This window comes from Miniopterus natalensis, chromosome 19, assembly GCF_054644295.1.
Source record: "Miniopterus natalensis isolate mMinNat1 chromosome 19, mMinNat1.hap1, whole genome shotgun sequence".
In the NCBI taxonomy this organism is placed as follows: domain Eukaryota; kingdom Metazoa; phylum Chordata; class Mammalia; order Chiroptera; family Miniopteridae; genus Miniopterus; species Miniopterus natalensis.
The window spans coordinates 31,278,329-31,348,557 of NC_142099.1; the positions used below are offsets into that span (position 1 = coordinate 31,278,329).

Here is a 70,229-nt window from a genome sequence, read left to right on the forward strand (position 1 = left end):
AATGTCTCTCCTCACTTCGGGGCAATGAGACAGCGAGACAACTACACTTTCTAGGGCGCCCTTGTTAAACCTCTTTGGGGTGCAAGGATGAGCTAACAATATGTGGGGGGCACAGGATGAGTTTGTCCCTCTTTGGCCCTTTGGAGGAGAAATCATTGATGTCCATTTCTGACTCCAGGGCAGTTCTTTCCCCTTTCACAAGACTGATGTTGGGCAACCCATCAAATGGGCAAACAGGAGAAGCGTGGGTTCGAAACCCAGCAGGATCACTCTGCTGCTATGAAGAGCACATCTGTCCTACTTACACTACTGAGAAGTTGAAACCTAGTCTAAGAAGGGGGCATGGAGGGGGAAAGTGCCCTGAGCAGGGAGTCAGGGGATCCAGGTTCCATCCCAAGTCTGCCCCTGGCTGCTTGTGGGAATGAGAGCTTTCCTGGGGCCTCAGTTTCCTCATCTGTAAAATGAGCACCAGAATTCTGAGTCAGAACCTAAGCAACGATGAACCTTGAAGACATTGTGCTCAGTGAAGTAAGCCAGCCACAAAAAGACAAACACTGTACGACTCCACTTAAATGGGAGACCTAGAGAGTCAAATTCACGGGGACAGAAAGTGGAATGGTGGTTGCCAAGGGCTGGAGGATGGCAGGAATGGAGAGCTGTTGTCTAATGGGGGTAGGGTTTCAGTTTTGGAAGATGAAAGAGGTTCTGGGGATGGCTGGTGGTGAGGGTTGCCCAGCAGGTTGGCTGTACATAGTGTCACTGAACTGTACGGTTAGAATGGTGAGTTTTGTTGTGTATATTTTACCACAACTGTAAAAAAAAGAAACAAAGCAATTACCCACAGCATTAGCTCACAATATCAGGGGTCTCACCAGCCACAGGGCCAGGCCAGCTGTGCAAATGAGTGTGTGAGCCCAGTGACTTGCAGGTGACATTATACCGGAGGGGCATCAGCTCCCCCGGCCCAGCCAAGACTTGCCATGCAGGACTGTGGGTAGGTTTTTCAAGAAAAGTGAACATTCTGGATACTTAGGTGAAATTTCTGAATTCTTCAAATTGGCAACTAATTCAAATTTTAAAAAACACCCAAACAAAACTGTGGGCCAAACAAAGTACATCTACAATTTAGATCCTACCTGCAAGCCTCTAATTTTCTCCCTCTGCATAGACAGCTTGCCTGTGTCACCTGGTCCCCTTGCTCCTTCCTTTGTCAGAATCACACCCCACACTTCTCCCTCAACAACAGGTATGCCCCAAACAAGCTGTACCTGGACGAGCCCCTCGACTTTCCACACTGTGTGCCCGTGGGAATCCAACCAGAAAGTGCCAGAGCAGGCAGGGAATACATACTAATGACAAAGACTGTTTATTAAAGTCCATTTCATTTTCAAAATTGAGCTATCAGCTGTATATACACAAAAATGTGTGTGTACATTCTTGAGAGGGACACCCTGCACGCTCCACTGTAACAGGTACCCTGGCATCAGCATTGTGGTGGTTCTAGCAGAGCCCATCAGAGATGTCGGGGTCCTAATGTGCATTTTCCAGGCCCAAAAAATCGCTATTTTTTGTTTGTTTTCTTAATGGCAACCTAGAGAAACAGTCCTTAACTCTCCCACGACGCTTGATGCCATCCGTCTCTTGATTTCTGTTTTAAAACCAATCAACTTCCTCACTCTGTCTGATGTCCATTCTCATTACCATGCTCAGAAGTCAGGCAATACCAAGCATCTTTCTTGATTTTTGACAAGTGTGGAAAATACATCCCAGTACTCGAGATCTCGGGCTGCAGGGCTTTTACTTTATCGGAGTATTAACAGCCATGCAGATTCTATACGTCGCCTATACTGTATTTCCCTTATAAGCCCAATACTGCAATTCGACAGAAGAACAATGGACAGCTTTCTGCATTGGTAGCAGCTTTCCTTAGAGGTGGGACGGTGCTCGCAAAAGTAGGCCGTGTGGGGAGGTGCAGGGACGTATCACTAATCACCTGCCAGGCTGCTTCTTGCTTATACCAAATCTGGTAGCAAAAAAGGAGATATTGGGGCATTTCCTTAGGCTAGGCTTTCTACAATTAATTCTCAGTGACAGCACAGATGTCTCCTGCTTGTGAGAAGCCATCAAAAGCTTCTTTTTGATGTAATATGCTCTCCCAAAGTGCGGAAGCAGAAGTATTGCTGAGAGGAACAGATCTGCACTCTCAGCAAACCTTGTATTCAATGAGTCTTTCTGTCTACTCCCGTGGTCCAGCACGGCCTTATGCCCAGCGATATTGCATCCAGCTGGCAATCTTTTCCAGATAACTACGGTTTGCCTCTTTGAGAGCATGGCCATTTCCCCTCTAACTGTGTATCATTCTGCTGGCATTTATAGAGGGCCTACTATGGGCCAGGCCCTGTGCTGGGAGCTGGGATATAATGAAGCTCCCAATCTAATGGGGGAAGCAGACGCATAAGCAGAGTGTGTAAGTGAATACTGCTTTTGCTCTGCCCAGATCCCCTTCCCTGGCCCAGCGTACCCACCTCTGCTGTGCCAGTTGACTGCTAACAGTATGGGTGTCCTCCTGAGAGTTGCCCTCATCTGATGGGGGCTGCTTCTCCTAGTCAGTTATACCCACCCTGGGCAGCCACAGCCAAAGACTAACTGATATGGAAAAACGAAAGCTGGGAAGGGGACAACTTCGCAATGTTTTTTATGTTCCTGAGGACCCCGCCTGCCCACCCATTCACCATGAATCAGGCCAGGGCTAAACCTCACTTGGGACCACAGTTTTATGTGCTCTGTCCCCTGATTCTGCTTCAGATCCGTACAGGTCTTTCTGAAGAGCACTTCTATAATTTGTCACATGTCCCAAGTGCCCAACTCAGGCTCTGCTTCTAAGGAACCAAACCTGTGGCATTGTTATGGGGATGACACTTGATAGAAATCTTCCTGAAATGTTATACCTTTTTTGCCTTCTAAAGCAAAGAATCCTAAATATAATTTTGTAGGAGAAAATATTTGCAAATCATATATCTGATAAGGGGTTAAGATCTAAAATATATAAAGAACGCAATCAACTCAATAACAATAACAAAACCAATCTGAATAAAAAATGGTTGGAGGATCTGAATAGACATCTTTTCAAAATGACATATAGATGGGCAATAGGCACATGAAAAGATCTCAGTATCACTAACCATCAGGGAAATGCAAATCAAAGCTGCATTGAGATATTACCTCCCACCTGTTAGAATGGCTAAGAAAAAAGACAGAAATGTGCAGGCAAGAATGTAGAGAAAAGAGAACCCTGTGCACCACTGTTGGGATTGTGAACTGGTGCAGCCACTATGAAAAACAGTATGGAGATTCCTCAAAAAATTAAAAATAGAACTGTCATATGGTCCAGCAATCCCACTTCTGGGTATTTGTCTACAGGAAAAAACCAACACTATTTCAAAAAGATAGATGCTCCCCTGTGTTCATTGCAGCATTATTTACAATAGCCAAGATATGGAAATAACCTAAGTGTCCATCGATGGATGACTGGGTAAAGAAGATGTGCTGAATATATGCAATGGCATATGACTCAGCCATAAAAAAGAATGCAGCAACATGGAGAGGCCTTGAGGGTATTATGCTGAGTGAAATAAGTCAGATGGAGAAAGATAAATCTATATGATCTCATTTATATGTGGAATTTGAAACAAAACAAAACAGAAAAACCAAATTCATAGATACGGAGAATAGATTGTTTTTTGTAAGTAAGGGGTCAGATGTAACTAAACTTATTGTGGTGATCATTTCACAATACACACAAATACAGAATCATTATGTCATACACCGGAAACTAATATAATGTTGTAAGTCAATTATACCTTAATAAATAAATAAATAAATAAATAAATAAATATATATATATATATATATATATATAATTTTGAATATTTTAGAATGACTTCCCTTTTATTTCCTCCTCAGTAAAATGTGGACATGGAACGAGATGGTCTCTCTGCCAACTGTTATGTGCCTTGGACTTCACAACCATGAGCATCACTTTGGGGATGCAGTAGAAAGGGAGGCAGTCCTGGGTTCAGATTCTGGCCCCGCACCTAACAGCCGAGGGCCCTTGCAAGCTGCTTGGCCTTGCTGAGCAGCAGTCCCTTCACCTGAGTGGGGAGGTGACATAAATCTCAGGGTTGTTGTGAGAACTAAATGAAATCACCTGCAGTGAAGCACGTAAGCAGCACCTAGCAATAAAGCTCAGCAGCTGTTAGTACCAGTGTGGTTTTACTACCGTATTAAAATAGAGACATCTAAGGAGGCCTGTAGGACAGCCTGCCCCACACTCAGTGTCAGACCGCTGCACTTTCTGAGCTGCTGGTGGTGGTTGCTTTTCCCTCGGCTTTCAGGCTGTCGACTATCTCGAGCAATTGAATTTTCTGACTCTAATCTGCTGTAGGTTGGAGAAAACGTCTAGCCAGATTTATTAGAATGATTGAGGCATTATTATTATTATTATTATTGTATCTCTTGGCCCTATCTGAATTGTTACATGATGTAAGTTGTAGATGTGCAGCTTTTAACTAGATTGTGACCTCGTAGAGCACAAAGGCAATGTCTTAATCATCGATCAGTCTCTAACGCCCAGCCCAGCGCTAGCAGAGGGTATCAATCCAATAAATGCTAGTTGGAACACAATTTTAATAAAGATTTTTTTTAAAGTAAGTAAAGAGACTCAAAATGAAGACATAAACCTCTGCTATCTAAGTGAAATCAATAAATTTTCTTTCTGGATGGTCAAGGCTTCTGGCTAAATGATATTGAAATTAAAATAGGCATTAATAATATGTATGTGGATACTGAAAGGGGGAAGGGGAGTGTGAATTTTAATTTTCAGTTTATGTTAATATGAGGAATAAACCTCAAAAATTCTGCTCTTCTTTTCCACGATCCCCATGATGGGCAGAGTGTCTTAATATTATGAGTTTTGCAAACAATGGAGAGAAACCCGGGGAAACGCCCGTGGGTGTTTGTCTCCGGTAGCTGCTCATCACCCTCCTGTCATTCTCGTCTGATGTCTTTCTTGTCTTTTCCCTGAAATGACACAGATTCTGCCGGTGTGTTTCGGGGCCCAGTCCCCCCTTGCTCTTGGCGGGCAGGGCAGCAGCCAGGTGAGGGTGAGAGCCAGGCGCTGATTAATCAGCTGTCCTCACTGGTCAGGCCACCAGGCAGGGGTGGGAGGAGAGCGGGTCCCTCCGAGATCAAATTCCACAAAGTGCAGCAGTGGTACCTTTTGTTCACACAACAATTAAACTGGTTAAACAACCGCCTGCCCGGGATTGCTGGCTCGGAGCCCAGTTTGTTCTTACCTGTCTAACAGGAGCCTACAATGCAAGTTTTTGCTGGGCTGCCACCAGGTCTCATTTGGGAGCATTTTATTTCTTTATTTTAAAGGCCCAGCAGCTTCTGGGCAAATCTGATCTGGCCAAAGCTAAGTGGAGATGGGAGCACCGCCTCTGAGTCCTTTAGGTTGCAGGTTTCGATGGAAGACTCAGAATCAGAGTTCCCGGATCCCATGGACCTGAACCTGGCTGCCACCGGGGGACCTGTTCAGTGCTCTCCCCAGGCTGTAGCAGAGACCAATCACACCAGGATCTCCGGGGGACAGACACAGGCATCAGTGCCACCAAGGTTGGAAGTGAAGTGGGTGAAGACCATTGTAGAGAAGGCTAGAAGATTTCAGAGCGAGCTCAGAGAAGAGGAGAGAGTGTGAAGTCAAGATCCGTCTTCACTAAAGAACAAGGCCCAAATTAGCCAGGCCCAGCAAGGCCATAGAACCTTCTACGTACATGGTATTAGACTCATGGGGCTCAGGCTCTGGTGGTGCCACCTACTCCCTCCGTGATCTTGGGAAAGGAACTCCAGGCTTCTATTTTCTCATCTGCATGGGTTCTCTGTGGTAGATAATATGCACCTTGTACATAGTAGGTATTCAACAAGTAGTAGTTATTTTGCAGTGTGGTGCAAAGTGCCAAGGTCTGAGAAAACCCCAGCGTATTGCTTGCCGATTCCAAAGAAATAACCCCGAGGCCTGGCTGTGAAAGACATGGGTTTATTAGGACTCAGTGTGCGCCGGGGGTGGCCAGCTGGGGAAGTTCACCACAGCACTGGATCTCCCAGCACAGGGTTTTACAGGGTACAGAAAACAAAGCAAAACAGGGACAAAACAGGGCAGGCAGGGGTGGGGATGTGCTCGCCAGCAAGCTGTGTGAGATCAAAGCCCTAGCTGCGTCTGGCGTTATTTACAGTCCGGGCTCGCATCTAGAAGCAGTTTTCCTGTTGGCAGTTTCTTGACTGAGGAGCTGGCCAGGCTCCCAAGGTCTCCTGGTCCGATTACCGAAGGCCTTCACTGCATCTCCACAGGGCGGGAGGGCGAGGTGGAGCTTGAAAGGCGCCTGTGTCCTCACACACCACACACGCAGGCAGTTAATGATCAGTATTACTGGGACACCTTTGGTTGGTCTTCTTTACCCTGATAAGCCTTTCCCCATTTAAGTTGGACAGGAGGGTTAGAAGAAATTTAAGCTGTTTAAGTGCTATTCCAGATGATTTCTTTTATTGCTATATACTTGTTTACCTTATTTTCAAATCAAACTAGTTATACTACTCTTTTCACATGTTCATAGGCAATTAGGTTTCATGGCGTAGCTTGCATGCCTTACTACAAGTATTTCATGTTCACAGTTCACTTTTTTTTAAAAATATGTCTTTATTGATTCCAGAGAAAGGGGGGTGGGGAGAGAGAAACATCAATGATGAGAGTCGTTGATCGGCTGCCTCCTGCAGGCCCCCAACTGAGGAGCGAGCCTGCAACCGGGGCATGTGCCCTGACCGGGAATCAAACTGCGATCGATCGCCTGGATCCTAGGTTGATGCTCAACCGCTGAGCCACATCCAGTCGGGCCACAGTTCATATTTAAATGACAGAAAAATAAACATGTGGAAGCTATAGAAATTGTGGTTGGACTTTGCCTTGCTGTCTGGTGCTGGTTTTAGTCAGTTACATACTTACCAAAGATGTCTTCATAGAATTCCACTCAAAGATAAATATATAAATACCCCCTGTAAGTTTGCTGTGAAACCTATAACCAAAATTTAGTTTAACTGTGGGTGTCTTCTGGTTTTGTCTAATTCTGAGGATTGTGTTCCAACAATTAAGAAGTATAGTTCCTAATTTTGAAATACAATTTGAAATACAATTGTAACTTCCTTTAATGTACAGAGGTGGGAGGGCAAAAGTAGGTTTGCGGATGTAATACTAATAAATAAATAATAATGCAAGACTAAATTCTGTTTCATGTACTCACAGTTTTGCCCACTCCTGTATATATAGTCCCAGGAAGTTTTCAGAGGATACTTTGTATAAGTGAAGGTGCTAGAATTAAGTGTGGTTTGTACTCCAGTTGGTGCTCATGCAAACTTAGTGACGTAAGGGACACTAATTAAAAGCTTATTAACTGTGCTAAGCATTTTACATGCAATATTTCACTTAGTCCTCTTAGGAGCCCTGTGAAACAGGTACTATAATAATCCCAACTTTACAGATGAAGAACTTGAGGCCCAGAAAGTCAATTTATTCCCCATCAAGTAGAGTAGTGGGTGGGATACAAACCCTGTCTATTTGATGCTAAAGCCTTTGCTCCTTACAAAACAAAGAAATAAACGAACAATAAATAAAAACAGCTTTCTTGAGCTATAATTAACATACATACTATTCAATGGCTTTCACCAGAGTTGTGCAGTGCTCACTGCAATCAAGTTTAGGGCTTTTACATCACCCCAAAAGGAAACACTGTCTGGCCCTGGCCAGCGTGGCTCAGTCCACTGGGCGTCACCCCCTGCACTGAAAGGTTGCGGGTTGGATTCCTGGGTGGGGCACATGCCAGGGTTTCGGGCTCAGTCCCCGGGAGGGGGCGTGCAGGAGGCAGCCGATCAATGTTCCCCTCTCACATCGCTGAATCTCTCTCTCCCTTCCTCTCCCTCTCTAAAACCAATAAAAAAATCTTTTAAAAAAAGAAACCCTGTCTATCAATTGATGAATGTATTTAAAAATGTGCCATATCCATACAATGGAATATTATTAGGCAAAAAAAAAAGAGAAGTGAAGTACTGATACAAAAGATTTTTTCTTTTGTTGCTTCTGTTTTTGGTGTCATATCTAAAAAACCCACAGTATTGCCTGACTATAGTTAACAATACTGTATTATATACTTGAAAGATGTTGAGAGAGGCCCTGGCCGGGTAGCTCAGTTGGTTGGAGCACCATCCTGATATGACAAGGTTGAACCAACGACTGCATGAATGAGTGGAAAAATAAAATTGATCTTTCTCTCTCTCTCTTTCTCTTTCTCCCTTCCTCTCTTTCTCTAAAATCAATTTTTTTAAAAAAGTTGCTAAGAGAGATCTTAAATGGTATCACCACACACAAAAAAAGGTAATTAGGTAAGGTTAGGGAGGTCTTAACTAACGTGTTGTGGCAATAATTTTGCAATATACACATGTATCAAATCATCACTGTACACCTTAAACTTACATATGTTATATATTGTATCTCAATAAAGCTGAAAAAAAGAAAAAAACATTGCCTAATCCAAGATCACAAAGATTTAGACCTACGTTTTTTCTAAGATTATATAGTTTTAGCTCTTCCATTTAGGTCTTTGAAGCTTTTACTCTTAGCCACTCTGCTTTACTGTTTTGTGTGTAAATAGACACAAACACATTCACAACCCGTGGGGGGGCAGTGTGAGACTCCTGAGTAAGTGGAATTTAGAATGATCTCTGGTTTTTAATGATCTGCTTTCTCCCGCTCAGCTATCCTTATAATCAAGAATTGAATCACTTGGTCAGGTCCTCGATATATTTTAAAATCTTGGTTTACAAGAGCATTGTACATTTCCATCGCCATGATCCTAATCTAGGTCCTCATCTCCTCAGGGGTAGGCTATTTCGACAACCTTCTAAGTAGACCAAGCTCATCTCTAACACAACTCATTCTTCATTGAAATCAGTTGCTTGTTAATGTATTAGGCTATATAAGACAGACTATGCCTTTCCTTTTCACCACTGTGCCCTTGGTGCCCAGCACAGTGCCTGGCACCCAGTAGGTGCTCCATAAGCCTTGTGAACAGGGAGGCTGCACGGTCCCCTTATCTCTAAACTCTTCGCCTGGACCAAACTCATTTTACCATCTATGGACAGTGTTTAATATTCCAAACACTGCTCACAGCGATCACATTTCACTCCCTTGCTCAAAAACCTTCAAGGGTCCAGCCGGCGTGGCTCAGTGGTTGAGTGTCGAGCCATGAACCAGGAGGTTACAGTACAATTCCCGGTCAGGGCACATGCCTGGGTTGCAGGCTCGGTGTCCAGTGGCACGCAGGAGGCAGCCGATCCATGACTCTCTCATCACTGATGTTTCTATGTCTCTCTCCCTCTCCCTTCCTCTCTCTGAAATCAATAAAAACATATTTTAAAAAGAAAAAAACCTTCAAGGACCCTCCATGGCTTTCTCAGAAGCCTAGCTCCTTAGCCTGGCATTCAAGCAAGGGCCGTCTCTAACCCTCCCAAGTCTTGCCTCACCACACCTTGCAGTACTCGCGAGCATCTTTGGAGCTGGTCAGGCCCGGGGTGAAACTGCTTGACTAAAGTCACAAGTTGCTTAAACCATAAAAGCCTTAGTTTCCTCACCTGTGAAATGGGCACACTGATACCTACTTTGCTGAGGGAGTTGCAGAGGGTAACAAATAACATGTGTACACATCTAGAATGTTGCAGGGTCTTGAAGTATGAGAGTGGTAAATAATAATACAGGATACCCAGTTAAATCAGAATTTCAGATAAATTACAAAAATTTATTGGTATAAGTATATCCCAAATATTCCAATTTAACTGGGCATCCTATATTTTATGTGGCAACCCTACAGTCAGTCTCAAGGACACCCGAGTCTGCAAACATGGGTTCCTTTGTCTCTGCTTGAGTGCCCTTTACTTTGCCAAAATCTGACACCCTTTTGAAGGCCTGGCTCAAAGACCTTCTCCCTCACAGGTCTTCTCTGGCAGCCCCAAACAGTTATGGTTTCTTCCTTCTCGCTACCCCCAAAGTGCAAAGAGCAGACCAGTCATGTGCCACTTACCACGTGCTTCCTCTCGCTCTGGAGGTGTATGCCCTGTGCCCTCTGCCACCTGGAGCCTGGAAGCTCCTGAGCATACAGACCGTACCTGATGTGCCGCTCAGGAATGGCCCATTAGCAATTTGTTTATATATATATATATATATATATATATGTTTTTATTGATTTCAGAGAGAGAAAGGGAGAGGCAGAGAGAGACAGAAACATCTCTCAGTGATGACAGTCATTGATCGGCTGCCTCCTGCATGCCCTCTACTGGGGATCGAGCCCACAACCTGGGCATGTGCCCTGACCAGGAACTGAACCGTGACCTCCTGGTTCATGGGTCGATGCTCAACCACTGAACCACGCCAGCCAGACAGCAATTTGTTAAATGAAAAAAATGAGGCTCAATTGTCCTAAATTAAAGCTACTTTCTATTTTCATATTCAGAGTGGGTTTCCCCCCCTTAAATCCAGGAATTGGTGACACATGCGCGTCACTGACATATGTGGCTTTTCAGAGACTTAATCTAAACTCTTCCAATTTAGAAGAAGGGAGAAATGTTCATCTTTTCCTTCTCTGGACAAGGAAATGAGTTTATGTTGTGGGGGACGCAAGAAAAGATTCAGCATTGGCAACCACTGGTTACAAAATACAATAGTTATTATAGAGTTAAATGAAAACATCTCCTTGTGAACAAAGTTCTCTTTTCTCCAGTGCACAGGCAGACATGTATTTCAGCATCTGTTGGAGTCGGTTTGTACTGAAAAGCGGAAAGATGAAATCTCCCAGGCCCTGTTTGCCAAGGGATTTGCTTCCCTCCTTTGTCTGGGCGGCTGAGAGCTGCTCATTTTGTCTCTGGGTTCAGACAGAAGGGAGAAATCTTTTCCAAAATAGCCGGTGAGATGGCTGGGCTAAGACAGGGCTCAGGGGAAGACAAAGGAATCATGTGGGCATTTTACAAGGGTGTCTGGGTTGGGGGGCTGTCATGTGGATGGCATCTGCTCCTGCCATTTGCACATCTTAGGGTAATCCTCCATCCGCCGCAGCCCGAGTCCCTTCCTGCCCACTTAGACCTCCCCTCCCCGCCGTGCCCTGTGATGTCAGGCCCCCTCTTTTACTGCTCTAATTCAATGGCTTCTAATTGGATGCTGGGCCTGGCTAATGGCTTCTACCCAACGGCAGGGCTGACATTTACTTACTTGATTTCCACCCCTCCCTGTGCTCTCTGGCCTTCTTTGTGAGCAGAGTTTAAATTAAGCAGGGTTTCGGATCCAGCACCTCTTTATATTTCAGCTTGGGCTCCTTTTGGGGGGGGGGGCGGTGCTGAGCAGAGAAGAGCCTTAGAAATAGACCCTGGACTGATCAGTCCTGATAACTGCACATAAACCCAGCTTTGTGACTCATCTATATCCCAAACCCCAGCTGACTCTGGGCTGCCTTCCTTTGTTTGCTTTTTAACACGGACCCCGGCCTTCTAATTTCAGCTGGAACACGCTTGCTTAACTTTCACCTAATATCAGGCCACTGCAAATGAGCTGGTGCGAGCTCTCATCACTGGGAACGCTCTGAGCTGGAACCAGACCTCTCGTCACCAGGATTTCACATTCGGAACTGTAATTTAGGGCTTTATCTTAATGGCTTTTAGTCGTTCCAATCTCAACTTATCCCTTTTTCCTTCCCTACCCCTGGATGTGAACCTCTTTAAAGAGATAAGGGGCCTGGCCTCGTGGCTCAGTGGTTGAGCGTCGACCCATGAACCAGGTGATAACTGCTCGACTCCCAGTCAGAGCACATGCCCAGGTTTCAGGCTCCATCCCCAGAAGGGGGTATAGTGGAGGCAGCCCTCAATGATTCTCTCTCATCATTGATGTTTCTCTCTCTCTCTCCCTCTCCCTTCCTCTCTCTGAAATTAAAAAACAAAAACAAACAAACAAACAAAAAAACTAGATTAAAAAAAGAGAGAGAGAGAGAGAGAGAAGGGGAGTAATCCTGAAAGAATTTTACACTTGAAGCACCTTTACCCTCCCACCACCTTTGCATTGGTCTCTTAGCCTTGTAACCCAAACAAAACAAAAGGAAGAGTCAGCGCCCCAAAACATTTGCTTAGAACGGGTAGCCACATATTGAGTTCAAAATTATTCTCAGATTGTGGGATACAGAATTCATTTATTTATAGTCATCACCCCCTAGGACAAGCAGGGACAAGCAAGCTTCCCTTCAGTTGGGAGCCTTAGGCAGCACGGCTCCAATCTCCAGCAATCATTTAGGCAAGTTGTTTGCTTGTGGTCTATAATCTGTCTCCAGGGATCAGGTTTACTTGATCCTTAATTATATTCTACTTTCCACACCCTCCAGCCCCTTTACACACACACACACACACACACATTCACATATACACACAATTCCTCTTTAATTGGGCTGTAGCCACCTCTCTCAGGCGTTTCTAATGAGGCATACAGCTCATTCTTGGGCTGTTCTGATGGCCGGCTATCTCCACGGGCCACGTTATTGGTTGTGACAGCCCGCAGCCAATGGTCACCATGCTACCCTGTTCAGGGGCCCCAGTGCATCCGGGCTGGGGGAAGGGCATCTGGGAGACAAAGAGCAGTTGCAGCAGAGTCGGTACTCATGAAATGGCTCCGGGAGCAACTGTATGGAGCAAACTGGAGTGCAGGTCACTTTCTTTTACCAGGTTATGAAATTAGGAGCTGGGTCAGCGAGGCAGCTCCGTTACCCAGGTGTCGCCTCTGCAGCCGAGAGACTCCTGCTCAAGCCTCAGGAGGCATCCTGAATACCCGAGCCTCCATAGGTGGCCATCACCTACAAAACCAATATGGCCTAGGAATGCACGCCTCCTTCCCTGCAATCCTCTGTAACTTCCATCGCTCACTCTTTCCTCTCCTCTCGGGGAGAGGGCCAGGGAATAAGAAAGGAATGAATATTTTCTATGATCTAGACGCCCGTGAGGACATGCTGGATTACATAAACTTATCTAAAAACCAGGGTATAACTTACATACAATAAAACCCACAGTTTGGTGGGTTTTGACAAATGCATATCCCCTCATAACCATTATCCCATCAAATGTAGTCTCATTGAGCCCTCATGAGATAAATTGGTGTTACTGGCTCATTTTACAGCCGAGGAAAAGAAGACCAGAAAGGTTTACTAATAATGGGAAACACTAAGGGCTGGGCACTGCTCTAAGTACTTTACACATATTATCTCACATAATCCTCCCCGCAACCCCATTAGTCCCATTTTACAGATAAAGAAACTTTGCAGATAAAGAAATTTTACAGATGAAGAGCTGGGTGGGATTTCTGATCCCTGGTTTATAGTTTTACCCCAACAGTACCTTCTCAGAGAATTAAAAAAGTTCCCCCTAGTTAGCTTTTCTTTTACTTCAGAGAGACAATTCCCCCAAACAGACCTCAAAGTCATAGAAAGGAGAAGCTACAGGCATCTCATCTCTGTGACACACACACACACACACACACACACACACACACACACACACACACACGCTGCTTTCTTTAAGCTCTGGGCAGTCTACTCGACCTCATGGACAGAGAGAGGCTGGGCTTAAAAAGCAGCTCTGCTTTGTGACCCCTTGAAACACCGGGCTTTTCATCTAAGAAGCTTTTGCGAGCCATCTCCTCAAGCAAAGTGATCCAAATTGCCCAGAAAAGTTCAGCTTGATGTGATAGAACGTGTCTAGCTTTGCCAGCAGTGCTGAGCGTTTTCAAGGGAGCTGCTCACCCTCTCTGAACACTGATGCCCTAGTAAACTTCTGTGGTGGTGGCTATTTGGGACTCTAATACAAAAAGGTCCACCCGCCCCCGGCCTCTTACCCACAGGCCCACCCACCATCCCCAAGGAGGGGGGCACCTGCAATTATTGGGTTAGGGCTGAAATGTACCTTTGCCCTCTGCATGAATGCACCGGCAGAACCTCAAATGACACCTCGTTTTCTCTCCCTTCATTCTCTCCCATCTGGCAGAGGAGCCTGCTCCCTAGATCTTCTTTTTGCTGGTTAGTTTCCATGGCAGTTGTTGTCTGTGTGTGTGAGCATGCCCGCCTCCTCGCCCTCTCTCCTTACTGAGCAGGCCCTCGAAGCTGGAGCGTCAAAGATGCAGGGGCTCTGGCGAGCTGGCTGGTCCTCCTGGCAGGGGTCACGCCTCCTGGAGCTCAGGGGCCCTGCTGTTCCAGGCACTCTGGGTGGGGCCCTCTGCGTAAAGCCTGGCTCTATCCCAGGTCATCTGCCACAGGCAGCAGCAGTGGGCTCAGCAATCAAGGAGGAGGCCCTGGGGACCCTGCAACACTGCCCCCAGCCTGCTCCTAGGAGGGGCCTCCAGCCAACCCCTGCCGGACCCTCTTCAGCACCCCCTTCTTTGTTTTTGGCACCTGATGTCCTTTTCCCTGGTCAGGTACGTTTTTTTCAATCCATCTATGCAGTGTCATCTTGGCATTCCTAGCGCTGCCGGGGAGACAAGCAGCGGTGCTATGAGAGGACTGCTCAGTCCGCCAGCCCAGGCAGGCTGGCCTGGGATTTGAAGGCGTGAGGGTCTCTAAGTGTCTTTCTTCCTCAGCTGGGCCTCTCTGGCTCTGCAGGCAAAGGTTCCTTCCCAGCTGGTGTTAACCCAGATCATTAACTTCAAAGATCGCTGGCTGAGGCACAGACTGACCAACACACAGCAACATCCAGATCTTTCGGTTTGCGGTCTGAATTCAGCTCAATTTGTTGAATATCAATTATGTACAAGTTGCTGTGCTTGGTTCCAAAGGGCTTGCAAGAATGACACACAACACAGTTCCTGCCTTCAAAATGCTTAGTAAGAAAGACAGAACATCTGCACAGACGGGTATACAGACTCTGGGGTCAGGCAAGCTGGAATTCTCAGCATATTCTGGCTGTGTGACCTGGGGCAGATCACTTCACCTCTCTAAGCCTCAATTTCCTCAACTGCAAAATGGGGATAACAATACTGCCTACATTATAGGTGAAATTAAACACACACACACACACACACACACACATTTAGACCAGCTCAGTAATCACCATATACTTATTAACTATTATTATTATTATTAAGTTCATATGAAGATCAAATTATATAAAATATGTAAAGAATGTGGCATAGTGCTCTAAATATCAGTGGCAATGACCATCAGGCAAGGCAGTCCTAACCGCTAACACAGGCACAGATAAAGTTTTTTAGAAACTTGGAAAGATTAGTGTCATCTGCAGGGCCCATGGAGGCTCCTGGGGGACATGGGGGCTGACTGCTGAGGGATGAATGGGACCTCAGCAAGCAGGGAGCACGCGTGGCGGAGAGAGCACCAAGCCAAGGTGTGGAGACTCCAGGGCACCAGCGACAGGCTGCCCTGAACTTTACTCTTCTGATCTCCTTGGCTCCCAGTATCTTGAAGACAAGGGCCAAGTTTGGGGTGTGACACTGTGAATACTAGGGTAACCAGCCCAGCACTGGAGGGAGGGGGCTGACACTTGAATGAGACCCAGGCTGGGAGCCCTGAGACTAGGGTTCAGGTCCTGGCTGAGTCTCCAATTGAACTGGGTGCTCTTAGGCTAATCTCTTTACCTGCTCTGGTTTGTTTTCTCACTTGTGAAGTGGGAATAATAAAACTTGATTTACCTCACAATTTTACTATAATTAACAACCATGGCATATGAAGGTGAAATTATAAATCATGGCCAGTGTGGCTCAGTGGTTGGGCACCATCCCAAGCACTGAAAGATTGTCAGTTTGATTCCTGGTCAGGGCACTTCCCTGAGTCGCAGGCTCGATCCCTAGTAGGGGTTGTGCAAGAGGCAGCCAATAGATAGATGTTTCTCTCCCTCTCCCTTCCTCTCTCTCTAAAAATCAATAAAAAACCTTTTAAAAAATTATAAATCAGTCTGTAAAATGCAAAGTACTATTTTTCGAGATAAAGGAGAATTAGTGTATCATCTGCATGGCTCTGAGGGAAATGCAAAGAAATAAATCAGTTAACAAGGAGACAAGAAAAAAATCTAGTACAATACCTGAGTCATAGTACTAGTTGAATGAATGATCTCTCCCATGACTGATTGATTGGCTGACTCATTCATTCTGCACATATTTCTGGAGCCCCCACTACGTGCCAAGCAGTAGGCTTGGTGATGGGAAAGTGATGAGTAAGAGAGGCAGGAACTCTGCCCCGAGCCATGTGGGGGACTAGCAACCTGAGAACTTATAAGCCATGTGGGGGACTAGCAACCTGAGAACATCGCTGTGCCCCACGCTAGCAGCGTCTATCCAACTGGCTGTCTTCCGACTTCTTTTAAAGATCATCGTGGCTCAGCGGTTGAGCATCAGCCTAGGGCCTAGGGCCTGGGAGATCACGGTTCGATTTCTGGTCAGGGCACTTGCATGGGTTGTGGGCTCCATCCCCAGCAGGGGGTGTGCAGGAGGCAGCCGATCATTGATGCTTCTATCTCTCCCTCTTTCTTCCTCTCTCTGAAATCAATAAAGATATATTTTTAAAAATAAAGATTATTGTTGTTGCACATTTATTTTTAGTTGATTTTAGGCTCCCAAGACCACCCCCACTCCCTAACCCCCCACCTCCCTGCCCTTGGGTCTTTCGAGCACCTCCTCTCTGCCCTCTGCTGGTGGGAGTTATAAAAGCCTTGCAGTAAACAGCTCAATATTCATTACTCATAAACACCAAGCATTCCTGCTGCTTTCCATCACCCCTGAGATGAACCGAAGTGCCTTAATATTTAAAGAGGAATGAATTTGTAATTAGCGCCTTAACGTTATATCAGAGCCATTCCAGAGATATTCTATTTAAATGCAAATTGAACCTTCCCGAAGGAAAGCTAATAAGTGATGAAAATAGATAGCAAGAGCTGAGGAAGCAGGCGGGAGGGGGGAGTGGTGTTGATGGGAAGTTGTCAGTTGTCTCTGTTGTCTGTTGGTGACTTGCTGCCTGAGGCCCACACTCCCCTCACCCAAAGATTAGGCTCTGAGGCTGAGGGAGCCTGCGTCTCAATTCCCCTATCTGTTCATGGGGACACCCAAACCGGTGGCCATTTCAGCAGGTCCTCACTGGGCTGCTGGAGGTCATCTTAGACTCATGGCTGCCTGGAGAGGATATGGGCTTTGGAGTCAGGGTTTGGGCAGACCTGGGTTTGAATTCAGGATCCTCTTTGATGAGCTGTAAGATTTGGCTGAGTTTCCTAATCTCTCTGAGCCTCTGCCTTCAGAGTGTAAACAGCTGTTAGTGCTTGTTCCTCTCAAGATTGCTGTAAAGATTGTGTGATAAACAGAGAAAATATGCCTGGTATACAGTAGGTGCCCAACAAATGTTACTCTCCTTCCATTGTCGCAAGCTGTTTATGTGCCAACTTAACACGTAAGTGAGAAGCAGGTTGTCAACAAAGATGGTATCCCCTTTTCTCTTAAAAAAAGCCTAAGATGGCTGGGAGGGGGGCAAACATTTTCTGTAAAGGGCCTGATAGTAAATATTTTACGCTTTGAGGGCCATACGCTTTCTGTTGCAACTACGCTACTGTAATGGGAAAGCAGCCATAGACAACACGTAAATGAATGAGCATGGCTGTGTTTCAATATAACTTTATAGACACTGAAATGTGAAATTTCTATCATTTTCATGCATCATAAAATATTTTTCTTTGGGTCCCCCCCACCCCCCAGCCATTTAAAAATGTAAAAACTGTTCTTAGATCATAGGCTGTACAAAAGTGTACCAGGCTGGATTGGGCCCCACGCGATCCTCTATAAAACCCTGCTCTAGGCTATTACCAGAGGCCCTCACCTGTGATTTGGGGTTGTCTGTACCAAGGAACCTCTCAGAACATAACTCCTGGGACCCCAGGGGAGGGGTGTCATCCAAGGAAACAAATAGCACTTTTGGGGCCATGACTGCTGAGGACAAAAGGACACATGGGATCCCTGGTGGTGGTCCGTGCTGGGGTGCTAGCCATTAAGTCAGGGCATGGATAGAGGTGTCATTCCATTTCTTGCCTGGTGATGTCCAGGGAAGGCTTGATGGCCCCTGGGCACTAAGCAGGCAGTCACATTCTCCTGGTGACAGGCCAGGGGAGAGTGCTCAAGGGGTGCCCTGCTGCTCTCTTCTCAACTGGAAAAGCTGTGCAGGCTCCCCCCAGTGCACACCTGCCCGCCCTGGGAGTGCCTGCTGATGGGGACACGGGCCCTCCGATTCACCAAAGGCATGGCCTGCTTCTCCCCTTTCCTGGGCTCTCTTGCATCTGTTCTTAACAGACACACAGCCCGCTTGCAGCCAGCCCACCGTACCCCCCCCTTCTCTGTCTCTAGCACAGAGAGAACACAGGTCACCACACCAGATGGCAACCTTGCTGCCGAGGCAGATTGCCGAGCTCCCGTGGGAGGAGAGGGTTAAAGCAGGGCGCTGGAGGATGCCTGCTCTACAGTCCCCACCCCTCCTCTTTAATATGCCTGTCTGGTCCCTTCCACAGAACCTCTGGGAAGCGGGGCGTGTGTGTGCGTGTGTGTGTGTGTGTGTGTGTGTGATGTGAAGCACCCGAGGAGAAGGGAAAGAGGGAGGAGAGACAATGCCAGGTGAAAGCCACTCCTGCCCATGGTGCACAGGCACGTTTTTCAAGCTGGAGGGTCCGCTGGACCTGCCTCCCTGGTGCCCGGGGAGGACAGTGGGCTCAGAGGTGAGCACAGGCACAGGGTGGAAGGCAACGCTGCTCCCTTAGAGGCTGCCAGGCCTGGTGGGGAGGGAGGCAGGAGAGGGTCGGGACCTCTGAGGGTGACAGCTCTCACTTCCTGGTTCCCTCCAGGCCCGGGGCTGAGGGTCACCTCACACCAGTGCAACCTGTGGGCCCCCAAAGTCCTCCCCCCTGCCCAATAATAGGGCCAGTGCCTTGGATCCCACAGACATCAGGTTCAGACGAGATTGTGCGCTCGCAGGGAGGCAAGGAAGGAGAGTGAGGCCATGAGGAGCCCTCCCTCTACAGCAAACCACAACGATCAGATAGGAGCCCAGGAAATGCTGTTTATCAGGTGAGCAATATCCACCTGGAAATGAGGGGATCTGTAGGGCGTGGCCGCTTTCTCCCCGGGCAGAGAGGAGGCAGCCTCACAGCCAGAGCGCCTGCCCTCCAGATAAGATAGTTGCCCGGATGAGGGGCTCCAGCAGGAGGTAAGCTGGAGAGCCTTTTGTTTAGCCTTTTGTTGGAGGACCGCCTTACCACTGGGTCTGCAGAGCTCTGCGGATCCAGTGCCTCCCGCCCAGCGCGCCCCCCCCCCCCAATTCAGAGTCTGGCGACAGGAGAGCCACCCCTTTCCCTCGCCCCCCAGTGCAGGCACAGGCCATCCATGACAGGCAGGCTGGCCCATCTGCCAATCAATCCCCGGTGCGGATTTCCCAGCTGGAGCAGCGGGCCAGTGTGTAAATCATTCAGAGCTCTCGGCTCTGCCAGGACGTGGAGCTCTTGTTAATTAAGAAGAGTGGAGGATGCTGCTGGCTCTGGAAACGGGGATACTAACTTACTAATGGGCATTTAAAGAGCCATGTCTGAGTGGTCAGTTGCTGCTTTCCCTGGCCTGTGGCCTCTGCTCCTCTGCAGAGCTGCCCAGACCCCCACAAAGGCCTTGATATCCTTGCCATTAAAGGGGTGGAAGATTGCCCCAGCCTGGTGACCTGGGGAAATGGACACATTTTTGCTTTTAGGAGAAGGGCCTAAAGTGGGATGATTTGAGCCCTGGAGTCCCCTGCCTCCTGTCCTGGCTGCCTGTGGGAAGGGAGCAGGTACCCCAGAGATGTCAGGACCCAGTAGAGAGTGTGATGAGGTTTCCGGGTGGGTGTCCAAGGTCTGAAATGTGCCAGCCCAGTAGCAACACCTGCAGTTGTCACAAGGCCCCTTGTCCTGGTTGCCTGGAAGCCCCCCAGGAATTTGCCTCTGGTGACTGGCCCTTGGGTAGCCAGCAGTGCCTATGAGAGCAGGTGGGGCCAGACCTCTATGTGTCCCGGGAAAATATAATAATGTACCACCCGGAAAAATGTGAGGATGTCCATTCTGGAATCTGCTGCTTGTCACTATGGCTAAAGAGTCTTTCTTTAGGGCTTCCTGCCCTGTCTGCCCCTAGGAGTAAGAATACTCCAGCTGGGAGAGACCTCAAACTGCCGTCTTCTTCCTCTCCTTTCCTTCTAATTACGAAGACATAAGAATGGCTATGACTCGCCCATGCAGGACACAAAGGGACTGGGCCCGAGGTCCCCTGACTCTCTGTCCTGTGTCTTTCCTATTTCCAGGATCTCTCAGAGGAGATGACCCCACGGCCCTTCACCTCACCTCATGCTGCTTTTTGAATTTGCTGATGCTCCTGGGCAGGAAATTCTTCCTTGTTTATAACCCAGATCCTTGAGCTTTATTATAAGCCCAATTTCCTTTTACAGCTTCCTCAGTAAACACAGGGAAGTAGCCAAGGTCATTTAGAGAACGGTTCCCTTCCTGCCGCAGGATCATCTCACACATTCAACAGCAGAGGGGTGGTTTAGATCCTGGGGCAGCCCCTTCCCCCTCCTCAGAAATATGAAACTACCCTCTGAACTTTCTTCCCTAAATCATGCAACTCCTGAATCTAAACACCAAGGTGGCCCCTTCCCCCACCCCACCGTCCCATACCGAGGTCCACTTTCCAGTGTCCCAATTTTACCTAAATGGCCAGGGAATTGCTCACAAGCAGACAGATGCATTCCTCTACTGATACCCATTAAGTCCCTCTGGGCTCCAGGCATAAAGCAAGAGGAGGAGGGAGCAGGGTGGATAGTTGAAGAAATGTGGCAACTCATCTCTTTTCCAGGCTGTGTGGTCTGCAGGGGAAGCCCTAATAGCTGAGGCCATTTTGCAGGACCCCATGTGAGGGTCTCACCCCAGTGCCACGTGGACAGATGTGGATTATGGTTCTGACTGCTGGCAACTGCATCGCCCCATCTCCGATCATGTCTCCTTGAGCCCTGAATTCTCCTTCTGGGCTGAGGCTAGGACTGGGCGGCAGGAGGCCCAGTGAGACTCCCGGGTGTTGGGTGGAATTTCCCCTTCCTCTGATCTTCGAGCAGCCTGGGTCCCACGGGGTGAGTCATCCTCACTCCCCACCCCCATCAGCACCGAGCTTCTGACCGGGAGTAAGGAGGTGATTATCTAAAGGAAGGGCAGGGGCTGTTCTCCAGATTAGAATGTCCTTAGGCTGCAGAGGGAGAGATTTTTGTCTCTAGGAGGAAAAATATTCTGTCCAACACAAAGGCTCAGAAATGACTGCCATGGGGAGGGTGTGGGCCCGGCGAGGTGCCTGCCTTGTGAAATTGGCACCTGCTGTTCGGGCACCCTGGCCTGAATACACAGACTGTCAGAGGTGCGAAGGAAAGACCTGGCTAGAGCACCTGGTGCCTGCCCAGCAACTACACCTGGCATCTTACTCCTCCCGTAACTGCAGCGAGCAGGCTTCCTTCTTCCTGTTCACAAACGAACTGAGATTCAGGCCTATCGTGCCTTACTCACGGTCACACAGCGAGGGGGCGGCCGAGCCAGGATTCAGGCGCAGTCCGTCTGAGTCCAGAGTCCACGCGCTACCCTGAGACCTGTGGGCACTGCAGAAAGAGAGTTACGGAGTGGAGGGGACCCAGCCTTGGGAGCTCCAGGTGGGTCCTGCCAGGCAGCATGGTGCCCCACAGAGGGCATTCTGGCAGTGCCCACTGACAGGATGGTAGTTCAGTATTTCTGAGGAGGGAGGAGCTGTGCAGGAGCTAAACAACTCCTCTTTCCCCACACCCCAATGTGCCCTACAGTTGGGGTTTCACCAGTCCCTTCAAGCTCTGCTCCATCCATGGTCTGCCACACTGGGAATCTGCCTGGTTTATAGGGAAGAAACTGCCCTCCCACCAACCACCACCACCCTCAGCTTCCCCCAAACCTACCAGAGTTCAGTGAAGTCAGGCCCCTGTTGAATAGCTAATAAACTCAATGAGTCAAAGTGTGCATTTTACTGCATGTAAATTAGACCTGATCAAACCCCTGATGTGACTTTTCTGGGGCTGAGGACCCCTCAACAAGTTTTCTTTTAAACTGATTTTTTTAGTGAGAGAGAAAGGGAGAGAGAAAGCTAGGTTGGTCATTCCACTCACTTATGCATTCATTGGTTGATTCCCACCTGTGCCCTGACTGGATCGAATTGAAACCTACCAGGTCATAGCTCAACAAGTTTGATTGATGCATTAGCCTCACAATAATAAAGACTCTAAGGTACCAAAGGCTTTATCTTTAGAGACTCATAAACTTTCCTTTCCCAGCTTTCCCAACCTCCCAGTATAACCAAGGCAAAAAGTCAAACACCTTTCAAGAGAGAAGAGAAACCCAGGCCCAGTGCAATACAAGGTCTTAGAGCAGAAGGATTTAGGTTTGACTTGAGGAAGAAATTCCTCCCACGAAAAGGGATTACACACTAGAATGGGCTGGTGGGTCACTAGATCCCCGCCTCCTTACAGCCCCAGCTTGTCGCAAGCAGCCCAGGCCTGGAGACCGCAGGTGACGCAGGGAATCTTAAGTGGTGGTTGCTAGGTTACAAGCTTCCTCAAAGTGCACTCAATGTAAAGATTAAAGGATGTCACCTGGGGGGAGGAAGAGCCATGGGGGAAGGACCGGGAAGATGGAGAGAAGCCAGGACTCCAGAACAAGCAATTATACCACATCCTGGAAGGCATCCTGTATCTCAGTATTTCCCAAGGGTCTGAGTCCCTAAATCCCATGGTCCACAGAGGCTGGTGCTTGTGAGACCTGAGCATTAGGTTAGAAAGGGGCCTATTCTGGGACTGGATTCCAGTCCTTTCCCAGCTACACTGCCCAGCACAAACAGTATGTCGATGGGAACACTTTGGGGTCTGAGCTCCTTCCTTCACTGTAATTGGACAAAAAGCCAGGTGAGAGTGAGAAAGCTTGATGTCCTTAGTAGTGTACAATTCTTTCATTTGGGATTTAATTGGGATAAACTGAAAGAGCATTGGATACAGAAATCACAAACTAGGCGCACCCTGGACAGCTCACATGGTCATAAGTCAGTTCCTTTATTTCACCCAGTCTCAGGTTCCTTCTCTGTAAAAAGTGGATACTTACACCTGCCCTGGCAACCTTTCCCAGGGTTGTTTTAAGATTATGAGAAAATGGATGTGCAAGGGCTTAGTTTAGTTCAGTGAACTATGCAAACATATAGTATGGAACTCTGTACAGCTGCTTATAAAGCTGCCCCTCGGGGGGGGAGGGGAGGAGAGGAGAGGACAAGAGCCTTGTCTCACTGCTTTGGTAGGAGACTCAGTGGGCAAAAGAGGCTGAAGAGGGGCGGAAACTATCCCTTTGAGGAAGGTCTTTGACTTTCAGTCTTCCTGATTTTTGAGCATAGTTCAAGTTGAGCATTGAGGGTTTGTTCTCTGTTCCTCTGAGCAGATTGTGATCCCTAGGAAGAAGAGAAATGTTTGGTGCTTCCTGTGAAACTTCATTAATTCAGAACACATTCTTTTGGAATTTATGAGTCCTTAATGACTAGAGAAAACAGAACACAACCTTCCTCTGTGAAGGTTCTGGAGGTGCTTACTCTGTAAGGACAGAGAATTCAAACTAAAAACTTGGAATTTCCAAGTCAAGGACTCGAGATATTGAGGTGGGCCTTCTGTTTCTCACAAGAATCATAAGTAAAAGGTAAAATGTTTGTACTAGTTCTCAGTTTTCCTTTATCTTGGCTTTGTTGACAGTAGTTGTAGTAATAAAGGCATTAATAGCAATGCACCAGATCCTTGCTTTGTTTCAGAAGCTGAATGAACTGAATGAACATTTTACCAATATTATCTCATTTCATCTGCACAAAAGCCTACAAGGATGTATCCATATCATGGAATGCTACTCAGATATGAAAAGGAATGAACTACTGATACAGGCAACAACTTGAATGAATCTCCACATAATTCTGCTGGGGGAGGGAAAGCCAACCCCAAAAGGTTACACACTGTACAATTCTACTTCTATATCATTTTTGAAATGACAAAATTATGGAAATGGAGAACAGATTAGTGGTGGCCAGGGGACAGAGAGAAAGGAGTGGGAGAGAAGTAGGTGTGGCTCTAAAAAGGCAACTTGCAGAATCCTTGCGGTGATGGAAATGCCCTGTGTCTTCACTGATCGATTTCCATATCCTACTTGTGATATTGTACTGTAAGTTTTGAAAGATGTTACCATTGAGGGAAACTGAGTAAAAGGTGTTATTTCTTACAACTGCATGTGAATCTACGATTTATCTCAAAATAAAAAGACTGATTAAAATAATAGAAGGAAACTGAGGCTCAGAGTCATTAAATAATTTCAGAGCCAAAATTCAAAAGGCCTGTCAGACTCCCAAACCTGAGTGTTTCAAGACTTGGCTGTATTCAAATAGGACAAGGACCCCATAGGCCTTGCAGTCCATCAGACCAGGTGGCCACTGGTGTCATGGGCAGCTTCCTTACTGGGGACTACAGCCTGAAAAGGCAATATTAGACTGGTTTCAAAGGGTTATCTGGCAAGCCCTGTGGGTTGGTGCTGAGGGCCAAGACTGGATAACCAGGTTTCCCCTTCCCAAGGTGTGTGAAGAAGGGTGTGGGGAGAGGCAGCCTATGAGTGTGTGTTGGTGTCTCTGGTTGCGTGTCCACAGGTCCGTGCATTTGTCAGTTCCTCGGTGGAGGTGATACATAAGTTATGCACGCGTGTGCCGGTTCGTGTGTATGGTATTGGATGCACCTGTGTCAGCTCTGCGTAGGTCACACCCACGTCTCTTGTTTCGGTTAGGATAAATCATTTGATAATAGCTCCCCCAAAGCAAAGCTGACTGTGGAGCCAGCCTGTCTCGAATTGGGTCTGTGTAGATAAACTGGGTAATTGGACTCTCCGCCTCCTCAGCCAAAACAAACACACACAAACCGCCCACCCCCGCACTGGAGGGAGTCTGGTCCCCGTCATCTGGGTACTTGGATCTAGTGCCCCCGCTATCTCTGGAGCTGCAGACAAGACGAGCCGAGCGTCCCCGCCGGCCCTTCCTCCCCCGCGGGCCGGGCGCTGCCGGGGGCTAATGGAAAGAGGTCGCAGCTGCTCCGCCGCGGGGCGCGCGGATTCCTGCACAGGTGCGGCGGCGGCTGCGGGTGGGAGCGCGCGGGGCCAGCTGGCCCGCCTCCTCCCCCGCGGCGCCCGGCTTCTCCTTCCTGCTGTTCATTTATTGTCTTCCTCTGCGTGTCTGACAGCGGGGCGCGAGCTGGGGAAGGGCAGCGCGCCGGTGCCTCGCTCCGAGCGCCGCGGGGCGGGGGCTCGGCTCCCGGTGATGCGCCGCCTGCGCCTCGCGCCGCGCGACCCCGCCACCCTGGGTAAGCGGCGCGGGGGCGGGAGACCGTGGGGAGGGGAAGAAGGGTAGTGGTGGGGGGCGTGGACGCCGAAAGGTGTTAACTCTTTTCGCTAAGCGGCGAGGCAGCCGGGCACCCCGAACCCGAAAAGGCCCCACCCCACCCCGCACGCCCCGGGTCCCCAGCGCTCTCCGCGCCCCCGCAGGTTTCCAACCAGCTGGCGGGGAGGGGTGTAGGACAAAGCGTTACAGGGCGATGCCGCCGCGGGGTGGCGCTCTTGGCCGAGGCGTCCTCCCTGGAAAGTTGGCGAATGGCTGGGAGCCAGCCCCGCCGCCCCGCCGCCCGCCCCGGGAGGCGAGGGCGCGTGGCCTGACCGCCCTTGACTCGCCGCGTTCCTCCTTCAGGGCCCTGCGTGGACGCCGCGGGACTGCTGAGTCTTAAGCGACGGTGAAGCGCTGGCCGGCGTCGGGGCCCTTGCCGGGGCCGGGAGTGGGATGGAGGCGGCGAGGGGGGTCGCGGAGTAGCCGGCGCCTTCGACCCCCCCCCCCCCCCCCCCGGGGCGCGCACGTCCGTCCGGGCCCTGGCGCTCCGCGGCTCGGAGGCGCGGCCGGAGGGGCGCCCGGGGCTGCCATGGAGGTGCCCAACGTCAAGGACTTCCAGTGGAAGCGCCTGGCGCCACTGCCCAGCCGCCGGGTCTACTGCTCCCTGCTGGAGACCGGGGGGCAGGTCTATGCCATCGGGGGATGTGACGACAACGGCGTCCCCAGGGACTGCTTCGAGGTCTACTCCCCCGAGGCGGACCAGTGGACCGCCCTGCCCCCCCTGCCCACAGCCCGGGCTGGGGTGGCCGTCGTCGCCCTGGGAAAGAGGATCATGGTGATCGGGGGCGTGGGCACCAATCAGCTGCCCCTGAAGGTCGTGGAGATGTACAGCATCGACGAGGGCAGGTGGAAGAGGAGGAGCGTGCTGCGCGAGGCCGCCATGGGCATTTCCGTGACGGCCAAAGGCAAGTGGGGCCGGGGCTGGCGGGCGGAGAGGAGGGGCGGGGCGACCACAGGGAAGGGATGCGGCCGCTCATCACGTTCCCGATCCCACTGACCCTTACCGCAGACGCTAACACTGGAGACCCACTGGCAGTATTTTACAGATGGGAAAACTGAGACTCAGCAAGTGAAGTGTCTAGTAATTCCTTATGATAGCAGGCTCCTCCCAACAACTGGCAGGCTGCGCCAGAGGGGATCCCGAGGTTAGTGCAGTGGCTCTGTCGGCCCCTTCTCTCAGCAGAAGCATCGAGCCTACCATCCAGAGCACCCCATCCCCTGAAACTGCCTTGCATCTGCCACCACCTCCAGACACATATTTGGGGTCCTGGGGATGTTCATACCATCATTGCCCCATCACCAGGCCCCACGGAAGGGGTTTGGGCCCTGATTCCAGGGCCCTCTCCCCACCCTCAAGCTCTCCCTCTGTCTCCTAATCTCAGAGATACTTTTAAGGGTTTTGCTTCTGCAGCATCTTGCCCATCTTGAGTTCTCTGGGCACGTGTGTGCTGACCATGTGGTTTTATGATTCTCATTTCACTTTCTTCAAGCCCCTACTTTCCTTTTCTCCTGGCTTGGAACAGCCCGGAGCATAGAGGGGGCTCCAAAAATTATTTTGCTAAAACACAAAGGGTTTTATGGGAAATGGCCCAATAGGAATCAGGAGATCCCAAATCCACACAGGCTTAATGGGATGCAACCTTCCCTCCCTCCCTGGCAAAAATCATCCAGCTGCCTGCTGGGTCTACTGTAGAATCAGAACCAGTATTGTCTGAGCACCTGCTCTGTACCTGGCACAAATCCAGGTCCCAGGGAGGAGGGAAAGATGCAGATCTGGGCTCTGTCTTCAGGAACCCAGGTCAGACCAATGAAGGTGACCAGAGAAACTCTAGCCCAGAATCCTTCAGGGCAGAATGTTCAGTGGAGCGTCCATAAATGCCTGTAAGAAGGATGGAAGGCATGGAGGCCCATGGGGGAATAGTGAGGGGAGAGCACTCCCTTATCCCCAGGCCTCAATAAATGGTGCTAAAAGATTAAAAACTAACATTTATTGAGTCCTTACCATAGGTGTTTTATATATATTGACATATTTGATCCTCACAACCTGTCTGATGAGGTGAGATTATTATCGTCATTTTAGAGAGAAGCAATGGAAGGCCCAGAGAGGTTAAAAAGCTTGCCCAAGTTGCACAGTAAGTGAATGATCAAGTCTGTGTTCTTAACTATGGCACTGAATGGGTTCATCAGTTAATTTAAGAAGCATTTATATGCCTGCATTTCAGGCATTGTACCAGATGCTGGGGTCACAGATTAACGAATTCCCAAGGACCTACAATCTATTGGAAAAAACAGACAAAGATTATTTCAGTGACGTATGGTCACAAGAGTGATGCAGGTGTCATGGGAAGCCTGGGCTAGTGCTCTCGGCCCAGCCTTGGTGTTCAGGGACACCCAGGTGAATCTGAAAGGATGAGTGGAGGGGACTGGAGGATTCCCAGTTGGAGGCGTGTTTCAGGTGACACACGGGGCTGGGAGAGGTGGAGCTTGTATAAGGTAAATTCATGAGTAGGCCCCATCTCCTGGCCTCAGGCTAGGGTTGGTTGTTTTTTCCCCCCAGTGAGATTGGAAGGTAGAAGGCAATAGCACTCCTCGCTGAAATATTCTAGAACAAAGGCCTCTTAGAGCCGAAAGTGGTAAAGACTGGCTACCGACAAGTGGGAGTGGGCTCTTGGGAAATAGAGAGCCCTGTGGGGGCTGTGTCCCTGACAGGCTGCAGGAGGTACTGAGGCGGGTCCCAGGGACACATGGATGCCTTGCCCACTCTCTCTGGTACAATGGCAGAGAAGTGCCTTGAGAAGACACCTGCAGCCAAGAGCAGAAGGGCAGGAGAGAGAACTGCTCTTCTCAGAGTGCTCAGCTTACTGCTCGGGCAGGGTCCTGGAAGGGGCTAGTTTTCTCTCCTCCAAGCCTCACCCCCATTCACCCCTAGCGCTGTCCTACTTAGTGCAGGGTGCCTCCTGGAACCCATAAGCTTCCCTGTATGTGAAGGAGGATCGCGTTCCCCCATGGGGGTAGCAGAAAATGGAAGAACCAGCTGCAGTCCAGTGTCCCACAGGGCCAATGACAGCAGGACTGACCTCATTTCCAAAGGCTCCCGCTAGGTCTAGAGAGTTCCAAATCAGAGTGCCTGGGCCAGGCCACTACTGGGGGTTATCAGAGCAATGCCCCTCCTCTTCCCATCCCCTCTGGCTGCCCAGGAAGGAGGAGAATGGAGGGGACAAGACTGCAAAGGATTGTCCAGGTCTAGACCCCACTGCAGTTTGCTCTTGTGTGAGGCTTAGTGTTTCCGGCTTAGTCGAGGGCTGGACACTAGGAAGGCTAAGGCATGCAGGCCTGACGTGCCTTCAGGAAGACCCAGGCTCAACTGCAGCAGGGACTTTTAAATGTCGCCTCAACCCTACTGATGTGTACGTATGGCTCACTCTGGCAGAGCAATGGGTGGGAACCAGACCTGGCTTCATTGCTGGTGTTCAAGGGGTTATCAGAGCCTGGCTGTGACAGGTGATGAATACTGATGGGCGTGTCTCATGGTGCCCATGAACTGAGCCAGGGGTTGCATGTGGCCTTTCTCCTTAGATTACCGAGTGTATGCAGCAGGCGGGATGGGCCTGGACCTCCGTCCGCACAACCACCTCCAACACTATGACATGCTCAAGGACATGTGGGTGTCGCTAGCACCCATGCCCACCCCGAGATATGCTGCCACCTCCTTCCTTCGAGGTTCCAAGATCTATGTGCTGGGTAAGGATGGGTTGTCTGTCCCACATCAGTCCCTCCTTCCCTCCCGTGAGTCGTTTCCCATGGGAAGTAATGCCTGTGTGTTGAGCATCTCCTTGGCACTAGGGGGTAAGCATGCTGCCCCATCCCTCAGGGAGCTTCTGTATGGTTAGGTAACAGTCAGGAAGGGAAACCCAGTCCCTGTCCTCGGGGACTTACTCTTCTGCCCCACCCCCACCCTGCTCTGCTCCTCAGGAGGACGACAGTCCAAGTATGCAGTCAACGCCTTCGAGGTCTTTGACATTGAGACTCGCTCCTGGACCAAGTTCCCCAACATTCCCTGTAAACGGGCCTTCTCCAGCTTTGTGACCCTGGACGACAGCTTGTACAGCCTGGGAGGCCTGCGGCAGGGTCGGCTCTACCGGCAGCCCAAGTTCCTCCGGACCATGGACGTGTTTGACATGGAGCAGGGTGAGCTGGGTGCCCCCTGCCTCTGGCTGACTCCCCCACCATACCTCTATTCCATCCATACTCCCAGGGCCGCTAACCCAGCTGCGTGAGCCTTTCAGACGTCTAAACGCCCCTCTCCATTCAGGGATATCTTGGGCACAAATTCTCTCATCCATACAGAGCTCCCTTTGGAGGGTTGGTTGTTTTTATCAAGGCCTTTCCACCTATTGTTTCTTCTTACAGCACCCAGGCAGGGCCAGGTGAGGGAGGGCTTTTTCCTGCTTTTACTCTGGAGAAAGAGAAAGATCCTGATCCCTGTGCTCACTGCCGCTAGTTAGCTTTTCTTCATCTTAGAGCCTGTGAGAGCGGAGGTAGAACAGGTAATTCGTTGTAGGGGATTATAGTTCCCAGGACTACAGCAAGCACGGGAGAGGGTGGAAGCCACGGAGAGAGTCATTCAAACAGCAGAAGGTGTTGGGTGTGTCCTGCCCACAAAGGGTAGGTCAGTGGAGACACTGTCCAGGGTGAGAGCTGTTCGGGACTCAGTGTGTGTTAGGGGCACTGGGGCAGCATCTAATTCTCTGTATGTCCTGCCATCATCTGTGGCCTGCAGGGGGATGGCTGAAGATGGAGCGCTCCTTCTTTCTCAAGAAGCGACGAGCAGACTTTGTGGCTGGCGCCCTGAGTGGACGGGTCATAGTGGCTGGAGGACTTGGTAAGGATGGAGCTTCTGGGCTGGCACTGTGGCTCTGGGGCTTGGTGGATTGTTGGCACTCTGCACAAGCAGGAGAAGGAGCTGGCTCCCTGCTCACTGCCTGCCTACCACTTATTCCAAAGAACTCAGAAATTGCCCTTTCTCTTAGCCTGGACATCACGTATCCACGTATGGGCCCCAGATGTAGTCTTTCTGTCCGCTTACACAAGGGATATTGAGGCCCAGAGAGCATAAGCAACATACCGCTAACCATGTAACACAGGGGTGCTCAGCACAGACCCCTGGCCCTAGCCAGGAGTGAGAGACAAAAGTGTGGCAGGGGTTGGCCTTGGTCTTCTTTCTCTGACTATCTCTTCTCCCTGGATTCCCAGCTCCATCATGGAACAGGAAAGCCATTTGATCAAGCATGTTAGTATGATTAGGATTAGTTAGTTCAGGATTTACCCTTCCGGAGGCAGAACCCAACATCAGCAGGGGAGAGATATATGGGCAGGGGGCTCCCAGGCACCCAGCCTTTGCTCAGCGTGGACAGACTCCACTTCACCAGCTCATGAAAGGAGCCCAATGTGAGCTAGATCATATGGGCCGCTTTTAACACAAGGTAGGAGGGAGGCAATCGTATCTAGAAACTCCTGGTAAAAGCATGGGGTTGGGGAAGGAAAGCTTACTCGTGAAGAGATGAAAGGACAGAAAGGAGGGGCAAAAAGTGGCTGTTTGACCAAAGCTACTGGCCCAGGGTACAGAGGGACAGCCGGGAAAGTTTGAGGTTGCTCCGCTTCTACTAGCCAGAGCAAGGGAGGTGGGGTGACTGCAAGGCATGGATCGGTGGCTGGACTCCTTTATAAGTTCCGATTCCCTTTCAGGGAACCAGCCCACTGTCCTGGAGACTGCAGAGGCCTTCCACCCAGGAAAGAACAAGTGGGAGGTGCTCCCAGCCATGCCCACGCCCCGCTGTGCCTGCTCCAGCATCGTGGTCAAGAACTGCCTCCTGGCCGTGGGGGGCGTCAACCAGGGTCTGAGTGACGCGGTAGAAGCCCTGTGTGTCTCTGACTCCCAGCTGTCCTAGGCCCAGCGCCTTTGCCCTGGACCGGATCACCTGACTCTTGACAAGAGAAATGGTCTTGTCAAAGCAGTTTGGGCTACTTCCCAGATGCTAGCTCCTATCAGCAGCCAGTGGGGCCAGGCTCTGGGGCTTAAGGACCTCTCTCCACCTCCTAATCCCACCAATCCCAGGAAACTGGAAGACGTCCCAATGACCACCAGCCCCTGGTTGGAGCTCAGTGGACCTCTGGGGAGAGTCCTCTCTCACTGCTCAGGCAGAGAAATGCACAGGAGTACCTGCTGCCTGCCCCACTGAGTCCCACCCCTCCCCACCTCCAGGGTAGCTCTGACCCAGAGGGTGAGCTGCTGCCACTATTCCTTTCCCCAGCTCTCAACTAGTTTGAGGGTCTCTTAGGGTGGAAAATGGAGAAGGGTTGGGGGTTCCCAAATGCTCTCCTTTCCATTGGCCCATAACCCTTCCCCATTTGGTGATCAACTGTGAGCCTGCCCGGGACCTCATCCACGCAGCAAGAATTGGCCTCAGAGCTGGAGGCAGCTGAACTGGAAGGGAAGACGCAGACTGTTCTACGTCGGCAGCCCTGGCCAGGAAGGACCCTGCCTCTCCAGGCTCCTTGATGGGAATGTGATGCTGGGGAAGGAGCAGACGCCCCACCCGGGCTCTGCTCCCCACTCCTCACTCTATTACTCCTTTTGCCACCCCTCCCTCCGGAGGCCTGGTCCTTTTGTCACCAATAGCCCTAGAGTGTTTCTGTGGGAAACCTCATTTACACTGTGGCATCAGAATCCACAAAGGATGGATTCCTTGCACTCCAGTTAACAGCAGCAGCACAATGATTAAAATCTATATTCTTATCTTCTCCAGCTTTTGGTGCAGGGGCGGGGTGGACAGATGCCTTGATGGTTAGAGGGGACCCCATACAACAGCCCCTCTGACATTGTCAAGCTAAATAGGGCCCCAAGTGACCACCTATTCTTGGCTGTTCCCTCTGAGAAGGTTCCACTTTCAAACCACTGTGCGCCCCACCAGTTGCCTCACTTCTAGTAAAACAACATAATTTCCTTTTCAAAAGAATTGAGACTGTTAAGAAAGGGTTGCATTCGGTAACTGACTCCTTCAGGTTACTCCTCACATCTAGCCTCATTCATTCAGCTTAAGTTCATTTCTGTCTGGCCCCAGAACTTGAAGAACATGCCTCCTTTTAGCTTGGATTCCCAGTGATTTTTAAAAGCTGTGCTAGCACCAGGGATGCAGATATGAAAAAAGACCTGCTCTTGTGCGGTTGCCGGGCAGCCAGATGACACGGCACGACACCTCCGTTATCTCTTGAGGCAGGAACACAGGAAGGATGCCTGCCTGCCTGCCTGAATCTGGGGGATGGGGGGAGGGGGCGGGGGGCTCCTAGAGGTGACGACTCCTTCTCTGAGCGGCACAAGTGAAACCTGAAACTTTAAGAGCTAGGTCTCTTCTCCCTTTCTCTGTACCTGGCCTTTGTCCTTACATGGGCCCTACAAGGGCACTGCCACCTGCTGGCCCAGCCTCGCCTTCCCACCCAGCTAGAGGCATCCTGTGGCCATGGTGCCCCCTGGTGAGCTGACTGCAGAGAGGCCTTTTCTATTGGTTCTGGGCACCCCTATTTCAGTTCAGCCCCCTGAAATAACTTAGTAAACAGGGCTGAAGGGGCTGCAGATACTATGAGGGTGGAACAGCATGTTAGGGGAAGCCCTGCTCTGGTCTCCCCATTCCACCTCCATTTCTGCACTATCCCCACCACCTTCCCTAAGGAAGGTGTTTACAAATAGGGGTCCCCCCACTCTTTCCTAGAGGAAGCCAAGCCTAGCATGTCTGGGAGGGGGCGGGGGTGCTTTTCATGTGCACAAAATGGTACCAGATCTGTGGATAGAACTGAAGTGTTTTAAGATGGTTGAAATCTTAGGGGTACAGCCAACCCTAAAAGGTTTTCCCATTATGAGAATGGGGAATTAGTCACGAACCTGTGAGGGCCACCCAGGGCCAAAGCTGGTATCTGCTGAGGACCCACCTCTTCGAGGTCCACTCAGGGAAGACTTTGGGGATTCCAGGAAATAGGAAATGTCAGTGGCAAACCTCATGGTGCCATGGAGGCAGCTCAGGATCTAGAGCTGGCTCCAGGCCTCCTCACTCCTCTCCTGTCATCATCTACTATGGGAAGTTCCCACCCCTTTCTTGTCTTCATGTCCCAATCTATAAAACAAGAGCCACTATGAGGCCATCTCAAGGTGGCAGAGCACCTGCTTCATCCTCAGATCAACTCTATGAGGTGGGTAGTACCGTCCCATCTTGTGGATTAGAAAACTAAGGCTCGAAGAGGTTATATAACTTGTCCAAGGTCTCAAGCTGGTAAGAGATCGAACGAGGTCTCCTTCTAAAACTTATGACCACAGCCCGACCGGCGTGGCTCAGTGGTTGAGCATTGACCTGTGATCCAGGAGATCGCCGTTCAGCTTGGACAGAGGGTCTCTTTGGCCTGTGGGGTGTGGACAGCGGTTTCTCGGTGCTGTTCCATGTCCTGTGGTACTTCATACCAGATGTGCTTCCTGCAGCTCCTCCCAGCATGCTCTGGGCGAGCCTGCTCCCCCCCCACACGTGTTCAAACACACACACACTTCTCTCTCTGTCACCTCACAAACATACTCACCTCACACACCCGCCTACCCCTCACTCTACACAGACCCACCTGCCAGACACATAATCATTCATGCTCACACACAACTCGCGCACCTCACTCTTACGCCTGCCTTCAACTCGTACACACTTCAAACGCACCTCACACCTGTGTGCACACCTGCTCACACACCTGGCACACGCGCACACGCCTCACACTCACTGGGAGCAGGTGCCTGTCCAGCGTGGGAGGGGAGCTGCTGCGGGTTAGGCGGTGCTCAGCGTAGGATCCACGCCGTTGCTGCCTTGTGTTCACACGCAGCCGTCTCCCCCAGAACCCCGTGGCACAGCTTGCCACGATGGCCAGAGGGACCTCGTGCACCCTCGGATCCCCGCGAGCCCGGGAAAGGTGGGTCTGGTTTACAGATGAGGAAACTGAGACCCAAAGGAGCCCTGTGACTCCCACACATCACAGGCTTCGTAAGGGAGCCACCCGTTCCTTCCCCAATGCCTCGCCCGGCCGGAGCCGGCCCTCGATGCGCGGGTGCGCTGAGTACACGAGTGGGGGCTCCTCAGGGCAGTGGCTCCCCCCCCCCCCCCCCGGGCCGCGAGGCCGCTGGGACGTGCAGCGCCTGACTGTTTAGTCAGCGGCCCTGGCCCCTTTGCCCTGAGACTGTCAGTAAAAAAATGACGGTGTGAATGAATCAGAATTATACTTTTTTCTGTCAGGCAAAAGATATACTTTTTGGCGTGCCACAGAATTTTAGTAATTAATGTGCCGTGAGGTGGAACAGGTAGAAAATCGCTGCTCTAGAGGAAGAAAGGGGAAGGACCCTAGCACCCCAGACCTAGGTCTTCATTTGGCCAGAGTGGCTCTCCTGGCTCCCGAGGCAGCTTCCTTCCTCCCTCCCTCCCTCCCTCCCTCCCTCCCTCCCTCCCTCCCTCCCTCCCTCCCTCCCTCCCTTCCTTCCTTCCTCCCTCCCTTCCTTCCTTCCCTCCCTCCCTCCCTCCCTTTCTTGCAAAACCTCACATCCCTCTACCTCCTCCAAAGGAAGAAATAGTTGGCAGATGACTTCTAGTGGTGGGAGGGAGAGGGGCCTGGAGGCCTGGGAAGTGTTTGATGACTTGATGCCTGAGTCCACTTTAGAGCAGATGGTTTTTCTGGGTGGTTCAGAGAGGACTCTGTCTCCCTCAGGTGCATGGGGCCACCCTGGCCCTCCCTCACGCTCCACATTGCTGCTGGCTTCCTCCTGCCCGTTCAGATATCCTTCTCATCTACAAATCTGACTATCTTGTCACAGAGCTTAAACCCCTCCCTCAGCTCCCCCAGCCCCCAGATGATGCCCAGCCTCTGTCTTGGCCTCTAGGCCCTCCACAAAGGCCCCGTTCTTCCAGCTCCCCCTCCTTACCTCTCCCAGTGTTCCCTGTAGGAGGCCATCGGGAGCAAGCAGTTCCCACACTGTGGCCTCCCTGTCCAGCACAGCCTGTCCCCTCTACCCGGAGTGCCCCTCCCTACGTACCTGGTGAATGCAAGCCATGGTCTCCCCACCTTGCCCCTATCCAGACAGAAATTTTTAGGGACTCCTCAGGACCACAACAACATCATTAACCCTTGTAGGACCAAAGTGTCACCGTGCTGAGCATGCAGGGTCTAAATGTATAACAAGTTACTGAATGGAATAAATGCATAGCAAAAGACTGAACTGAATGAAAGTCAGAAATCAAAGACCTGGAGGTAGCATCAGCTGTGAGAGTAACCTTTACAATGAGCCCGTCTATGGCCTGTGGCTGGCACAAGGATCAGATCCAGGAAATCAGCAGAATTTCAAATCCCCCTGCTGTGGGATTGGCTTCCCTCTCCCTTTGCAGTGGGCTCTGATAGGAGAGATATAGGTCAGGATTGGGCTTTTTATAAAGTGTGTGTGTGTGTGTGTGTGTGTGTGTGTGTGTGTGTGTGTGACAACCAGGCTACTCATCCAGGCTTGTGATAACAGCCCCCAGCACCAAATTGGGCTAGTGTCACTCAGGGCCAGGAGAAATGCTGGCTCCCGCCTTCCCTTACCGAGGGCCAGGAGCTGGTGACCTGGCTAAAGAATGTGCTTTGCTTGGGATTTCCAGTCCAGGATCAGCTCAGGAGGCCAAGGGCTCAGATTGCCAGTGGGAGCCAGGCACGGGGCAGGGAGACGGCACTGGCAGACCTTCCTTCTCACTCCCACCTGGGCACACAGCCCATGCCTGTCCTGCCCTGTCCTCCCTGGCAGCTGTGGAGGCAGAGCCAGGAGGAAGGAGACATTCAGCCCCTTCAAGGGAGCAGCGTTTAAGTGGAGTATGAAATACTGAGCCCTGAGCCACAGTACCCACCAACATAAATCCGGGCTGCTGGGGGGCCCTTAACAGTTTACAGAGAGCCTCCCTGTTTCAGGGTCTCCTTTGATCATTTAGGAACTAATGACTAGGGAGACTGAGTCACCTGCCCCCATCATGTGGCCAGCAAGGGGCAGACTAGGTGTAGAATCCCCTCCTCTGACTTCTATCCTGAGACTCATGTACGCCCTGCCTCAACTACATCAACAGATCCTGTACCCCGGATCTAACCCAAGACCCCACTTCACAGGGTTAGTGAAGGGTCAGTAAAATAGTGTATGTGGCCCTATCTGGTTTGGCTCAGTGGATAGAACATTGACCCGAGGACTGAAGGGTCCTGGGTTTGATTCTAGCCAAGGGCACATACCTGGGTTGCAGGCTCAATCACCAGCTCTGGTCAGGAAGCAACCAATTGATGTGTCTCTCTCACATCGATGTTTCTCTCTCTCTGTCACTCCCCTTTTTACTCCTTCTGAAAAGCAATGGAAAAATATCCTCGGGAGAGGATTTAAAAAAAGAAGTGGATATAAAAGTGTTGACCCCTATAAAGATGAAGGGTTGTTTCTATTTATATTTATTTTTACTGCATCTCAGTCCACCAAGGATCTCAGTCAGATGACTTACAGCAACCGTCCATGAGCAAAGTTAGTCAGTGGAAAGTACTTGGCAACTCCTGGTGCCCAGTGGATGAACCCCATGAAAGCTTTACCCCCTCCACTCCTTCACCCCATAGCATGAGTTACACAGCCTCAGAGACCAGGAGAAGTACACAGGAGTGAGGGCCAGAAAAAGAGAAAGATCTTTTGGGTTTGCCATTAACAATAAGATGAGGAGACCCTTTCCAAAACACTGCCCCGAAGCCTAGACTAAATCTACACAAATATCCACCCACCCCACCTCCCAGCTCTCAGAATCCCCTTGTCTGGCATTTAAAGAATGCCAGGTAGTAGTCTAAAGGCCCCTTCTCGTCTCCCCCAAGTCAGGCTGCGCCCCCCTTCCCCGCGCAGACCTCTGGCCTAGGCCAATTTTCATGAGCACTTCCTACTCCTGAGCTTATCTCAACTGTGCTCCGTCCCCAGTCCCAGTCGTATCAGTTGTAGCTTAGGGAGTCTGATAAGCCCCTTGCTGCCATAGCTCCGCCACCACACACACACACACACACACACACACACACACACTTGGGTTTCTGCCAGGACTGGGGGAGGGGATTGGGGGGACAAGAGCCCTGAAGAGATCCCAGGAAGACTCTAGGAAACCATCAATCTCACAGCTTCACACCCCCTTTCATCCCACAGCAAGCCCACGAGGCAGTCATGAGGCACATTGCAGGGTGACATCAAGAAGTATAGTCTACTTGAGACTTGGGCTAAGAGCACTGTTTCTGGACCCAGGTAGCCTGGACTTCGGTCTGATTCCACCATTTGCCAGCTTTGTGATCCTACAGAGGCAGTTATTTAATTTCTCTGGGCCTCAGTTCTCTCATCTGTGAGATGGAGATAATCACCTACTTCATAGAGCTGTGGTGAGGATTGAACTCAGTCATACAGTGGCTATCACACCATGTGCCCACTGTATAGAAGAGAATCATTCAGAGTTGCTGAGAGAGGAGAGATAGTCATAGTCAATTAGTGGCAGAGCAGAGCACCCCCATATGCAGGTCTGGGGGTACAAGAGGGAATGAGGCTCCTGAATCTTCTGTAGTGAGAGGATCAGGTACCAGGTGAACAAAAGAACTGGAGTGACTGAGATTTCTAATTTGTCCCTGTTAGGTATTTCTAATTAGATATTGCAGAGAAGTAACAGCAGAGTGGAAAAGGAGCTCGGAGTTGCTTTATCCAAATACCTTTTTATAGATGAGGAAACTGCCTCCAAGAGAGAAAGTCCTTGACCATGACTATAATGTGGTTTCGTGGTAAAAAATTAAAAAAAAAGGAGCTGGAACTAAGGACTCCTGATCTCTGTCCATCTGTGCGTGCTCTCCCTGCCACTCCAGGCGGGGACACAGGGCAAAGTCTCTGGCTTGGGGGGCAATCGTTACCTTCTCCTCAAGTCACATCCCCCTCAGGGCCTAGCCACTGAATAGCATTCGATTCCTATGGTAATCAAGAGCTTGGGGACTGTTTTTGGTATTTGCAGCACAGAATTCCCCTAAATTCCTGGTAAGCATTGCTAGAATTTAGATTGTAAGCAGCTCACTAGTTCCATCTTGTCTTTCTGGAGCTCAGTTGGGCATCACAAGGCAATGCAAACCTTAGGAACAAGCTGTGACATCGGACTAGCAGGGTTTGCCTCCCAGCTGTTACTCCCAGGTGGTCTTGGACATGACATTATATCCAAAATGCTCACTCAGTGTTAGATTTATTATTATACCTATTATTGTTGTTGCTCAGTGCATGTTTTCTGAATGAATGAATGAATGAATGAATGAATGAATGAATGAATGAATGAACCAATGATTAAATCATTGAAGTAACAAATTGCCTAACAGACCCCAATTTGGGCATCTCACAAAACTTGCTAAACTTACTTTGGTCAGAAGAGGGCAGCATTGAGTCAGAAATCCTAATTTGCCAAAGCCGTCCAGGATTTACACCCCTCTCTTTTGACTCCCACCTCCCAGGCTTGGAGGACCGCTTCTAATGTGCAGGTTCCTATCTAGACAGTTCCACTAGCCCCTGAGAGGGGAAGGTCAACACCTTAAAGGCTGTATTGTCCACCACCGGGGTGACAGGGCTGTAACTCACCCTCTGAGTTCTGGGGAAAGGGAATTTAACTGTTGGGGTCTCAAGCTGAAAGTTGATGGTAAACTGAGCCCTCCAGCCGGCAGCAGCCCATTTTCCAGAGAAAAGGGAAGAGGGGCTCAGGCATCCATACTAACACAAATTCCAAGGGAGGCATTAGCTCATCAGATACAGAGAGCAGAGCCCTCAGCTGACCCTTCTCTACTCTCTCTTATCACCCCCACTCTCAGCATCTCCTCCCCAGACTCCTACCCCTTCACCTCCCACCCCATCCCTGAAGGCCTTTCTTCACAGTTTACCAAATCCCACACTCCCTCCAAGGCCCAGTTGGGCTCCTGAGAAGCCCTTTCTCAAACCCACCCTAAAGCCCCACATGGCACTTTGTACCTCTCTTGAGTCTTCCCACTTTCTGCCTTGGATTATACAGTAAACTGTGTGTTTATCTAAACACACAAACCCTTCCTAAACTGTAAACTTCCTGAGAGTGGGGAGCTAATTCTTAGGAAAGACTCAAGAGAATTTCTTTTTCATAAGACCCATCTTACTCCCCACCTCACCCCCAAAGCCTCGCCTTACCTGCCCTCCTGCAAGCACCCTGCACTCCGCATATCACCACAGTCCTTGCTCTGAACCGAATTTTAACATTCCCTTTACTAGTACGGACCCGCACAAACATGCAGATTGCCACATGTGTAGGGACTGGGACAGACATTTGTTCCTAATTGTTTTCCCAGAGTGGCACCTAGTAGGCCCAAAGAATAGTTATCTCCAGAGCCCTTCAGACTTCGATCAGCTATTAGTTGTGGGGGTGGGGAAGGGTAGACTTCCTCCTTCTCGGATTGGATGGTGGGGGGCAGGCAGGACTCAGATACCTCAGCCCAAATTCCCGGCACATTGGATCACATGACCCAGGAATTCCCCAGGATCTGCTGGCAGCTGAGTCACCTGACGTAATTAGATTCCCTATCAGGCATTCAGGTCTCCCGCTAAGGAATTTGAGATTTGAGTTTCAGCAGTTAAGATCATTTCTGAGTCGCATGTCTGTTTGTCTGCCTCCCTTGTCTGTTGGCTGTGGACAGACAGCTAGATCCACTTGCCACTAACGCTGCGTCCTGTAGCCCCACAGGAGCTGCCAGGCTGCACCTTGGCTGGAACAAGGGGCATCTCTTTTCTCTGATGTGCTTGGTCATCCATGATTTTCTGCCTAAAAGGAGATTCACATTCTGGTCAAGGAAGCTGAAGTGGGGGTGGGGAAGGTGCAAGAGGGACAGGAGATCTACCCTCCACTGCAATCACCAGTTTAGCTGATGATGGAGGGAAGGAAATCAGTCATCTGTAGTTCCCTTCACTTTAGCCTTTGAATTTCATTGCATTCCTTTGGTTCATAGCTTCTACTGAGTGCCCTTTGGTGTTGGGGACACCTGGAAGCATTCATAGGAGTCCAGATCAAGCATGAAAGAGAATCTTAAGCTCATCTGTATAATTCTTTCATGGTACTTATGAGGAAATGTTGATTCACCTGGATCATTGTCGAACATTCTTTAGGTCTCGGTTTCAAAGGCCCTGTATGGCCCCAGCCAGTATGGGTCAGTGGGTTCAGCATCGTCCCACGCACCGAAAGGTTAGCGGTTCGACTGATGTTTTTTTCTCTCTGACTCTTGCCCTCTCTCTAAAAAATCAATAAAAATATGGGTTTTTAAAAAAATAAAGGCCCTGTATGCAGGAAGCTGCCGTGACCAACCTCCTCCTGTCTGAGCCAGGGGCTGTCTCCTGTCATACACCCAAGGGCATACTGTCTTCCCCCATTATGGGCACATCTCCCTCTAAGGTTTGCTTGTTTATTTCTCATTAGACAGACTTTTCTGAGGACAGAGACCATGTCTATCTTGTCACCATTGTATCCATAGACCCAGCACCAGTATCTGTAGAATGAATTAAGTGGTTGGTAAAAAGCCACAGAACTGGCTGGTATCAGTCAGGACTAGAACCGAGGTCTCCCAACACTGTACCCTGTGCTTGCTCTTATATTTCCCACACTTCCTCCTGGGAGCCCTTATCCACCTGGATGACCCCAGCTAGCTGGGCCCCTAGGGATGGGTACAGATCTCATGGGAGAAGGGAAGCAGCAGGTCAGGGGAACTGTCACCTGGCCTCATTCTATTTTCAAAGACAACCCAGTAGAGGGAAGAGTGACGAACTGGCTACCACCTCCTATGGCCAAGCAGATTTGGGGAAGGGGGGTGGTTTGCTGCAGAAGTGGATTCTCTCCAGTCACTAGGAGGTAAAGGACCTCATTCCCCATCCCTAACTCACACTAGAAACGATCAAAACATCAGTGGAAGTAGGAAAGCAGGCAGACACTAAATACAAAACTCAATCACTGGGAATCTGGTCCTTCTCGATCCTCAGCATGCCCTGAAGGCACAGCTGAAGGCACCCTCCTGCTGGGATCTGACTGCCAGCTCTGCCCCCAGTGTCTTATCGGTTGTGTGCTTTGGGCAGAATAATACCCACTTCACAGGACGGGGTTATCAGGAAGACTCAAGGGGAAATGTTCCTTTCTCCCCATTACAATTCACACTTAGGGGAGGAGGAGAGCCTATGGATATTCTCATTTCACTCTAAATGACACTCAGAATGGGTAGGTCAAGCCTCATGACCTGCCACCAGTCCCCTGACTCCAAAATCACGGGAAGGAAAACCTTGGGTGGACAGCTATTTGCGCATTTAGGAATACAAGTTAAATAATAGGAGCATAATTTTATTTTTTTAATCAATGCATGTTTCCCTTTGGTTCTCTCCACCGCCTTCCAGCGCTTCATAAATTCCACCACATCTTGAGGGACCCACTCAACCCTAGAAGCCTTCCTTGATGGAGAGGTAAGAACGTGCTAGAACCGCATTTTTGAGACCCATGTAAGGTTGATCTGACTGGAAACGGATGAGCTCAGAACCCAGGAACTCTCCACCAGCCCTGCCACCCAGCTGGAGCCGGCCTCCATCTCGCGCCATCCCCTCTCTCCCTATGGTCTTGAAGAAGGGGTCAACTGGCTTTATAGATTTTGGCTTGAGAGAAGCAAATTCCTCAGGATGGAGAAACACTTCGGTGACCTCCAGCACTGTCAGGTTGCCCCTGGCTCACTGAGAACGCAGCGCAATAGGACAGCGGGTGGCTCTCATCAGGACCCAGCGCCACTCAGAGCAGCTCCAGGGCCCCTCAAAGGCTCCAGACAGCCCACCGAGCAGCCTGCCTCCGCTGGGGTCCGTCAGTCCCTCGGCCTGTCCCTGGGGGGCGGGGGCGAGGGGGCGGGGCCCCATTGACACCTCTCCAGGCCGCGAGGGGGGGAGGAGGCGGGGCTGGAGGCCTGCGTGAGCCAATGCGGCGGCTCTGAGCACACAAAGCCGGCGAGCGGGCCAATGGGCGCGGGGGGTGTGGCCAGGGCCTCGGGCTCGGGCGCTTATAAGGAGCGGGAGGCGGCGCCTGGCGCGCGCTCGGGGCGGCTGTGGGTGCCCGTGCTGGGTGCGGGCCCTGCGCCCTCGTTGCAGCCCCGCGGCCGGTCCCCACGCCGCGCTCTCCCAGCCCCCGCTCGGCATGGAGTCGCTGGCTTTCCCCTGGCGTCCGGGCCCGGCTCCCCCGGCCGCCGCCGCCCTGGCCGACGGGCTCAAGTCGCCCAAGCCGCTGATGAAGAGGCAGGCGGTGAAGCGGCACCACCACAAGCACAACCTGCGGCACCGCTACGAGTTCCTGGGCACCCTGGGCAAGGGCACCTACGGCAAGGTGAAGAAGGCGCGGGAGAGCTCGGGGCGCCTGGTGAGTGCCCTGCTCCGGGGACTGGCCCCTGTCCTTACCAAGCTGAGGGTGCGGGGTTTGGGGGGGCTGGGGGGGTGTTTATTGCAGGTATATCAGGCCCTGATTGTAGGGACAATGGTCGTGGACCTGAGAACCCCAAGAGCACGGGGCAGCAGGTGATGGTGGCCAATTAATGAGGCGCGCAGCTGGTGCAGGGTGCCTGGAAGACAAATAGCGCCCTGCCTGGGGATGAGGGGTCCCCCTAAAGAAGATGGAACTTAAGTTGGGTTTTGCTTGGAACAGACTCCAGCGGAGCGGACTGGGAAGGGGAAGCGGAAGGCGCCCGAGCCTGGAAGGGGTTTAGTAAATGTGTGTGTTTGAATGAATGGATGGGGTGTCCGTCCAGTTCTCAACTCAGTTCTGTTAGTCTGGCTGCCAGCACAGTATGGAGATCGGCACAGGGGTGGAGGGGGGAGGGTTGGACACTTAAGTCCTTTCTAACCCTGAGAGGGAGTCAAAGTTTCGGTATGATGAGTTGTTGTTCTGGGAAATGTGAAACCAGGCTCTGGTGCAAGGTCCACTGTGCCCCAAGATGCCTCTGGGTTCGGGCCTTTTCAGGAAGGCGTCCTGTGAATTTGCTGTGTACGGGGATAGTGAGAGTAGGAGGATTAATCTGTGGGACCTTGAGCCACTAATTTATCTCTGTACTCTCAGTTTCCCCTTCTGCAAAAGTGGAGAGAACACAGCCTCCCTCCCAAGCTGCTGTGAGTACTAAATGAGAGGCAAAAGTGAATTTAAATTGTTCCTGACACAAAGAACCCACAGTGAGGACGGATACTTACATCTGGGCGGGCCGGCCCTGAAAGGATGGCAAATTTGCCCAAAGTTAGTTAACAGTGGTCCTCAAGCTGGAGTTTAATGTGCGTAGGGGTCACCTGGGGTGCTTGTTTGAAATGCTCTCTGGTTCCACACCCAGAGGATTTTATTCTGAAGATTAAAATAATGTGTATTTTAACAAGCCGTTAGAGCAGGTGGTCTAGGGATTGTTTTGCCAAATCCAGTTGGGTGCTGGTTATGAGACAAGTGGAAGCACAGGGTATGTGTGTGTGTGTGTGTGCATGCGTGTGTGTGTACACGCGTGCATGCGAGTGTGTGTGGCCATGGTTTGCCCTATCAGCTCTGGCTGCAGTTGCCTCCTCGGATTGTTTGCTTTAGCAGCCAGTAGCTGGTTTGAAATTCAAGAAGTCATTTCATTGGTGAAGGAGAGTGGATGCTGGCAAAAGGGGATGGATTTGTGGCCCCATCAATAGGACCAAGTATGTTTTTCCTGCTAGTGCCTGGCATGGTCCCCTGTTGCCCGCTGCCAGGTTACAGCTATTGGGCAATCATGTACTTCCTGGCTTTCCTTTCCTTTCTCTTTCTATAAAGTGTGAGGGCCTGGTGAGGCTCCAGGCTTCAGACTACTGGGCCCAGGCTTCGTCAGGGGCTTAGCTGAAATATAGCTGCTGGTGGGGGGCAGTTTGGGTTGGGGGGCCTGGAGGACCCCCAAGCTGGGAAACTAAGATTAACTTTGGAGATCCCATCGGACTCTTGACCTAGGTCGCTGCATACAGGAGAGAAGGAGGGAGAAAGGGAGGGAGGGAGAGATCTCATTGATTCTGGAATGATATCAACAAGCTGTCAGTTTTCAAATCTCAGTGTCTGTAGGCAGAGATTCTAGCTCTTGTTACATCAGAATATAGAATTCAGAAGGAACTGCCTCACCTCCTGCCTTCTGTTGTATGCAGGGAGCCAAGATCTGTAGGAATGGGACCTGTTCTGAACCTCCCTGATCCATAGACCACCCTGTGCTTCTGCTGGGCATTTGCTTGGGGTCTCCCTTCTTGGAGAGCAGCTGCCTGCTGTGCAAATGGTTTTTTAGTTCTGGGGAGGAGTCCTCTTTCCCACCCACCCTCATTCCTGTCTCTTTGCCGTTCTCCCAGAAGAGAGACCAGGCTGGTGCCTCAGGATCTTCAGTGGGAGAGAGGGATGTGAGAGCCGCCCAAGACCCCCCTCAAAATGAACTAATATTATTGGTTGAGGCTAGAGTCAGAGGAAAGCCTGCCGGGTGACTCCCATCTCAATTTTCTCTCTACTTTTCCAGAACTTTTCCCATCCCCAGCCTGCCTGGATGAGGTTATCGGGCTGGATGGGACTGTCCGGAGGGAGGGGCAGGTGGGCAGAACTAATGGCTACTCCAAGAGGGCATCAAAGGAAAAACAAATATTTGCTCTGGATCTTCTAGTCTCCAAGTACATTCCTGGTATCCAAATGACATTTCCTCCTGTGACTCCCAGCTCCTTCACTGACCTGCCTCGTAAAGAGAAACACCTGCTGGTCGAGTCCACTAAAGCCTTTGTGCTAATCTGCATGGAAGTCTTACCTCCAAGGGGTTCCATGAGGAATGTGAGGGGGTCCGAGTGGCTAGGGATCTGGGGCAGGGATGCTTCTCTCATATATTAGAAGGCTTCTTGGGATTTGAAAATGACTGAGATGGTCCTATTCCTTCATTGACAGATGGGGAAGCTGAGGCCCAGAGAGGAGACATGAATTGTATGGCTGGTTAGTTGCATGCCTGTGACACTGGCCCCTGATTTGACACCCCAGGGCCTAGATCACCACTACTGAGTCTCAGTCTGGGAGCTGGCCTGCAATTTGGCCCAGCTGGTCTCAGTGTGCTTTGTCATTCCAACAATCTGCTTCAGTCACCTTTCCAGAGCTTCAGGCAGTGTTGAGGGTTGGAGGAGTCACTGAAAACAACTCCCACCCACACACATTGCCTATGTCGAGGGATCCTGGGTGGGTGAACTACACTACATTCCTGGTTTCTACCTTGTCAGGAAGGCTGCTTAGCTCAGAGTCAGGGTGCAAGGGTTCAAAATCCTGCCTCTGTTGCTTACCAGCTGTACGACCTCTCTGCATCTCAGTTTCCTCATCTAAAAAGTGGGCATTATAATAATGCCTAACTCCTGGTATTCTCATAGGATTAAATAAGTAATATATTGTGAAGTGCTGAGCACAGTAGCTGACACACAGTGTTATCCCAGCAAGGCTACTTTGACTAGACCCTACCCTCTCCTGGAGGCATCCATCCTGGGTCTGTTCTGCCGAGCAAGAAAATGGGTTGTGCTCAGCTTCCTTGAGCCTAACCACTTTGGTCTCTGCTTTGCTCAAAATCCTAGTCTCTCCTTCAGCCTCTGCTCCAGAGAAGGTCTCCCACCTGGCCAGCTCCCAAAGGCCTCTTCTGCTTGATGTTGCCTCCCAGCTCCTCCTGCACCTGCCTGCTCAGCATTAGGGAGGGAGGCTCCAGCTGCAGGCGACTCTTGTCCTTGGGCTCTGGCCAAACCACACAAGAGAGCTAGGCAGGGAAGTGCCTTGCCCAGCAACCTGGCAGAGTGGGCAGGAGGGTGGCAAGGAGGGGTGGACACAGCATGGGGTTTAGGGGAAGCAGCTCAGACTCCCCTCATTCCTGGAGCCCATTCGTCTCCCTGGCTAGTTCTCTGGCAGGCTTGGTGGGCTGGTGAGGCCCCACACCCTAGGCCCATCCCCACTGTGCCCAGCCCAACCTCTCCTCCATTATCTAAGTGGGTCATCCTCCATCTCCTTGCCCCGCCTCCCAGATGGCAGCTGCTTCGTTAAAGGTCAGAGAGGAGTCAAGGACTTTGGCTCCAACTCCTGACAATAGCTATGACCAGAGATGCCTAGCTTGCACCCTCTTTCCTGGGACCTGGAACCAGTACCTTTAGATCTTGTTTTCCTAAGACCTTTCTGCCATCCTCTCCTGAATCCAGATCATTCCTGATCTGAGTTGGGGGTGGGTAGGGGCAGTGTTTAACCAATTGAGCCCCAGCACCCATCTCTCCAGCGTGTTTGTATAAGTGAGATGGGGGGGGGTACTATACAGCTTGGCCCAAGGCAGGGTGTGGGGCATTCCCTTCTCCAGGGGCGGGAGGTAGGGAGCTGCAGGCCGGGCAGGGCATCTGCAAGGATCTTTTGTCTTCTGAGATGGCAGCTTCTCCAGGTAACACCCCTCCCCCTTGGATCTTTCTGCCTTGATGTATCAGGGAACCTTGGAAGAGTCAGCGCACCTTTCTGGACTTCAGTGTCTGCCATTTGCAAAGTGGGGTAGGGAATCGGCCCTGCTGCTTTTTATGCAGGGCCACAGGGGCAGGAAATCACTGGGCTGGTATCGGAAGGAATTTTGCTCAGGCAGGTTAACATAGATATAGCATGGGGCCTCTGAACAAGCTCATTATAACAATCCTTGGCTAGCACCTTCCTGGCGTAGTAGCAGGTGACCCATTTCTGAAGACACTCAGCAGACAATGCTAGCGCTTGGAAGGGAGCTTGGAGATCCTGATGTGTAAATTTGTGAATGGTTCCTTTCTTTCTGGCCTTTGCTCAAACATTTGTCTCTGCCTGGAATGCCCCTGTTGCCCCTCCCTAGCCTACCCTCCTTGGCTCGGTAAACCCCACTCATCCCTCAAGATCTAAAATAAAGTTTTCTCCCAGAAGCTATTTTTCCTGCCCTTCCAGGCAAAGAAACTCCCTCCAGTGCTCCCGGAGCCGCTGGCAGGCAGGGACCTCAACTTTCACACTCATCACACTAGACTGGAGTTGACTTAATTGTCAGTCCGACCACTGGACTGAGGACCTCAGTACAGGAACTGTCCAATTTTTGTCTAAATCCCCAACACCTAACAGAGCGCCAGGCACATAGTAGGTGTTCAGCAGAAGTTTGGAGAATAAATTGCCTTTCATTTTTCAGATGAAGATATTAAAACCGGCCAGACCAGTTAACCAGACTGTTTAAGTGACTTGTCTGGAGTTGCCTAGTTCCTAGTGGCAAGTGAAGATACCTGGGCTCTTGACACCCACTCCACAGAGCTGGTGTTCACCTTTACAGTAGCATACTGTTGTGCCTGGGTTCCCTGCTCCCTCTGAGTAGGGAGGCCATAAAATATATTATCTAAACTTGGGTACTTTGAAGAGAAAGGGGTCACCATTAGTAACTATACTGGGATAAACCAGGGTTGTCTCGGGGCATGTGATCTCCCTTCCTCTGGGTGACCCACTCAGCAGTTATTACCCTCCTCCTTGGCTCTAGTCAGTATAATTTTATTCTGGAGAATGGTTGCTCAACTACCTTGCAGATGAGAACAAAGGTCCCTCAACATCAGTGCTCGTAACAGAGGTTGACTCTCCACCCATGCCTAGGATGAAAGGCAGAAAATCTTATCTGGGCACAGTCCCATCAGTCAAGGATCAGCCCAGCGACTTAACCAATATCTATTTTGCGACTTGTGTTCACCAGTAAGCTGTTGAGTACTTTTGACTGCAGAGCTCTGTCTAGGCCTGAGCTTTTGCTATATTTAATTTACTTTGATAGGCTAGCCAGCAGGTAGATAGGAGCCTGTCTCATGGGGCTGGGACAGGTTGAGGAATAGTGACCCACCCCCACCAGGGCACTTCACACGTCACTCTTCTTGTCTGTCACCTGCTTAGGGACTGGTGGAGGCCTGTTGACATAACTTGTTTCTTTCCTGGGAAGTGCCAGCCAAACTGTGCTCTCCTAGGACCTAAGGTAGATTATTGGGGGTCCTTGACCTAGCCCCCTGAGGCCAGAGCGTAAGTTTACAGGAGGAATGAACTGTTCATTGAGGATTAATAATTCTGATTTAGAGTCATAGGCTTCCAAGTTGGTGAGAAATGGATCTCAAGGTTTGACTTGTGTACCCTCTCTCTATCCACGAAGGGACTCTTTCTAGTACTGCTCAGACCCCTTTATTTTGGGGGGGCCCCCTCTTTTTAGGACTTGTCTTTTTTAGAGCTCTACTTCCTAAGCCTCAGATGATTTCTCTCGTTGTATTTGTTTGTAGATACACAATTATACATCCAAGATGTGCTTAGTTTTGGCGTATGTACGCATCCTAGGCTCTCAAATAGTTCTGTCTCATTGTCTAGTTGTGTGATTTATGTAGGATTTGTTACTATCTGTTAATACAGTTTTTATTGCCCTTTATCTGAAGAGCTCATAGTACTTCATCCATTATCTGATTGTTATTGAAATGAAGAAATTCAGAGAGAAAAGAGCCAGCCCATAAAATCTTGCCTTGGGGGAGAAGTCGGGGGTCTAGAGAGAGGTGTCTGGGACTGAAGGAGGATCGCAGCCCGTGTCCCCATTCCCACCCCGTCCAGTTCTAGACCAGGGGCTTTTCTGCTCAGTTCCCGCCTGGTTGGAGCAGGGCCGGGGGCGTGAGGGGGGCACCTGCAGCTGCGGCGTGGGCCTCAGCGCATCCTGGCGGGAGGCTCCATGGTGATGGCCCTCCCGCTGCCATTGTCCTCCCTGCGGCGGGAAGGAGGCAGCGCCGGGAGGAAGGGGCGGAGGGCACCGGCCCTGGCCCGTTGCCGGGGCGACCGGCCCTGGGCACTGTGGCCTCGCCTCTGATGGATTACGCTGGCTGTTCCGCATTCCTGTCACTGTCCCTGCGAGCAGGAAGCTATTGTCTGCCTCCGGAGCCCCGTGAAAGGGGGATTAGGGGCCCCTCCCCTCCAGAAGTGGTCTCCTTTTTCTGTCTCCCTTTGAACCTGAGGGAGCAGCCCCTCCTGGGAAACTGAACGAGGAGCCGTTTGCCTCAGCCTGAGCCCTTGGATTTTTCATGACTTGCCCGTCTCCAAGAAGGGGAAGTCTCGTATTTACCATCTGTGGCCCTGCACAACACTTGACAGGAACTGACCAGCCCTGTGACCGCCACGCCTGCCCAGCACCTGGTGCCAGCAAGGCAGCCTCTGAGGCCTGGCACTCGCTGGCTCATCTCAGGACCAGAGCAGGAAAGCACCTCGGCCACCTCCGTTCAGCCTGTTGGTGTCACTAAAAAGAAAACCGAGGCTCTGAGAGGGGGTGGGGACTACCCATGGGGACAGTGACAGCCTGGAGGAGAACCCAGGTCTCCCAGCTCCCCAGGCGTGTCTTCTGCACACACACACACACACCTTGCACTGCTGTGAGTCTCCCCTTTCTGTCACCTGGCCCTGAGTGGGACGGAGCAGACAAAGGGACGGAGACCCCCTCCGTCTCCAGAGCGTTGCTTAAAGGGCATCCTGGCAGCTCTTTCTTCTTTGCCTCTTGCCCCGCTCCACCCTCGCTGCACCCCCCACAGGAACCAGCTGGGGCAACGGTTAGTCCTTTTATGGCATCTTCACCTTTACAGACAAGATAGCAAAGGCCAGAGGACTTAGTTGCTGGAAGAGGGACATTCCTTTCCTAGACTGAAGAGACTGGGGTTTTGTCTTTTTCACACTTTTTTTTTTTGTGGTAAAATATATATAACATAAGATTCACCATGTGAAGCATTTTAAGTGTACAATTCAGTGACATTCCGTACAGTTACAATGTTGTGCAAACATCACCACTGGCATTTCTCAAGTCATTTCCTCACCCCAGGCAGAAGCTGTCTGTACCCATTAAACATAACTGCTCAGCCCGCCCCCCCCCCCTCCCCTGGTAACTCTGTTCTACTTTCTGTCTATGCATTTTCCTATTCCGGTCACCTCGTCTAAGTAGACTTGTACAGCACTGGGCCTTGTGTGCCTGGCTTATGTCACTTAACATAATGTTGTCAAGGTTCATCCAAGTCTGTGCCAGTTAGTGAGAGAATGACTTTGAGCAGGTCATTTAACCTGCCTGGGTACCAGTTTCCTCACATGTAAATGGGGATTGTAGATACTTTTTGGGCCCACCTCCCAGGGCTGTTGTGAGGGCCAATTAATTTACTAATGCAACAGATGGTTAAGCAGTGCCTACTGTGTGCCGGGCACTATGCTTGGCATCAGGGTAAATTCATCCTCACGGTGTAGCGCGGTAAATTCGCTTTGTCAGTCATAAAGCATCAGCCTCCAAGTGGTTGTTACCTTCCTTGTTCATCTGGGGACTCTGAATAAGGTCATTGGTCCTTACACCTCCCTGCCACACAGACTGCACCTAACCCAAGTGAACACCTTCTCCAGAGGAGGCGCTCTTCGGCCTCTCTGCCCGCTTTCCTGGTGAAGGTCGGAGTGGCTTCCTTGGGTGCGCCCTGTGGCCTTTGCCGCAGCTGCAGGCAGACCACAGTCAGGACTTTGAGGGTGTCCTCTGGGACATCTGTACCTGCCAGACCCTTCTCTTCACCTCCAGCATTCTCTGTTCCCAGGTGGCCATCAAGTCAATCCGGAAAGACAAGATCAGAGATGAGCAGGACCTGATGCACATTCGGCGAGAGATTGAGATCATGTCGTCGCTCAACCACCCCCACATCATTGTTATCCACGAAGGTACAGAGGCGGGACCTTTGAACCTGGGAGTGTGTGTGCTCGCCCGCGTGTGTGTCTGTGTGTGTGTGTGTAGGAGCAGTCAGAACAGATGATGCGGAGAAATAAAAGAGGCACAGGCTTTGGAGTTGGACAAAAGCTGGGTTTGAAATTCAGCTGTATGACATGGGCTGCTACTCAGTATAGTCTCTGGGTGGGCCTCAGTTCCTCATTTGTAAAGTGGGATAATCCCACCTACGTCACAGGGTAGTTGCAAAGGTCAAACTAAATGTCACCAAGTGCTCAGCTCATGGGAGGAACCCAGTGGATTGCGGGCTTTTTGTTGTTATTGTTAGGTTTCCGCACATGAACACTTCCTCCCCCCACCCCCCCAACCCAATGAAACCCTCAGCAGTACCAGGGAGGCTGAAACATACAAACCTGCCCCTGCCTCAGGTGCAGGGGTGCTAAGAGCCAGGCCTCCTAGGGTCTGCCCGGTACCCTGAATCATTCCTGCTCTGGGGCTGGCTCCCCCCTCTCCTTATCTTTCTCAGACTCCTCTTGCTCTGACATCGGTGCTGGTTTCCACTCCAGCTGCCCTGTTTCCTGTGACCTAGACAACATAGTGAGCAAGAGTGGGGGATGAGGGAAAGAGGGGGAGCTCCCTCCCACACACACTTGTCTGCTTCCAGCCTTTACACAACATCGATTAGATGGGAAACAAGGCTTAGCAGCAGAGGGAGGGAAGGGAGGCTATGGCTTTGCCCTCTCTGAATATTCCTGGTGGGAAGGAAGAGGGATGTCTTCTCTCTTGGGTTCTAGTCATAGGAAGACCAAGGGCAGAGCCACTGACATGGCCCTATGTCCTGAGCTTGTCCCACGAGGAACCCAGACAAGTAGCTGAGAAAGCTAATTGTATCTCTGTGTACTCCCCCAGGGAAGAGTGGGCACGGCAGAGCATTGGTTAAGCCAGGCTGAGCTTGGTGATTGGTGTGTGTGTGTGTGTGTGTGTGCGCGTGTGTGTGTGTACACGCTCATGCATGTGCGCATGTTCATGCCTCACACCCACACCCACACCCACACCCAGCCAGGTCTAGAAACTGAGCTTTGAAGCTCAGGATGTGGCTTCTCCTTCACTTTCAGATTCAGCAGATGTAGGGCCATCGCACTTACTGTGTATATGGCAGGGCTCCCCCAGATCCATCCCCATCCTGCCAGTCTTTAGGAAGTATGGACTAGGAGGGTGGGGGGCTGACCTAGCTGCTGTCCAGAACGTGCTGGCTCTTGACCCCCAGTTTCATGGTACAAAGTCTGCAGGAATACAGGAAACCACAGGGGTAGAGGTTCAGCTAGGCATACTCCAGGAGGCTGGACCACCACACATCAGGGCCACTCACTCATGTTCCCCTGGGAAAAAGCTCAGTCCTCCTGGCCATGGATCCTAGTGCCTGGGAGCTAGGACTCCTCCTGGGGGAAGCCGCCTTTCTCAGCTCCTTCTCACGGGCTAGACAGCAGTAGCTCTGGGCTGGCAGAGCAAGCCAAACTCCTAGGACCTGTTTGACACAAAGATGCAATGTCAGGACCATGTGTGTTCTGACACAGTCCAGCTGAAGGGCCAGTTGGGTGACTCAGTCGTTCCTACCTTCCCAGGGGGCTGGAGCCAGAACAAGACCTGAGGGGGCAAGAGGGCCCTTTCTACACATGTCAATGAGCCAGCTGGGGCAGGCTGACTGCCAGGAGCCCAGCCAGTCAGTCAGTTACCAAATATCTGTTGATTGCCTCTGGGGACAGGGCCTTGGAAGCACCCTGGGTGGGAATCCAGAGGGGTTGGAGGAGATGACTACCTCAGCTCTCCCCTGTACTTTATAGGGTACAAACCACTTGTGTATACTTTTCCTCCTCTTCTGGTCCTCAAGGCAGACATTTTATGGGCATTATTACATATGTTATATATATGAGGATGCTGGGAACGAGTATAACAGTTGGGAGCAGTTATTGCGTGCGTGCTTATGTCGGCCCCTCCACCAGCTTGCTCAGCCAGCCCCAGAGCTTTCGCTGGCTTTTATCTAGCTCTCACCTCAGCCCCAAGAGTTGCCATTATTATCCCCCTCTTCAAATGGGGAAACTGAGGCACGCTGGTTGAATAACTTGCCAATGTCACCCAGCTAGTCAGTGATGGGGCCAGGATTCAAACTCCAAACCTGTATTCTTACTGATGGATCTGGAAGAGATTTGCCCTGGATCACAAAGCAAAAAAGTACCAAATTTCAGACAGCCTTTCCACTCATCCAGTGATGTCTCTGCCCGCTGGGGAACTTGCAGGGTAGTTTTAAGAATCCTCAAAAGCCAGAACTTCCTAGGAGAGGATGGGTGAGCCAGCCAGTTTCTTGGCCTTAAGTAGTTGCTACTGGAAGATACTGAGAGCTTCAGAGGGCCTTCTGTCCTTCTTTGCTACCCTCCTGCCCCATCAGCAGACATCCCTGGAAGGAGGTCCTGGAGGGAAGTGTCTGGTCCAGGGTGAGGGAGAGGCCGGTGGCCCCCAGGGGAGCAGTGACTCTGGAGGGGCCTGATGTCCCCCCTCGTTCTGCCCCAGTGTTTGAGAACAGCAGCAAGATTGTGATCGTCATGGAGTACGCCAGCCGGGGCGACCTGTATGACTACATCAGCGAGCGGCAGCGGCTCAGCGAGCGCGAGGCCCGCCACTTCTTCCGGCAGATCGTCTCCGCTGTGCACTACTGCCACCAGGTGAGCCCCTACCTCCAGCCCTGTTCTGAGGGGTGGTCCCTGGCCTCCGGGCCAGTTTAGGCCAGAGGCATTCCGTGACCTGTCCAGGATCACACAGTGAGACAAAGCAGAGGCAAGACTCGATTCTGGACTCTCAGCCTAGGGAATGCTGGTGTTTCTGGCTTTGAGTCCCTTGGCCTAGGGTAGAAGGGCCTGTGATTTCTTGTGCTTTGTACCAATCAAGATGGGTATTCCCAGCCTACCTACGCTTCCCCACCTGCCCCCTTTGTGTTTGCCTCACTTTCCAGACAACGGCCTCATGCTCCCCCCTCGGTGGTGACCTTCCCCTGACCCTCTGCCCTCCCTCTTTCAGAATGGGGTTGTCCACCGGGATCTCAAGCTGGAGAACATCCTCCTAGATGCCAATGGAAATATCAAGGTGAGCCCACTTTCTGTTTCCAGCAGCTCTCCTACTCTTCCCTTCCCAGCCTTTCTGCACTCTAAGCATCCACAGCCAAGCATCTCTAAGCCCTTAGGGAGTTCCAGGAGTCAAGCAAGCTCCGACTTATATGTTGGTTCCCACTTCGTTTTATGGATGGAAAACCGAGGCCTCAGAAAAGGGGGTGACTTGCACAAGGTCCTATGACTAACAAGAGGCTGAGCATGGGCTAGAACCAAGGTTTTCTGACTCCTCAACCAGTGCTCTTGACATCACAAGACCGACAGGAGTCTAGGTCTAGGATCGGTTTTTGCTTACAACCTTGGGACTGGCAGGGAGGTGACCGTGGCCTGAGTTTTCCTTGCCTGCGTGCATGTACACACATGCATGTACACACACATGCACACTTTAATCTGCTGTAATTAGGTAGCCCTTTGGCACCTTTCCCCAAAGCCATGCATTCCAGCAGCAGCCTCTTGCAGCTTCCGATTCCCGTGCCTAAGCAGTTACGTTTGATATGAGATAAACTCAGATCGCAGAGCTGGAAGGGGGAGATGGCGAGGCGGCCCCTACACGTACCTGAGAGGGCATTGACTCTGCACCCAGACTTCCTCGGAATCTTCTTGAACCCAGGACATAGTCTCTTCCCCAGTGGCCTCTGACCCCTGCTTTGAGACGCCCTGGCACTGACTTCATCTCCCTTTTCCCCTTTCCCAGCCAATTCCCAGAGAAGGTGGGGCTTGCTTTGATGCTATGGTGTTGGGGGAGGGGGGCAGACCCAATAAACCCATATAACCTGGATGGTGACGAACTCTCCCATCTACACAAATCACCTGCCTCATTATGCGCTTCAACTGGTAACTGCTTGATAAGAGGCCAATAAAACCATAAATGAAGGAGCCTGAGTTTCATAAACAGGCCTCCACCCTAGGCACACATGACCCTCTGCTGGGGTAAAGAGGTCAGGAGCAGAGGGACACTGGCCTCGGCCTCTGTCTGAGGACAGCTGGGGAAAAGGTCTCTCTGGGAAACAAGGAGGAGGGCTGGGGGCCTCTCAAGGCCTCAGTATTAGATGGCTCCGGGAGCCCCGTGAGAAGATTCCCTCTCCTGGCCGATACGACCGTGAGCTTTGCTCTGCTCTCACCATTGCTTCTTAGCCATACTGGGCTGACCCCATGTTCCTCCCCACAGACAGAGACTAACCCTTTGCTAGGAAAGGCAGCCCAGCCTCGCATGGTAAACCAGAGCTGGGGTCGCATGCTTCTGAGGGTCATGCACTGGCATGAGATGCTGACTCTCCCCCTCCATCTGGTTCACCTTCCCGCTGAGTCCCAGGCATGGATCACACCTGTGCTGGGAGCTGCAGGAGGGATGGGGAGAGAAGGAGGCCAGCATGGGGAACATGTTGATATGGCACTATGAAGGGACAGAACTGATAGGCAGTGGCTACAGCAAGCCATTGGAAACTGTAGGGCTTCATGGGAAAAGGAGATGTCAGGGCAATGGAGGGCTTCCTAGGGGAGGTGGGCTTGCTGGGTCAGGAGGATGTGCGTAGACTGGAGAGCACATGCCTGGGGTGGGGTCGAGCATGAGCAGAGGAGCCCAGGGAACAGTGAGGACCCTGGAGCCCTCCCCCCAACCTCTACCTCACTGCTTATTGACACAACTTCTATGGGGCTCTTTCTTCCTGGGCCTGAGCTGTGTTGACAGCGCCCAGTGTGGGCTGGGGGCCATGGCACCCTTTCCTCCTGTTGGGGCCCAGGTTTCCCCAGGGGCAGGCTGAAAGCTACAGAACAGCCCAGGCCTTGGCATGACCTCTGCCGTGTTTGTCCCACTCCTGCAGATTGCTGACTTTGGCCTCTCCAACCTCTACCACCAAGGCAAGTTCCTGCAAACGTTCTGCGGGAGCCCCCTCTATGCCTCGCCAGAGATTGTCAACGGGAAGCCCTACACGGGCCCGGAGGTGAGTGTCCGCCCTCCACACCAGCCTGCCTCAGCCATTGCCTGACCCTTGAGCTCCTGAGAGTAGGTGGGCTGTTTTGTAGTTGTTTCCTTTCTCAGAGCACAAAATTCAGCACCCCTGCCCCACCTCCCAAAGTAGTGACTTGCCAGGTCTCTAGCCAGGAGCAACACAACTGGAAGGAGAACTTAAATCCGTTGGCCCTCAGTCTAGTCCTGTGCCCCGTTCCTTCCTGGTTCCCACCACCTTCCCTAGCACACAGCCAGCCACCCCTTCCTGTCCTGGAAGGGCTGGCCTTGCCAACTGCTTTTGTGTTTGTGGTTGCCCCTGCCAAAGAGAGGTGATGGACAACACCTCTCCCCATGAGCCTCAATCCCTCCTGCAGTGTCACTCTTTTGCCCCTGGTTACTAGAGGGAGGTGGCCATCAGGTACACTAACCTCTGAGTTCCCCAGCGTGTACCCCTTTCTTCTATAGTGTGCAGGCGAGGCTGGAAGCCCTCCAGCATCCTTGCTGACTGCCCCCTTCTCTCTCAGGTGGACAGCTGGTCCCTGGGTGTCCTCCTGTACATCCTGGTGCATGGCACCATGCCCTTCGACGGGCAGGACCATAAGACACTGGTGAAACAGATCAGCGAAGGGGCCTATAGGGAGCCGCCTAAACCCTCAGGTGAGTGAGAGGTATGGGTGCTCTCATCCAGGCCCTGGATGTTCTAAGCTAATCCGTGGCGCTAGAGTGACAAGGACAGCCCAGTGCAGATGAGAGCGCCCTCTACCCACCTCCTGCTGTTATCTCTCTGCCTCCAGCGTCTGTGACCTCCGAAAAAGGAGGAGATGCCTCTTCCTTCCCTTATGGGCATGCTTCGTTATACTTGGGAAGTGCTTCCTAAGGTCTAGCTTAGAGCCTCGTGGCTACAGTTGTCTCACTTTCTACTTCCACCCTCATTCTTAGACATTTTTTGCCCTTTCACCTACAGTGTAGGTCAGAAGGACGCAAGAACCTTGGTCTACCCTTGAGCACAGTCCATACCCTCGGAGGGTTGCACTTGTGGGGAGAACAAGGACACACTCACATGCAAGGCTGACAGAGGGGACAGAGTCCTGAGGGGCACGGACCAAAGAGGAGACTGGCAGAGTCCGGCCGGGAAAGCGGGAGGCTGGGAGGTGGCCCGGCGGGGGACGTGGAGCCCTGGGTGGGAGTGGACATAGCTGATGGAGGAGTGAGTGGTGTCTTGGCACAGATGGGGGTAAGCCAGCGAGAGGGGACTGTGGGTGCCCGTTCTCATGGCTGCCAGTCTGAAGCCCCCGTTCTTTGTCTTCCAGACGCCTGTGGCCTGATCCGGTGGCTGTTAATGGTGAACCCCACCCGCCGGGCCACCCTGGAGGATGTCACCAGTCACTGGTGGGTCAACTGGGGCTACGCCACCCATGTGGGGCAGCAGGAGGCTGCGCACGAGGGCGGGCACCCTGGCAGTGACTCTGGCCGGGCCTCGGTGGCTGAGTGGCTGCGGCGGTCCTCCCGGCCCCTCCTGGGGAGCGGGGCCAAGGCCTGCAGCTTCTTCAAGCAGCACGCACCGGGCGGAGGGGGCGGCGGCGCCCCCGGCCTGGAGCGCCAGCATTCGCTCAAGAAGTCCCGCAAGGAGAATGACATGGCCCAGTCCCTCCAGGGCGACCCTGCTGCCGGCACCTCCCCTCGCCCTGGCAAAGGCGACCTCAAGCTACCAAAGGGCATTCTCAAGAAGAAGGTGTCTGCCTCCTCGGAGTGGGCAGGGGAGGACTCTGGGCTCAGCCCGGCCCCCGCGAACCCGGGGCCGGCCGCGGCCCTGCCCCCCAGGAAGGGCATCCTCAAGAAGTCTCGGCAGCGGGAGTCCGGCTACTACTCCTCTCCTGAACCCAGTGACTCTGGGGAGCTCTTGGATACCGGGGACGTGTTTATGAGTGGGGACTCCGGGGAGCAGAAGCCGCCCCAGGCCTCAGGGCTCCTCCATCGCAAGGGCATCCTCAAACACAACGGCAGGTTCTCCCGCACAGCCCTGCAGCTCACAGTGCCCACTACCTTCGGCTCCCTGGATGAACTGGCCTCACCTCGCCCTCCGCCCCAGGCCAGCCGCCCCTCAGGAGCTGTGAGTGAGGAGAGCATCCTGTCCTCTGAGTCCTTTGACCAGCTGGACTTGCCCGACCGGCTCCCCGATCCCCTGCTGCGGGGCTGTGTGTCTGTGGACAACCTCATGGGGCTTGAGGAGCCCCACTCTGAGGGCCCTGGATGCAGGGGCCTGAGGCGCTGGAGGCAAGAGCCCCTGGGGGAAAGTTGCTTTTCCCTCACGGACTGCCAGGAGGTGACGGAGGCCTACCGGCAGGCCCTGGGGATCTGCTCCAAGCTCAGCTGAGGGTGGGGGCACTGCCCCCCTGGACAGGCTCTAAGATGCACCTGGCAACACCCTGAGGGGAGACACCTTCTCCCCTGCCTCCTGGGACCAGCATCCCAGCCCAGAAGGCTGAGATGGTTTGCCATTTAGCCCTGAGGAGGGCTGGATATGGGGAAAATGGACAATGAAACGCACTGAGGGTTCAATGTCCTCAGCCCTGATGAACCAAGAAGAAAGTAGGGGGGAAAAGGTAGAGAAGTAGAGGGGAAGGCCCTCTGCTTGGACTCGTGGCCAAGTCCAGGTTTTCCTGTTCATGTACACAGGGTAGGAGCACAGAAATCTGGAAAGAGCACTCTTATCAGTACCCATCTCCTTGGCTGCAATGAGTAGCTCTGTGCATGGTGCCTTCTGCCAAGGTAGGGATGGACACTTCACATACACATTCCCATCCCTTCCAGGCACTAAAACTGGAATATGGAAATTAATGTGCCTGGGACCTCCTAGGACAGTCTCCCAGAGTGTGCCCTTCCTTATTTCTCCCAGCAGTAAGAGAACACCGCCTCCATTTCCTCAAAGGTTCTCTCCCTTTTCCTGTCCTCCAAACCTGGCCCTAGCCTCCTGGAGTTGCTGCTATGAATCTAAAAGACTTGAAAAGGCTCAGGCTGCTATTGGACTTCATCTCAAGGGGCCCAGATTCCTCTGGACCCCACCTTGAACCTCAAAGGCTCTGTGAACTTTTCCAGCCTCTAAGCTGCTCCTGCTACTGAGAATGGACGCATCTATTTCTCTGGGGTTTCAGGACCCTATAGAATGTCCTATTTATGTTTTCAGCAATGTGTTCTTAAAATGAATTTTGCTGTTTTCTATAATGTGAATACTATGTTCTGGAAAGTCCACTATTCATCTAACTTTTGTGTACAGAGAAATATTTTTGCAATGATTCTCTCCTGATGATGGGAAGGGGGGCCCTTTTATAAATCTGCGTGTTCCATTGCACTGTCCAGAGGGGTTCTCTGGCTCCCTCATCAACACCCTGATTCTGTCTACCTGATGGTCCCTCTTCCCTTCTCTGGCCAGAAAAAACACCACTCTATTAAAAACCAGAACTGTGATTGAAAATAGCCTGTGTTGTCCTGTTTGAGGAGGTGGGGTGCTGATCTTTGAGCCTTCTCTTAACACACTCCGGCTGAGAAATAGCCTGCTTAATAAAAACAAACCAACAACAAACACGCAGCTCTTAGCTCCAAAAAATTCCTCCATATACCTCCATTAGCAGTGCTGCCCTGTTAAAAACACCAGTGGGAGAGCCTTGGGCTGAAAGCCCCAATTTGCTCTTCCTATCTTTGGCGCTAAAGGGAGAGCTGGGCTTGGCCAATTGTACAGCCCTGCCCCCAGCCTTCCCATCATCTTCCACCCGTCCCCCATTCAGTTCTGTCTCCTGCTGCTTGAAGACCCCCCTTCCCACCTTTATTCCCTCTCTCCAAAGAAATCCCCTTTGCTCGGTGTGGGCCGGCTGTTGGCTGTTCCTCGCCCCGCCCCCGCTGCCTGACCCCTGGTGAAGCCAAGAATGCTTGGAATGCCCCCCTGCTCAACCCCCAGCAGAGCGTTCCCAGAGCTCTCCTGCTCCTTTGAGAAACTCCAGGGCTCCGAGGACTGGGATGAAAGGGAGAGTACAGACAAAGTGCAGGCAAGCAGCTGGCAGGCTCCAGCTTCAAGCAGGCTCCCTCCCTATGCCCTACCCCCTTCTGGTGTTCACAGGCCCCAAAACATCCCCAGTCTCGGCCAGCTCCAGCTCCCTGCTCCACAGCACACCTGTTCTGGGGTGCAGCATCGGGACCATCCCTCCCCCTCCCTGCAAAGTCCCTGGGTCTGGGGAATAAGAGGTGTCCAGGCAACCATGGAGTCAAGATGCTAGAGCAAACAAGAAGTTGCTCAGGCTACATCTGGACTATTCCAGGTCCTACTGAGGGCTGGAGCTCTGGGCTAAACTCTGGGTGAACACCAGGAAAATATAAGGGAGGCTTTTTACACTCGAGAAGTGTAGAGTTCAGTTGCGGAGTTGGCTGTGCCCCTTTATGCATTCAACTCAGGAATCCAGCCCTATTCTATGCTAAGCTCTGTGGAAGACAGGTAATTGCTGTGTCTCTGGTGCAACATATAAGATCTTAGCCTCAAGGAGCCTACAGACTGGGAAGCAAGGTAACGTGCATAAAAATAAGTAAAATTCGGATTTCTGGTCAAGATGGTGGTGTTGGTAAATGCAGTACTCACCTCCTTCCACAGCCACATCAAAATTACAACTAAACTACAGAACAACCATCTTTCAGAACTGCCTGAAATCTGGCTGAATGGAAGTCCTACAACCAGGAAATTAAAGTAGAAGCCACATTGAGACTGGTAGGAGGGGCGGAGAACAGAATGGGCTGGTCCCACACCCACGTGTGGTAGATATAAATTGGGAGGGATATCTCAGCTTCAGAGTTCCCCCCTGAGGAGCAAGGGGTCCCAGCCCCACACTGGGCCTCCCAGCCCAGGTTCCAGTGGCAGGAAGAGAAGTCACCATTACTTCTAGCTGGAAAAACCAGCAGAGATTGTGTGTGAGGGAGATGGAGGGCTCCTGGAGTCCCAGGCAGTTCTTCTTAAAGGTCCTGCACATGGACTTGCTCCAACTCACTCCCTTGGAGCTCCAACACTGGAGCCGCAGCTCAAAAGGCACCAGTAACATACAGGGAGGAACTGAATTGTCTGGCATCAGGGCGAGAGCTGGAGAGGAACAGCTTTCTGCCAGACAGAAGTGCTGGCAGAAGCCATTGTCCCTTTTCTGAGACCCCTGTGCCCCCCACAGAGCTGGCAGATGGGCACCATATCCGAGTCCCCATCAACCTGGCCCACACTGTTTACCCTGCCCTGGTGATTTCTTGAGACCCTGCCCCACCCAACTTGGGTGCCCACCCAAACTTTTTCCAGTGGCTTTTCCATACAAATGTCCTGTCTTGGCTTATGCTTCAGACTTCTCTGAAATCTCTCCAACAAGCAGCATCTGGCTTCAGTGTGCCCTATACCTCTCACTAAGTGGCCCCAAGCCTGGCACTAGCTGTAGCCGGCCTTGGTTCACAGCTTGGCTTCACCTGGGCACCTCCAGCCCAGCACAAGAAGCAACCTTCTGCAGATCGCTTTGTAGCTCATACCAGGCAGCCCTAGGCAGAACACAGGCAGCAACTGACCTTGGCCTGCACCTCCCAGGGGGCCCAAGAGCCAGTGCACCTGGTGGACAGCTTCAGAGCATGTCAAAGCATCACCCAAGCACCTCCACAAGTAACACACTCAAGGGGCAGGCTCCATGGGCACCAGAGCCCTGCTGAAGTAAGTCTTGCTCTCTGGAGTGGGCCCCTGCACAGCTGATTCTTGTCGGAGGTTGATGGTCAGTGGTCGCGGCCAGTCTCTGCAGCCGATTGGCCTGGAGTAAATCCCTCCCACTGATGTGCCATCAGTAATCAAAGCTCAACTACAATAGGAGGGTATATACAGCTCACATAGGGTGGGGAGGGACACACCTGGCTTGCCCAGGGAGGCTGCACCACTGGAACCTACAGGACACCTATTACATTAAGCCACTCTACCAAGCCTGGGAGACATAGCAGCTTTATTTAACACATAGAAACAAACACAGGGAGGCAACCAAAATGAGGAGGAAAGAAATATGTCCCAAATGAAAGAGCAAAACTCCAGAAAAAGAACTAAACCAAATGGAGACAAGCAACCAACTAGATGCAGAGTTCAAAGCACTGGTCATAAGGATGTTCAGTGAACTTAGTGAGAACCTCAACAGCATAGAAAAGGACATGGAGGCCATAAAAAAGAACCAACCGGAAATGAAGGAGACACTAACTGAAGACTAATTTACAGGGAATCAACGTTAGAGTAGATAAAGCCGAAAATGAAATCAGTGATTTGGAACGTAAGGAACCAAAAAGCACCCAATCAGAACATCAGGGAAAAAGAGAATCCAAAAAAATGAGGACAGTGTAAGGAGCCCCTGGGACAACTTCAAGCATACCGATATTTGCATCATGGGGGTGCTGGAAAGAGAAGAGAGAAAGCAAGAAATTAAAAACCTATTTAAACAATAATGACAAAATTTTTCTAACTTGGTGAAGGAAATAGACACACAAGTGCAGAGAGTCCCAAATAAGATGAACCCAAAGAGGCCCACACCAAGACACATCATAATTAAAATGCCAAAGGTTAAAGGCAGAGGTAATCTTAAAAGCAGCAAGAGAAAAGCAATCAGTTACCTAAAAGGGAACTTCCATAACACTGTCAGCTGATTTTTCAACAGAAACTTTGCAGGCCAGAAGGGAGTGGCAAGAAATATTCAAAGTGATGAAAAGTAAGGACCTACAACCAAGATTACTCTACCTAGCAAGGCTATCATTTAGAATGGAAGGGCAGATAAAGTTTCCCAGACAAGAAAAAGCTAAAAGAGTTCACCACCACCAAACCAGTATTATATGAAATGTTAAAGTGTCTTCTTGAAGAAGAAGAAAAAAGATCAAAAATATAAATAACAAAATGGTAATAAATACATATCTATCAACAATTGAATCTAAGAAACAAAATAAAAAAATAAGCAGAACAGAAACAGACTTATAGATACAGAGAACATTTTGACAGTTGCCAGATGGGAGGGGTGTTGGGAGGCTGGGTGAAAAAGGTGAAGGGATTGAGAAGTACAGATTGGTAGTTACAGAGTAGTCATGGGGATGTAAAGTGCAGCATAGGGAATAGAGTCAATAATATCCTAATAACTATGCATGCTGTTAGATGGGTGTGAGGTTTATCAGCATAATCACTTAGTAAGTTGTATAATGTGTAATCACTGGGGTGTACACCTGAAACTAATATAACATTGTATGTCAACTGTCCTTGAAAAATAAAAATTGATTTAAAAAAATAAGTAAAATTTGCCCGGCTAGGCGTGGCTCAGCAGTTAAGCGTCGACCTAGGATCCAGGCGATCAGGGTTCGATTCCTGGTCAGGGCACATGCCCAGGTTGCGGGCTGCAGCCGATCAGTGACTCTCTCATCATTGATGTTTCTAGCTCTCTCTCTCTCCCTCTCCTTTCCTGTCTGAAATCAATAAAGATATATTTAAAAAAAAAAATAAGTAAAATTCAACAGAGAAATTTTTTGTCAGTTCAGAGAATGTGGAAGGGGAGTTTGAACAATGAAAAAGAAGAATCATAGCCTAGGAGATAATATTAGGGCTACCATTTATTAAGTGCTTGTGTGTCAAGCACTGTATTGTGTTATTTCATTTGATATAATTTTTATCATTCTCATGTTTCAGAAGAAGAAATTAAGACTCAAAAACATTAAATAACTTGCCTAGCTAGCAAGTGGGAAAACCAGACCTCAAATCCAGGTCTGTGGGATGCCAAATCTTAATGGGGTGAGGTGGTGGCTCATTTTATCTGGATTGGGTGGGAGACTTGAGAGCAAGAATATAAATGAGTGGAACTGCAAATATTTATTGAGCATCTATTACATGCCAGGCTCTTTTCCAGGCACGAGGAATATAGCAGTTCCTCCTACAAAAATGTCTTCCCCTTATTTCTACAGGCCCCCAAGGGAACTGGGAAAGAAGAGGGTGAGTGGGAGCTAGGGGAAGCTCAAGTGGGCAGAGGGGCTTGGCAGGGAGGGGAGAAGGGAAGCCACATAAAGGAAATGGGGGGGGGAGAGGGAGGCCACAGCCTCTGCTGCCTCATGCCATCAGCACTATCTCAGCAGGAGGGAGCTGGCATTTCAGTGAAGGCAAAGGAACTCAAAGATCCTGAGATAGCTGCACTCCTAGTGACATATTTGCTTAACCCCTTCTGAACCAGGGGCTGGGGAGGGGGCACACAGGCAGAGGGGGTGAGGCGGAGAAAGCCTGCTGGGGAAGGAGAATCTGGATGGATGGAGACTATCTATTACCCCAGCCCTAAAGAGACCTACACTTGGGCTGCGGATCCCACGCTGCACGGCCCTTCCCCTCACCTGCCGCGATGCTTCATACCAAAAACATTCCAGAAGTAGGCTCGAGAGATGACGCCGGCCCCGGGGGAGAATGCTGGAGCCCGAGGAATATTTAGTGCCACATGAGCGCTTCCGGAATGCGAATAGCCCAAAGACCGGGCGATTTGGGGAGACAGGAAAGGCCTTCGGAAACCAAGACAAGAAATGTCTTGGTCAGAATCCTCTCCCGTCCTCAGCCCTTTCCTGGGGCAGGTCCATCCAGGCTGTCCCTGAGGGGAAGGCCCCTCGCAGAACCCGCCTCCTCTGCGTGGAGGGAGGGAAACCCCCATGCCAGCCTGTCCCCAGGTCAGGATGACCCCTTCAGAGGGCTGCCTTGGCCCCCCCTGCTGGGCTCAAGTGAAGGGGAAATGGCAAGGGAACAGCAGTCCCCTAGGGGCACAGTGCCCACATCCTGCTGGAGCTTCGGGGTCAGCTCTGCGTGTCAGAATCTGACGGCTGACTGGCAACCGTGCATGTCGTGAGGACTGAAGACCAGGGTGGACCCAGGACAGAGGATTAGCCGAACAGCCTGGGCATTTCTAAACAAAAGAGCAGAGTGGGGGAAAGCACATCATAGATGACAGGAGTGGTCTTCTTCAGACTTGTAAGCTCGAGGCTCAGAGAGCAGGACCAAGGCCCGTGGGTAGGCGCTTCTGAGACCCAGGACTCAGCTTGCAAGGCAGTCACCGCACAATGTGTTCATTCCTTCCTCCCATCAGTAATTATTTACTGAGTGCCCACAGTGCACAGTGCTCTAGTCTCCCGGGATACATTCGTGAGTGAACAAATTGACAAAAATCTCTGAAGTCTCTCCTCCCGCAGTCGTCATATCTAAGTCAGTCTCCCAAAGAACCGAAGAGCTGCGAACGCCTTCACCGGAGGTTTGAGCTTTGAAACGACCGATGAGAGTTTGAGAAGCTATGTTGAGCCAGGGGGACGCTCGCAGACTGGTGGCGAGAGATCAAACACCAAGCGCTCCAGAGACTTTGGGTTTGTCACATGGGCCACTGTGGAGGAGCTGGGTGCAGCCACGAGAGCAGGGCCACACAAGGTGGGTGGAAGAGTGTGGAGCCAGAGAGGGCTGTCTCAAGAGAAGCGTCTCAAAGGCCTGGTGCCCACTAACTGTGGAAAAGGCTTTTGTCGCTGGTATTAAAGAAGACACTGGAGAACGTCACCTAAGAGGTTATTTTGAACAGTATGGGAAAATTGAAGTGATCGAAATCATGACTGACTGAGGCAGTGGCAAGAAGAGAAGTTTGCTTTTGTAACCTTTGATGACCATCACTCTAGACAAGATTGTCATTCAGAAACACCACTCTGTGAATGGCCACAACTGTAAACTAGGGAAAGCCCTATCTAAGCAAGAGATGGCCAGTGCTTCATCCAGCCAAAGTGGTTCTGGGCACTTCAGTGTTGGTTGGAGGTGGTTTTGGTGGAAGAAACTTCAGAGGTGGCAGCTGCGGTGGTGGTGGGTATGGTGACAGTGGGGATGGCTATAATGGATTCGGTAATGACAGGAGCAATTTTGGAGGTGGCAGAAGTTACAACGATTTTGGAAATTACAACGATCAATCTTCAAATTTTGGACTCATGAAAGAAGGAAACTTTGGAGGCAGAAGCTCTGGCCCCTATGAAACCAAGGTGGCTCTGGCGGTTCCCGCAGCAGCAGTAGCCATGGCAGTGGCTGAAGGTTTTACTTCCAGGAAACAATGCTCAGCAGGAGAGGAGAGCCAGAGAGGTGCCAGGGAAGCTACAGGTTACAACAGATTTGCGAACTCAGCCAAGCACAGGGGTGGCAGGGCCTAGCTGCTATAAAAAAGACATGTTTCAGACAGTACTCATGTGGGTGGGCAAAAACCTGAGGACTGTATTTGTGACCAATTGTATAAGGTTATTTTCATTTCTGTTCAGTAGAAAGTGGAAAGCATCACAACAAAGCGTTTTAATGTAGGTATATTTTACGCCTGTGCTGTTGGTTACTAAATGTAAATGTAATGGTCTGATCATGACACTGATAAATGTGTCCTTTTTAAAAAATATGTTGTGTAGCCCTGGCTGGATTGGCTCAGTGGTTAGAGCATCGGCCTGTGGACTGAAGGGTCCTGGGTTCGATTCCAGCCAAGAGCATGTACCTTGATTGCAGGCTCAATCCCTGGTCCCTGTTGGGGTGCATGTGGGAGACAACAAATCAATATTTCTCTCTCTCTCTCCCCCCCCCTTACACTCTCTCTAAAAAACAATGGAAAAAATATTCTCCGGTGAGGATTAAAAATAATAATTAAAAAAATGTGCTGTGTTAGTCCACTCTGAAACCATCAGTGTGAAGTTAGAATTCCTTCAGGGCAATGCCAGTTTCCATCTGAAATTTATTTATAACCTGCTGGGGCACAAAAGCCATTGTCTTCAGAAACCTTGGTGTAGTTGAACTGACAGTTACTGTATTGTGACCTGGAGTTCACCATTAAAAGTTTATTCGGTTATTAATGACTGTTGGCACATCTATGCAATATATCTAAGTTGAATCACGATACCAGATAAAATTATAGATGGGAAAGAAGCTTGTGTAGCATCTATTATCATGAGTAATCAGTGAACAATTTAATATCCTCTTGAAAAAATTATATGCTCTATCAACAGGTAATGAGTATTAGGAAGATGGGGATGGGGTATTGGAGTGGAGAGGACAGAGAATACAATTTTAAATAGAAATGATCAGAGAAGGACTCACTGAGAATGTGGCACTTGTGCAAAGACCTGAAGGAGGGGAGGCAGCTAACCATGTGGATATTTGAAGCAACAGTGTTCCAACGGAGAGAATAGCCAAACACAGACTTTCGGGTGGGAGCAGATCAGGCAAGTTCTAGAACAGTCAGTGAGGCTGGAGTAGAGTGTGTGGAGAGAGTAGCAGAGACAGGGTCAAGAGAGATGAGGGTTGGGGAGTAGATCACATTGACCCTGTGATCCAGTATACAGGCTATGGCTTTTATTCTGAACCAAATGGGGAACCAGTTTTGAACAAAAGGAGTGGCATGTTCTGACTTTTGATTTTTTAAAAAAATTCCTCTGGCTGTTATTGAGAAGAACTTGGAGGTGGGAGGTCAACTCCATGATTTTTGGCTGAAGGACTTGAAGGATGCAGTGCCATTAGCTGAGCGGGGGAGGGTTGCAGGTAGAGTGGTGTGGGGCGAACTGGGAGCACTTAGGCCTCCAGTGACATAAGAGCTATAAGGAGTCTGAAATTTGAGGAAGAGATGGGATTTGGAGATAGAGATTTAGGAATTGCTGCAAGAGGGAATTCCTGCGAGGGGTGGAAAGTTGGACTAGATGATCTCAGAAGTTTGAGTTGTAGAGCCTAGGACTTTATTGACTAGGAAAGCAGTTATTTCCTTGGCTGATCAGTTGCTTGTGAAAGCTTCACAGTAGGGGAGGTGGGTGCTGCTGAGCTGGGGAGACAGGTTTGCCTAGCTGGGATTGGCTTTCTGAGGAAGACCAAGGGTCTTTCGCTTAGGGAAGAGAGAGGTTGGGGGGAAATGGTCCCTCATATAATTGAACCTTCCTGAGACTCGGTTTCCCCATCTATGCAATGAGGGGCTGTATTAAAAGGCTTCTTGAGACCTTCTGGCTCTGAAACTCCCTGACTGCACACCTTGAAAGGCTTTCACAGATGTTATGAGAACATTAGAAAAGTCACCCTTGGGCAGAGCTCTGCCTCTGACCTTGGCAGAGGGGACAGGAGTTGCCTCGTCCAACTGAGGCCCCAGAGGATGAGCCAGCCCTACAATTCCCAGGCTTCATCCTGCCTTTCAGAACTTCCTTCCTCGGCTCACTGGGGAGCCTGAGCACAGGCCACCCAGGGCCCAGGAATCTGCATTTAACAAGCCTGGCAGTGGCTGTGATCACACTGAAGTTTGAGAACTTACTCCAGCTGAGGGCCCTTAACCCACCTCCACAGAGCTGCTGCCATTAGAGGAATTTCTTTCTGCCTGCAGGCAGCTTCTCTCTGGGATACAGATTCCTTCTTTTCCTCCCTCCCTCCCTCCCTCCCTCCCTCCCTCCCTCCCTTCCCTCCTCCCTCCCTCCCTTCCCTCCTCCCTCCCTCCTTTCTCTCTCCCCTCTCATTTTACCTCCTTTGGCTCTAAAATCCTCCCCTCCCAGGCTGCTTGGCAAAGGAATTCCCCAGGCTTATCAGTCGTCTCTTCCCTGCTCTGTCCAGTCTCCGGTCTCCTCCAGAGCTAACCCCACCTTCTCAATTCCACCCAGTCCCCTCTCCTGGGGCTTTTAGGTCACGCTTCTTCGGAAATGAGTAATGCCTGGGGGGAGGGGCTTCAAGTCCATAGATGGGCAAAACCTCTGATTTCAGGTTTCAGTCTCTGGGAAAGGGCTAGTCTCGCCCCTCTGTCCCCTCCCCCAAAGGAATTCCCAGAGGAGGGGAAGGCTGTGGGGCTGGCTGTGACGAATGGAATTCTAAAAACGGCAGCGCTTTTTAGGAGATAGGGTCAGTCTGACTCAGCTTCCGCGATAAACAGGCCGGCCAGCCAGGATTTTCCCAGCCCCAGAGGCCAAAACTCCATTTCCTGGTGGAAGTGTCCAGCTAGGCCTTTGGTCTCGGGCCCAGCCGGCACCACTTTCTCCTCAGGGTGACAATCCCAGCTCCAGGCTGCACGGGCCAGGGCCCTGGACTGTGGGCACTCATCAGAGCAGCAGGACTGCCCGCCTGCCCACCTGGAAGCTGGGGGCAGGGTGCGATGACCTTTGAAGCTCCCCCAGTGACTGTGACTCACCCTCCTGGCATGGCCTGCAGTCTCAGTCTTCCCCATCCCTGGCGGTGGTCACTCTTGTGTCCAGCGGGCAGGGCCAGCCTCTGGCATGGATCCCCCCTCCACTAAAGGACTCCTGGCTTGCTGTGACTGCAAGCCCGGTGCCCAGTTCTCTGCAAATGGAAAAGCCACTGGAGTGCTGGCTGGCCCTTTGACAGAGCCTCACATGGTGGCCAAGTTTCCTTGAGACCTTTCATAATTCAGGGTCTGGGCCTCACTTTGCTGCTCAGAAACCTTGCTTGCCACAGGCTTCGGAGACTCCAGGCAGACTCACAGATCTCCAGGAGGTGACCAGACACAATCAGAATGCCAGTTAATTGATTTATTATGAAAAACAGAACTGCTGTCCAACCAACCAGATACTTGGATTTGCTGATGAGCACGTCCACTAT

General features: G+C 51.1%; 2 protein-coding genes and 1 pseudogene across 2 annotated transcripts; all 3 read left to right on the forward strand.

Moving 5' to 3' along the window:
• The first annotated feature begins 26,201 nt into the window (after positions 1–26,201).
• Positions 26,202–31,674, forward strand: KLHDC8A (kelch domain containing 8A). Its single transcript, XM_016215802.2, has 5 exons — positions 26,202–26,577; positions 29,249–29,413; positions 29,645–29,860; positions 30,453–30,554; positions 31,418–31,674. The coding sequence occupies exons 1-5, from the start codon at positions 26,202–26,204 to the stop codon at positions 31,618–31,620; spliced, it is 1,062 nt and encodes a 353-aa protein (XP_016071288.2). The 3' UTR covers positions 31,621–31,674.
• Positions 31,675–42,939: 11,265 nt separating this feature from the next.
• On the forward strand, positions 42,940–60,063 carry NUAK2 (NUAK family kinase 2). Its single transcript, XM_016215789.2, has 7 exons — positions 42,940–43,173; positions 51,381–51,501; positions 54,071–54,222; positions 54,575–54,640; positions 56,484–56,603; positions 57,136–57,268; positions 57,922–60,063. Exons 1-7 carry the CDS (start codon positions 42,955–42,957, stop codon positions 58,983–58,985), a joined length of 1,875 nt encoding a protein of 624 aa, XP_016071275.2. The 5' UTR covers positions 42,940–42,954; the 3' UTR covers positions 58,986–60,063.
• A 4,947-nt stretch (positions 60,064–65,010) lies between these two features.
• Positions 65,011–66,826, forward strand: LOC107539101 (heterogeneous nuclear ribonucleoprotein A1-like 2; annotated as a pseudogene).
• The last annotated feature ends 3,403 nt before the right edge of the window (positions 66,827–70,229 follow it).

Coding starts and splice junctions, on each gene's coding strand:
- NUAK2 (XM_016215789.2), top strand. CDS start 42,955: ATGGAGTCGCTGGCTTTCCCCTGGCGTCCGGGCCCGGCTCCCCCGGCC. Junction 51,502..54,070: donor CATCATTGTTATCCACGAAG/GTACAGAGGCGG, acceptor GTTCTGCCCCAG/TGTTTGAGAACAGCAGCAAG. Junction 54,641..56,483: donor ATGCCAATGGAAATATCAAG/GTGAGCCCACTT, acceptor CCACTCCTGCAG/ATTGCTGACTTTGGCCTCTC.
- KLHDC8A (XM_016215802.2), top strand. CDS start 26,202: ATGGAGGTGCCCAACGTCAAGGACTTCCAGTGGAAGCGCCTGGCGCCA. Junction 26,578..29,248: donor CATTTCCGTGACGGCCAAAG/GCAAGTGGGGCC, acceptor CTTTCTCCTTAG/ATTACCGAGTGTATGCAGCA. Junction 30,555..31,417: donor CATAGTGGCTGGAGGACTTG/GTAAGGATGGAG, acceptor ATTCCCTTTCAG/GGAACCAGCCCACTGTCCTG.